At 33.4% G+C, this 72089-nt stretch overlaps 1 protein-coding gene and 1 pseudogene across 1 annotated transcript; one reads left to right on the forward strand and one right to left on the reverse strand.

The window, feature by feature from the left end:
- Nucleotides 1-22031: 22031 nt before the first annotated feature.
- LOC110098576 lies at nt 22032-44427 on the reverse strand (annotated as a pseudogene).
- Nucleotides 44428-47653: 3226 nt separating this feature from the next.
- LOC110113849 (chaperonin CPN60-like 2, mitochondrial) lies at nt 47654-62178 on the forward strand. Its single transcript, XM_020846556.1, has 11 exons — nt 47654-47779; nt 53660-53804; nt 54907-55088; nt 55378-55473; nt 55562-55666; nt 55819-55870; nt 60900-60936; nt 61299-61386; nt 61742-61815; nt 61912-61987; nt 62101-62178. The coding sequence occupies exons 1-11, from the start codon at nt 47654-47656 to the stop codon at nt 62176-62178; spliced, it is 1059 nt and encodes a 352-aa protein (XP_020702215.1).
- The last annotated feature ends 9911 nt before the right edge of the window (nt 62179-72089 follow it).

The raw sequence follows: 72089 nt of genomic DNA on the forward strand, positions 1-72089 counted from the left end.
TGACTAATATTATTATTGCAATTGTGCTATTTTTCTTATTTTGTATTTCACTTATCAATAAATATTTATGCACTTAGAAATATTTGAAATTTTTTATTATTGATTTTGGAAAGATCAAAATTACTCTTGAAAAATGTACAAATGTACAAAAATCAAAAGGAATGCGCAATGGTTCACAAGTTGAAAAAGAGGTACAAAATAAGCCCACAAGTAAAAAGATCCATAAAAATGTGCCATAAATTTGAAATGACACATGTGGTAGTTATTTCTTTCCATTATCTTTAATCTCCTAATTCAAATTGATTTTCTGAACATTTGTATTTAGTATTGAAATTTGAAATATACAAATTTTCTATTCATCCTTTATACAATGATTTTCTCTTAGTGTCTAAATTGAACCATATTTTTGATAAATACTTATTATTATCTATTTTATACCTCTTCTTAAATTTTATGAATTACTATGGTTTACCTAATGTTTTGATTTTATTTGCAAAACTTATTTCAATCACTTTCAAGGTTCAATTATCAAATGTTTTTCATATGGCTACTCACATTTCAAGTTTTTTTTTTCCTTCACTTTTTACTATTGTCAAAAAGGGGAAGAAATTGTTTGTTCTATCGTAGTGTATGTGTGTTTTTGTTGTGTTTGTTTGTTTTGTTTTGTTTTGTATCTCTAAAAATTTTGAAAACATTTTTTTTTTTCAAATGCCTCCTTATTTTCATGTGTTCATCATTTCAGGGGGAGTTTAAGAGATTCTTAGAATTTGAAATTATCTTGAAAAAGTTATACTGATTGTACAGGACGATCAGGTCAGTTATCTCCTAGAAAGAGCAATGGAACGAATAGGAATTGAAGAAAATTTTTCTAAGTCCTGATCGTTCAGGATGAACCCAAATTCGTCCCAGGACGAAATGTTCTATAGAGAATTTTTGTTCAGAAGAAATTTATATTCGTTCCAAGAAAAAATGCTCCCTGCAAAATTTTTGTCCAGATGAACTAAAAATCGTCCCTGGAAGAAATATCCTCTGGAGAATTTTCATTCAGACGAAATTTATATTCATTCTAGGATGAAATGCTCTATGAAAAAATTTCATCCAAATGAACTCAAAATCATCCCAGGACGAAATCTCCTCTGAAGAATTTTTGTTCAGACGAAATTTATAATTGTGTAAGGATGAATTGCTCTCTGGAAAATTTTCATCCAGATGAATCCATACTCGTCCCAAGACGTAGGGAACTGACTCTAAAAACTTTTGGCGACGTTCTGCAGTTTTTAGGAACCGGCCTATGGAATAATCTTTCGTACTGGACGAACCTAGTTCGTACGGGATGAAGGTCGGGTATGAATTTAGTTTGTACCAATATACATTTGGTTCATTTCCAACACATTTAAGTAAAATAGTTCAGGACAATCCACGATCGTACGGGACGATCCACTACATTTTGACTTGAAAATTTGTAGTTTTTGTATGGTTTTTTGTTTCTTTCCTATATATGGACCAATCTAAACTTCCACTTAATCATTTTGCCTACTAATTGTCGTGCCTATTGAAAGAAGAGTCAAGGAGAGAGTGTGAGAGAGTGTTCGAAGGAGGATTCTTACTACTGGAGCGTGACGGTTTCACTTGGTGTTTAATTGTAAGAATTTTTACTTTTGATTTGTGATTACTTCACTCTTTTCTTTCTTCCTTCTATATTTCTTGTGAGAAGATCTGTCAAGGAGATTTGATTCTCTGCTGACACTTGGAGAGTGTGAACAGCCGAAGGGTTCTCTTCCCACACTAGGAGAGTGTGAAAGGATGAAGGGTTCTCTACCAACATTAGGTGAGTGTGAAAGGACGAAGGGTTCTCTGCCCACACTAGGAGAGTGTGAAAGGATGAAAGGTTCTCTGCCTATACCAGGAGAGTGTGAAAGGAAGGATGGTTCTCTGCCAACACTAGGGATAGTGTAAAAGGACTATAATTCTCTACTGCACCGGGTAGTGGTGAAAAGAGTTTTTGTAAAGGCTTTTCCGCTTTGCTGTGGGTGTAAAAGGAGGGTCACTAGTGGTATTAGTGCAATACTTGGAAGGTGCCTTCAGTTGTGGATGTAGGTCGTGTTTGACCGAACCACTATAAATCTTGTGTCTTTTATTTTTGCTGCTTTTTATTTTCTACTTTACTGTTTTTAAGTTGTGATTGAAAAACTGTTTCTAAAAATTCATTGAAGTTTATTTTTGGCATAAAATATTCAAAAGAGGGATTAATTTTTAAATTATTAATTCACCAAACCTCTTGGTTAACAGCTGGGACAAAAACTTAGGTTTAACAACCAAATTCATATTGTTAACAAGTTTTAACAAACCTTTTCATCCCGATAAACCCAAAAAATTTTTGAACTGATTGTACTGTATGATATCTTGTTCGTATAGACGACGTCCAGTATGAAAATGTGTGTATCTTTTCGTCTCAATGAACCAAAAATTTTTCTTAATAGTTTGTGCAATATGAATATGGTTTATACTAGATGATTATTACGTACAAAAATATTTCGTGCAGGTTTGTACATATCAATTTTTGAATTACTCATATGTACGAATTATGATCATAATGTATGATCGTATATGCTCAAAATGGCAATTTTTAGTTTTCTGGACAATTTTTTATACCTTTCATATAAAAAGTCCTTAGAAATTGAATTGGACGAATCTGCTCCTCATAATTTCTTTAAGAGTAGGGAAAGAGTGTTTTGGGAGAGTGTATGAGAGAGAGAGAGTTCTTACAAGTGTAGTATTAAGGGTTCACAAGGTTACTCAAAGCTTAAAATTTCTTTTGTATTTTTGTTACTTCTCTCCCTTTCTTCTTTCTAGTTGCTCGAGAGAAGTTCTTTAAAGAAGATCTGGCACTTTGCCGACACTTGGAGGGTGTGAAAGGATATAAGTTCTCTACTGACACTTGGAGGGTGTTAAAAGATGATGGTTCTCTACCGACACTTGGAGGGTCTAAAATGATAATGCTTCTCTATCTATACTTGGAGGGTGTAAAAGGATGATAGTTCCGTACCAATACTTAGAGGGTATGAAAGGACTATTATTCTCTGCCAACACTTAGAGGGTGTGAAAGGATGATGGTTCTCTATTGCACCGGGGATTGGTGGAAGAGAGTTACTTTGTAAAGGCTTCTCCACATTACTATGGGAGTAAAAGGAGAGTGACATTGGTAATTATGTAATATCTAAAGTAGGAGTCTTTAGAATGTGGACATAGGACTTGTTGGACCGAACCACTATAAATCTTTGTGTTCAATTTTATTTTCACACTTTTATTTTAGCATTTTACATCTTTCTGTTAAAAATTTTAAGAAAATTGAATTCCATTAATTATTGAGAGAATAAATTTCTAAAATACCAATTCACCCACCCTCTTGGTTAGCCTTGGATATTTTGAATATGTTTAACAACATATATGAACTTTATAGAGCCAACACAAAAAAAGTCTTGCACCTATCACTCCATTATTTTTTTATGATTCTAACTTAGAGGGAACACATACCCCTTATTAAGACCCACTTATAATTAGAGCGAGAATTGGTGACCCGTGCTACAATGTGAAGAGAATCTTGGTCGACAATGAGAGCTCTATATATGTTTTATTCTACTCCACTTTTCTTAATATGGGCCTTCCTAGAGGAAAATTATAGCCTATCGCTGGTCCATTATATGAATTTGGAAATTGACGTAGATGAGTGGAAGGAATGATCAATCCTCTAGTCATACTTGGAGAGTTCTCCAAAAAGGCTACACACCCCCTCTAGTTAATTACAGTAAAATAAGAATTGGCCTATAACACAATCTTCTGTAGGCTGCTCTAATCAATCTTTGGGATTATTATTTCAATCCCTTAACTCAAACTAAAATTTCACACCCCAATAAGAATCAAAATAAAATAAGGAGATCAACAAGTAGCATAATCCTTCTATCTTAGGAAGGCTCAACTACGCCCATTAGTTACCTTAAGCATCAAGGACTTTGACCTCCATAATAAGGATATTCCTCATAGGGATTTCCCTATAAAAGATTGTACTTATGTCTCTCTATTAGATAAGCACCCTTCAAGAATGGTTCAAATTGGTTCGCTTCTCCTAGATAAAGAGAATAAAATGTATGTAGCCAAGAAATTTTTGTGTGGAGTCTAGCCAATATGCCTAGAATTAACTCTTAAGTAATCATGTAATCCCTCAAAGTTAGCCCGACATACATGCCAATAATCCAGAAGAAGCAAAACTTTGTTCAAGACCATCAATAGATAATTGAGAAGGGAGTTGATAAGCTTTTGGAGGCTGGATTTATAACGGAAGTACACGACCTCACTTGGTTGGAAAATATCATCATGGTTCAAAAGCCAAGTGGAGCCTATATAATACACATAGACTACACAAATCTTAGCAAAGCCTCCCCCAATGATAGTTTTTGGCTTCCTCATATTGACCAATTGGCCAATGCCACCTCTGAACATCAATCTCTATTTCCTAAAAGAAGTTATTCTACTTTTGATTTAAAATCTTTTTAATCTTTTAAATTGGTTTTTGAAACTAAATTTTTTATCTCCCTATATTTTATTTATCGCATAGGAATCTTTTGTAAGTTGTTGAATCTAACTCATAATTTTCTTAATCAAAAATTTGCTTTGTCAATAGGATGGGTTTATTTTTGTTTTTAAGAATTCAGAAAGGTAGCATATTAAAAAAAATTGGCCAATGATGCCAAAAATAAAAGATGCACAAAGACGAAAAATTAAATAATATACAAAAAAATGTATAAAAAATCAAAAGATGCGCAAAGAGCGCCATTCAAATTGACAAGAGGCATAAAATGAGCCCACAAAATTTAATGCTTACTATTCTTGTACTTCTTAAAAGCTTAAGAAAACCCTTGATACTTTCGATACTTGATTTTGAAAAATATGATTCCTGATTCAACAATTCAGCATTAATCTTCTATTAGATATATTTTATGAAAGGAGCTTTAAAAAGTTAGTGTTTCTTTCTCTAACTTATTTCTTGATTTAGATATTGAATTAAAAAGTTTTTGAGCCTTTTAAAAAAAAACTTGAGTTTGGATTATCAAATTCTGAGTTTCTAACCTTTTCTGGGCTATACGTTGTCAATCCAATTCTACTAAGTTTTTTATTAAAACCAAGAGGTAACTTTCTTATTTTAAGAATATTTATTTTTTCATTAGATCATTGAACATTTTTGTCTTTTGTTTGTTTTGTTTTTTGTTTGTGTATCCTCTCTTTTTGATAATATCAAAGGGGAGGGGGACGTACTGTTGAATTTGTATCCTTTTTTTTCTCTTTCAAAAAATTTAAAACAACAAAAATATTTTTATATCTTCTATTTTTTAAAAGTGTTGTTCTAGTGAGGGGGAGATTAGGAGAAAATGTTCCTTTTTGCAAATTCAAATTGAAATATTTGTCACCATCAAAAAGGTGGAGATTGTTGTGGATCTATGGCTTACGATTTTGATAAGAGCAAACATTCTTTATCTCTACGACTGTCTTATCTACTGACATTTTAGGTTCACATGATCGGACTGCAATTTTGAATCAACTCAAGATTGGGTAGACTAGGTCTGAGTCACTTTGTACATTTTTTCCTTTCTTGAGTCTATTATATTTGGTGTGGCTCCTGATGCTTCGTAACTTGAAATATTTTCTAACTTTTCCCTAGAGTTTACTATTTTTGGTAACATCGTTTGGGATGATATTTATATCGGCTTAGACGATATGTTCAAAAGCAGAAACCCTAATTATGGAATATTCATTAAAGCAGTCGTCATTATGCAAAACTCATCTTCTTGGATGATTTTGTATCGGCCAGGATGATAGGATCAATTCAAAAAAAAAATATGCCGCCAGATTTATTTAGGAAATACTTATTTTTGGACATCGTCCCGGTGGATCGTCCTGGACTATAAAATATCATCTCGGCCGATCCAGGACAATTTTTTCAAAATTGATCTGGAATTTAAGGAAAGAAATTATGACTTGATTGCACGATCAAATCGTCTTGGATGATCGCAAGATTGTCTGGGCCGATATGCTGGACGATTGGACATCGGACAGCTCTTTTTTAGGGCGATGTTCAGAATGATATTACATGATTTGTGCTGATCGTCCATGATGATATATTATCATCCTGGATGATAAGAACAAATTTCTTCTGATCGTCTCAGATCGTCCCGACTGATTGAGGTTAATTTGTACTGATTGGCCCGGATGATATTTCTATCGTCCTGGATGATAAAGTCGGCAACTTACATTAATGAGCTCATTTTTAGCTCTTCTATTTAAGCTATGACATGATACTTTGTAAGTGTCTTTGGCAGTCATTGTAGCTTCATTCTTCTGGGGGAAATTTGAAGAGAGAGCTTGAAAGGGAGTAAGGAAAGGGTGGAGTTTGAGAGAGGGAGAAGATCTTGTGAGGGGGGCCTTAAGGGAGTGTAGAGGGGGTTCCACACCATTGCTCCGGCAAGCTCGCACCTAAATACCGTCGGATTCAAGCCTTGTCTCGAGGGAAGTTCACCAAAGAAGAAAATCTCTTTGGTGTCAAAGGACCCGACGACTCCGCCGCACTGGGGAAGGTGGAAGTGATTCTATATGGGCTTCTCTGCCTGGCTGTGGGGGGTAAAAGAGAGACATGTAGTTTAGTGCAATACTTGGAGGGTGCCTCCAAGGAGTGGACGTAGGTTAAGGTTTGACCGAACCACTATAAATCCGGTGTGTTCTTTCTTTATTAATTTCCTCATTTAGTTTTCTTTGTGGTGTTTTGGTTAATAGTCTTGTTTTAAAGGATTTTTAACAACCAATTCACCTCTCTCTTAATTAGCCTCGGGCTAGTTCTTAAGGGCCTAACATCCCTAACAAACTTTAAATTGGTATCAGAGCCGTTTTAAAAAATAAGTTTTTAAAAGCTTTTGAATTTTGATCTATGGCTAATTTTTTAAATCATAATATTGCGAAAGGTTATTCAATCACCAGACCACATTTGTTTGAAAATATTACCTTTGATTTTTGGAAAATTTGCATGTCTATTTTTTTGCAATTGATTGATTTTCGCATGTAGCATATGATTTTAACTTTTTATTCATCACCGTCACGTATTTTAAATGGAATTAAAACTAACATTCCTTTTAGTCAATGAAATAGAGATGAATGAATGGATGCTCAATTGAATGCAAAATGCTTAAATTTCTTTTTTTGTGCTTTAAATTCTGAAGATTTTATGTTAGTATCCACGTGCACTACTGGTAAGGAAATTTGGGATAAACTACACACCATATACGAAGGTACTAGTGAAATCAAGCAATCCAAGTTGAATATGTTAATGCATGATTATGAACTATTTTCCATGAAACCTTATGAGACTATCTTAGAGATGTATACTAGGTTTATCCAAATTATAACATCATTGCATGCTTTAGGAAAAGAATTTTCAAATTTTGAAAAAGTTAACAAAATTCTTCATTGTCTACTAAATAAGTTTGATGCTAAAGTAATTACTATTTGTGAATCAAAAGATTTGAATGAATATTCTATTGATAATTTGATTGGCTCGCTCATTGCCTACGAGCAAAATTTGGGTCAAAGACTTGTGGATGCAGGTGAAACGATTATTGTAAAAGATGAAGATATGGAAAAATATAGCTTAGTTGGTGACAAATGCAATAACTTGACAAGAAAATCAAAAAGCTCACCAAAGCATAAGAATCAACAAAAGTGGAATAAAGGTAAAAATGGTAATAATGTTAATATTTATTCTAACATTATTTGCTTTGGATGTAGGAAGCCTGGACATATGAAAAATCAGTGCCCTAATTTGAGAACTCTTCCTGCAAAAGAAAAAGGCAAAGCAAAGGAATGTATAAATTGGGGAAATAATGAAAAGCAGAAAATTTCTTGTGCAGATCTTGTTTCTGAATCATCTGATCAGGAGCAAGATGATGCTTAAATTATTTTGTGTGTTTTATGTTTTGTTTGTTCTATTGTTTTTGTGTTTTATTTTATTTTATTTTTCTTTCTTTTCTTTTTTTCGGTAAATTTTTTATGTGTCTTTTATGATCAACACACACGTTCACCTTTCTAAAAATGAAAAATCTATTTCCTATTTTTTCTTGAAATCTTTGGTAAGTTGAGATTAACTTCTCTAAAAACAATCAAAGGAAGGAAACTCATGTTTTTTACTCTCAATCTCTATTTCCTAAAAGAGGTTATTCTACTTTTTATTTAAAATCTTTTTTATCTTTTAAATTGGTTTTTAAAACTAAAATTTTTATCTCCCTACATTTTATTTATTGCATAGGAATCTTTTGCAAGTTGAATCGAACTCAAAATTTTCTTAATCAAGAATTTTCTTTGTCAATAGGATGGGTTTATTTTTATTTTTAAGATTTCAGAAAGGTAGCATATTAAAAAAAATTGGCCAATAATGCCAAAAATAAAAGATGTGCAAAGATGACAAATTGAAAAATATACACAAAAGTGCATAAAAAATCAAAAGATATTTAAAGAGCGCCATTCAAATTGACAAGAGGCATAAAATGAGCCCAAAAAATTTAATGCTTACCATTCTTGTACTTCTTAAAAGCTTAAGAAAACCCTTGATACATTCGATACTTGATTTTGAAAAACATGATTCCTGATTCAACAATTCGTGCATTAATCTTCTATTAGATACATTTTATGAAAGGAGTGTTGAAAAATTAGTGTTTATTTCTCTAATTTATTCCTTGATTTAGATTTTGAATTAAAAGTTTTTGAGCCTTTAAAAAAAAAAGTTGAGTTTGGATTATCAAATTCTGAGTTTCTAACCTTTTGTGGGCTATGCGTTGTCAATCCAATTCTACTAAGTTTTTGATTAAAACTAAGAAGTAACTTTCTTATTTTAAGAATATTTTTCTTTTTTCACTAGATCAGGGAACATTTTTTATCTTTTGTTTGTTTTGTTTTTTTGTTTGTGCCTCGTCTTTTTTTGATAGTGTCAAAGGGGGAGAACGTACTATTGAATTTGTATCCTTTTTTTCTCTTTCAAAAAATTTAAAACAACAAAAATATTTTTATCTCCCCTATTTTTTAAAAGTGTTATTCTAGTGAGGGGGAAATTAGGAGAAAATGTTCTTTTTTGCAAATTCAAATTGAAATGTTTGCCATCATAAAAAAGGGGGAGATTGTTGCGGATCTATGGCTTATGATTTTGATGACAACAAACATTCTTTTTCTCTACGACTGCCTTAACGACTGACATTTCAGGTTCACACGATCGGACTGTAATTTGGAATCAACTCAAGATTGGGTAGACTAGGTCTGAGTTAGTTTGTACACTTTTTCCTTTCTTGAGTCTATTGTATTTGGTGTGGCTCCTGATGCTTTGTAACTTGGAAGATTTTTTTATTGTTCCCTACAGTTTACTATTTTTGGTAACATCATCCAGGATGATATTTATATCGCCCTGGATGATCTGTTCAAATGAAGAAACTCTAATTAGGGCATCCTCATTAAAGCAGTCGTTATTATGCAAAATATATCATCCTGGATGATTTTGTATCGGCCAGGACGATAGGTTCAATTCAGAAAAAATCTGCTGCCAGATCTATTTAGGAAATACTTATTTTTGGACATCGTCCCGGTGGATCGTCCTAGACTATAAAATATCGTCCCGGCCGATCCAGGGCAATTTTTCTAAAAATTAATCTGGAACTTAAGGAAAGAAATTATGACTTGATTGCACGATCAAATTATCTTGGACGATCGCAAGATCGTTCGGGCCAATATGCTGGACGATTGGACATCGAACATATCTTTTTAAGGGAAATGTTTAGGATGATATTCCATGATCTGTACTGATCGTCCAGGACAATATATTATCATCTTGGATGATAAGAACAAATTTCTTCTGATCGTCTCAGATCATCCCGCCTAATTGAGCTTAATTTATACTGATCGATCAGGACGATATTCCTATCGTCCTGGAAGATAAAGTCGGCAACTTGCATTAATGAGCTCATTTTTATCTTTTCTATTTAAGCTATGACATGACACTTGGTAAGAGTCTTTGACAGCCATTGTAGCTTCGTTCTTTTGGGGGAAATTTGAAGAGAGAGCTTGAAAGGGAATGAGGAAAGGGTGGAGTTTGAGAGAGGGAGAAGATCCTGTGAGAGGGGATTTAAGGGAGTGTGGAGGGAGTTCCACATGATTACTCCGGCAAGCTCGCACCTTAATACCATTGGATTCAAGGCTTGTCTTGAGGGAAGTCCATCAAAGAAGAAGATCTCTTTGGTGTCAAAGAACCCGGCGACTCCGCCGCACCGGGGAAGGTGGAAGTGATTTTATAAGGGCTTCTCCGCCTAGCTGTGGGGGCTAAAGGAGAGACACTTAGTTTAGTGCAATACTCGCAGGGTGCCTCCAAGGAGTGGATGTAGGTCAAGGTATGACTGAACCACTATAAATCTGGTGTGTTCTTTCTTTATTACTTCCATATTTGGTTTTCTTTGTGGTGTTTTAGTTTGTAATTTTGTTTTAAAAGATTTTTAACAACCAATTCACCTCTCTCTTAATTAGCCTCGGGCCAGTTCTTAAGGGCCTAACATCCCTAACAAACTTTCATCCATGATTTTTCTCATGAGGTATAATCATTGAAAGAATAAACGATGGTTATTTCATTCCACTCCATGGGGGGATATTATATGGCACCATAATCTCAAGCCAAATGTTGTATGTACTGCTCATTACCTTGAAAGGATTAAAACCATAAGTAGCTAAACCAAGGAGAACATTACGTGGATCTGCAGCAAAAACAAAAAATCTTGAATCAAATTATTTCCATGCTTCTCCATTAGTAGGGTATCGTAGCATACCATCTGTATTTCATTATGTGGCATGCCAAATCATCTCTTCTACTATTTCTTTTGTTTTAAATAATCTTTGATGTCTTGGAATCAAGGGAAAATATCGCAGAATCTTAGCAGGTTTAATCTAAACTTTTTTATCTTGTGTAATATTGCTCTTTTGATTAGGAGTCCATCTTGATGCTCCACATACTTCACATACATTCTCATTAGACTTATCTCGCCAAAATAATGTGCAATCATTAGGGCATGCGGGTATCTTGGTATAACCAAGATCAAAATCCTTCATTAATTTTTTAACTTCATATGTACTTTTGTGCAATGATGATTCTTTAGGAAATGCTTCAATAAGTAACTCTAATAAAACATCGAAAGATCTTACAGTCCAAGAGTTTAGGTATTTCAAACAAAATAAATGTATTTTGAACGACAACTTTGAAAATGTCTTACATCCGGGATATAATTCTGCCCCCACATCTTCCAATAACTTTGACTATTTTCCATCTAGTTTATTTGAAGCTTCAGTAAAGTTTTCATGATGATCTACTAAGTTAATCGATTCATTGATTGGAGAAAATGTATCCCTCAACAAGCCTTCAAAATCATCTATATGTGATTTATCATTTTGAGTAGTTTCTGATTCAAAATTAGATATATTAACAACACCTTCATTTTTGTACCTTTAACAACAACTTGATGATCCTCCCCATGTCGATTCCAAACAACATAGCCCGTAAAGAATCCATTGGTGATAATGTGTTCCTTGACATCTTGTACTGAATGAAAATATCTGTTGATGCATGATTTGTAGGGGCATAATATCTTTCATGATAGATTCCTACTACGACTAGCAAAATCTAAAAAATCTTTAACTCCTTTTTTTTTTCACGACTCAATCTTGAAATGGTTATCCAACTCTTATTCAATTTAAATTCAACTGCACTTTTTAACAATTGTCAATAGTTAAAAAAACTATATTAGTTCATATTTTTAGTAGTCTCTGCTAGAAATACTAAAAGTTGAAAAAAGAAATAAGCATGTCTTTAAACGATCGGACATCTATACTTTATTCAAATGTAACAAAAGATGGTATGAAATTAATTACATGATTTAAGAATTGCAATTGATAAACTAATAATCTTTATTTTTAACTTATTCAATCTATTCAAGTTCTATTGCAATCATGGAGGATTAATAGAACACATAATAATGATTCCAATACATATGAGAATGTTGTAAATAAATATAAGCCATCATATCAAGTTAAATTTTAACAACTCAATATTACTAATAACTATCTTGAGTTTACACTACTCAATGATACAAAGACCTAACATTTTTCCTAGAGGAAAATGCATATGTCTAAGAAATTTCAGAGCTACGACCATTTCATCTAATAAATACGATGGATATTATAAGAATGAATATAACTTGGTCAACTAATGAACATTGATTTTAATAAAAGGAGACTTGTCAAATAAGTTTAGTTTGCAACTTTGAATAGTGAAATTTTGAATATATAAAGATGAGTTAATGGTTCAAATCTCTTGATGAAATATTTGGTTTGAAGTCTCTTGAAGAGATTTAGGCTTCGTTTGGAATATATTTCTTATTGTTTTAAAAACAGTAATAAAGTTATCCGAATGGAAACCTTAGATTTGAAACAAATATGCTATCTAGTGATCTAAACAACTCATCTTAATTTTGGATTAGAAAGTACTAATCAGCTAGTAGTCTAACAATAAAGAAGTTTGATGATTGGAACAAAAAATCAGATTGATCAATTAGCATTGATCTCAATGAGTGATTCAAATATGTATATGTAATAATTTTATAATAATAATAATAATAATAATAATAATAATAATAATAATAATAATAATAAAGATCTAACTAAATAAAACATGGAAGATCATTATATTACAACTCAAACATCATAAAACACCAATCCAACAATTTACAAATATTAAAAGGACTGTCATCTAAACATACAAAAGACAAAGAGGCTTTTTCAACATATAATTCAACAAGATCCAAGATCAACACAAATATATATTTCATATCCTTCATATAAGACAATATAACAGTATGCTGAAATATTCATATATAATCACAATAATATTTAAATATATCCAAATATAACTTATCATAAATTTACTAAATTACCTTGTATAATTTATATGTAGTCAATTTCAAGATATTGTAAACAAAAAAGAGGATGTTTTGCATCTACCTAGTTGAATCCAATAATCATCAAAAGAGTATCACTCGATGTCATCAATCCAACTAGAAATTCATTTTAACTAAATATAAGGAAAAAACCCACAAATAGCAAATACAAGCCTATCAAACAGCTACATATGAACTTCTATTCTTTTGTTAAATCATGTTAAAATAGCACATAAAAATAGTTCTAATTACCGTCGCATATGAAATGTTAGAATACATTAAAATAGTTCCATTTGTCGTCTCATTTTCGGAGCCAAGAGAAGGTGTACGATTAAAATTAAGAATGTAAATAACATGGAACTTAGAACTTATAAGACCTAAATATCTGCCACTGGTGATCTCCATTTTCTAGTGAAAGAGGAGCAAAAGGGAAAACAAAAGCTGTGCTTGAGGTCATGAGTCTTCAGTGGTGAGAGAGGAGCAAAGAGAAAAATGAAGCAGGCCGTTTGGGTCGAGGGAAATCAAGCCGCTCAAGGTCGAGACCTTGAATTTCAATTGCCCTAGAGGATTTTCCATATGGTATTCTTTGCAATGACCTTTAATTTCAAAATTAAAATCATGACTCGGTAGATGCTCAAATAACATTGTGGTCAAAAAATACTTCAATAAAGATCCATTAACATAACAAACAACATTAAGAGAGTGAAAAAATGAAAGGGATTAAATGTGCATTGATAAAAATCCTGCTTAGCATTTGAATTTGACAAGGGCCACATATGTGAGGTCAAAGGGATTAAATGTGCATTGAGTGAAAGGCTTATTTTTGTCAAAATTTGTTGCATTTTGGCACCATAAATGATGCGGTTAAGAGTAAATAGAAAAACATTTGCAACCACATGAATCAATAAATGAGATGATATAAAGAGAATCAGGTGAGCAGAGAAGAAAAAAATTATAATATCAGTTAGAAGGAAAAGATGAGAAGGCAAGAACTTGAAGTGGAAATTGTGGCATATTTTGATGCCTTATTATTATTATTATATAACATATTTTTTATTTTTTTAGGGCGGGGGGGACTAAAACATCTGTACGTGCACCCTCCTGCAACCACCCCCCCCCGCTCCTCGCCTATTACGTCGAGCATGTGCAATTACACTAGTTAATAGAAATGCATGAAAACGTGTATTCCACTGTAGATAACGTAATGATAGTGATATTTTTTTGTGATTCAAAAATAAATACTTATAATTAAATATAAATATTTAAATATTAAATATATAAATAGAATTTAATTTCTATCATAAAATAATTCTCATAAAAAAGAAATAAAAAAATAGTACATATGTAATGTTGTTTAAAAAATAAAATTATTTACTTAAAAAACTAAATTTAAAACAAGTTCTATTTTTCATGATATTATTTGTCACATTTTGTGCATTTTCACATTGTATGGGAATTTAATTTTTATACCAGTTTATATAATTAATTTTGGGTCACACATCTTTATTGTGTTTATGCTCGTTGATGTAATATTTGCAAGCTATTTTTCTTCTTTGCTGGGGGACTAAATTATAAGTTAGTATGTACAAATGATGATTCAAAAACTTATTGAATGCAAACTTTGCATGAAGATCTAGCACACTGATAGATAAAAGAACATGGGTGTAGTATTCTTAAGAGACACCAAGATCATTATGTTGAAAAACTTAAAAAAAGAAAAAGAAAACCACGGGGCCTGGCTTAGTTTGAATGAATCCATTATTAGAAATAATATCCTTTATCAAAGAAGGTTTCTAGCTTAATGTTGAAAATACATGTTATATATAGCTCGTTATATGGTAAATACTTTTAAAAGAGTATTGACGTGTCTGTTTGGTCAGTAGGACTGCAGTCGACAAGAGGATGATAGCTGTCAGAGGGATCGTAGTTGGCAGGCGAGGATGGTTAGAGGGACTATAATCGATGGGTGATGGTAGTCAGAAGGACCATAGTCAAAGGTCGATAGTCAATGGTCAGAGGGACTGTAGTCGACGAGAAATGGTGGTCAGAATGACCATAGTTGATGGGCGATGGTGGTTGGAGGGACCTTAGTTGAGTGATAAAGGCCGGAAGGACCATAGTCAAGGGGTGATGGTGATCGTAGGGACCATAGTCTACGGGCAACAGTGATCAAAAGGATCATAGTTGAAAGGCAATGATTTTCGGAATGACCATAGTTAGTGGGACACTGTGGTTTGAAGGATTTTAGTTGATAGGAGATGATGGTCGGAAGGATCGTAGTAAATGGGTGATAGTGGTTAAAGGGGTTATAATCAGATGATTTCAACTCATCCCTTCTCTAGGTCAAGGAGAAGATAGCATGCTAAAGAGAATGTTCCATTTATGTCTGACGATCGCTGGAGATTCAGTACTTATCAACCATTTGGCATATGTCTAGAAGTATTTAGTTTTTGGGAAAAGATCCAATAAAAATAAATACACAGCCAGAAGTCTGACAATGATCAGTGGTCAAAGGTCGGTGATGGGCTTTTGGTACAAGCTTGAGAAAGCAAGAGAGATCCTACATTTTTTATCTCCTCTTCTACCCCCTTTTTTTTTAGGAGTAACATGACTACTAAATAGGTGGAACATCAAGAGTTTGTTAGAAGTTTTTCAACGGTTGACTGATATCGACGCCCTCAATCATGGATTGCATATTAAGCATTTGAGTATCTTAATGATGTCAGAATTTGTTGATCTTGGGCTCGTTGGATTCATCTCATTGAGCCTCTCTATTCAACTACAAGTATAACACATTTGGTTATTATTTATTCATCTAATTAATATTTTTATGCTTTTAAATAAGATTTGGACCCATTTGGGATCATATTGGAAGATTTTGGTGTCAATGTGGTCATATCTTTGAGATGTTTAGTTTGACTATAAGTTTGCCAAAATCAAAGTTATGATGATCAAGGATTTTATTTTGAAAGTTTTTATTCATATTTGCATTGAGATTTGTACGCAATCAATTTTTTAAATTTTTATTTTTTTTTTTTTTTTTTTGATAAACTTTGGAAAAAAGTTATAAATTAAATACATTCTTTCTACCACAGTAAATTTTCTAACATGTATTAATTTGACACTATTTATGGGAGCATTCTCAATATACTATAAATAATTTTTTAATGCTTTACAATTAATCCATCAATTAGGGAAAACACAATCTTGGTGGTGATGGCCACACATGCCACACATTGGAGGATCATATATGAATGATGGAAGAAGTTCAAGTTGAACTCTTACAGCTTTTAGAGAAGCCTAAGTAATAAAGAGACTATTATACCATAATAGAGATCTCTCAATACAAAATCAATAATATTTTTTTAATATTCCATTTGATTACATCATCTTGATGCAACTCCCATTCTCCTTAAACCTCAATATTTTTTATCAAACACTTCAATCCATCCTTTGTGCGTTTCTCAACAAATATGTAACCCTCAACTAGCCATGAAGGGCTTAATTTGACCTGGCCTTATTGATGTCTCTAGTGTTCTTAAAAGAGATGAGCTATGATACATTTCAAGAAGGAATTCAATTTGAGGGAAGAAAACTAATTTGTCTCTCATTGTTGCATTCAAGAGTGTTCAATTATGACTAATGCAGCCCTGCAACATCTTATTCATTAAGGTTTAAATTGTATGCAATTGGTCCTTAATACCAGACTATTGACTCTTATAAATATATTAAACACTACGAAACCATCGTTAGCCAACCTCAAAAAAATTTGATCCTACATTGGACTTTGAATGAATTAAATGTCCAAACATCATTTAAGATCATCCCAAGCTTCTATACAGCTCATGTTGACCATATAGTGTTAAAATAAGCTAAATGCCCAAGGTGACCTGCTTTGGTTTTCCTTAGGTTTTAACATTCAATAACCTAAACCTATTCTTCCAACCTGTGCACATAGATCCCTAAGACCATGGCCAAGAATGTTACATGGACCCAAGTGAGTGAAGACAGTAAACCCTTCTTGAATCAAAGTCTTAAAATCCAATTTAGTCCAATCTAGGCCATCTTAATGCTTCCTTATGATTTGTTGAACCTTCTAGGGCTTCTTCCAAATTAAACCGCTTGCTTGAGCTAAAAATTTATATTGAACCAGAGACAAATAACTCTTGTGAGTTCAACATGGAACGACCTCTATAACTATGCCCAAGCCCTTAAAATGTTCTAGGACACTTATACAAACTTTATTGGACTCCGCCTAGCTGCTTCTGTCAGCTCAATTTCTTTTAATTAGCAACCAAATAATTTCAGCCCATATAGATAATCATTTCACCAAAAGAAAAGTTAACAACATTAATTAAAAAAAAAAATCTATGTGGGTTCGCATATCACATATAAGTTTATTTGCTTATTATAAAGTAGATAAAAGTTTTGAACAATAAATCTTTTCATTAATAGTGTTTGCAATAATTTCAAAGAAAAAAAGATTTACTCTATTGTGTATTTTCATTTTAGTTTTCATTCAATCATATGGAAAAGGATCAACAATGGTGCTCTTACTCATAAATAAAGATTACATGTTCTCCTGTATATAAGAGTTGCAAGGAATTTTATGATTACAAACAGAATGAGTTTATTGACTTATGAAGTAGAATTATAAATAGTGAATGTATGTTATTAAGGATCAAACCACTTATAATTATTAATATTTATAATATGAGTAGTGAATGTATATTATTATTATTATTACAATTTAGTTAAAATTATTCTTGGACTTGAGTTTTCATCACTTTATTTAAGTTGTGGGGGCTAACCTTGTTCAGACCTTCGAGCTTGAAAAATGTTCTTGAGATAATTACCATAAACATAAAAGAAATAATTGCAATGTTTAACAATATTCTTTAGCCCTTTCTCCTATTTGTGAGAATATTTGTGAACTCTCTAATGCTTTTCTAATTTCATCACGACTCCTTATACCTTCCTTGATCAATTTAGCTTCCAAATTTAATATGCAATCTTAGATTGCTGAAATTAGGATATTATGGAGTAATTTTTTATGAAAGTACATATCCATTTTTCATCTATCTTTTTATATTTACACTCTTATACAAGCACATTGTTGTTGGCATTCATCTCCATGTTGTTTATGGAGTTTGCTTAAATTGTTAATAGTTCCATATGATGTGGTTAAGTATAAAATTATTAAATTATTGGTCTGGAGTGATAGGCTTAATCTTTTGTACTCAAAATGGATTTGACCACTAGTATATTTGGCTGAACACCTATCTCCCTTAGGGGATTTTTTAATAAGTAATATTAAGACCAATAGTTTGACTTGAATCAAGTATTTCACATAGTTTGTGGTTCCCATATGTTGTGGCAAACATTGACTACGGTCGAGTAATGTGAAAGATCAAACGACTCTTAAAAATCTTCAACTTTTAATTCAATCCTCAACAAAACATTATTCTTGAACTTTTCATTATAGTGGTTAATATATTTTAAATTTTTTTTAGTGATTCATCATTATTTTAGGTTGGAACTACTAATTTAAACACAACTTATAAATAAATATCTTAATGGTTGAAAATGAAGCACACTTGTGTGCAGATCATTATCATTAATGTCAACTTTATGAACTTTGCAACATAAGAAGTTGGTTCTTCTGTTGAAAGTAATGGGAAAGTCAAAGGGATGATTTAATGGACTTAATGATTTGGCAAAGCAACCTCTTACTATTTTTTGTTCTATGTAAATGCTCTATTTACAACACTTTTTGCTCTGGGTAATCAAGCAGCTAAATAGAACCTTAAATTAATCCATTTTCTTACATGGTAGAACATGATATTTATCAACATAATGAAAATAAGTCTTGCAATTTTTATTTGTTCTCTTTTAAACCATTAATTAAATTACCATTATCAAATTCAAGAAGCTTTTTAAGTTATTGTCAATGAGCATGTTTGATTTTACAGGATACTTTTAATTAAAATTTTCTTTGAATTCAAGTAGCTTAGAGATACAAGCATGATTCAAACATTAAAAATGCAATATTATTCTTAAGTAGAATTAGAAATTCCCCATAAAAAAGGAAAAGTCTCAAACATTCCTATGAACAAAACTGGTTTAATGAGCACTTTAGCAATACTTTTTTCATGAATTCTAACGAGTCGATATAAATGTAAGTTGTGTCATTGCAGACAAAATCAGTAAAGACCGCGAAGTTTAAGATTGGCCTAATCAAAGACTATGTGATGTTATATGTTGACATGAATTCTCTATTTATAATTTTCCAATGTTCTTCCACCATTTTGTTAATCTTCTTGCAGGCTTCCATCTCAGAAACAACATGATTCCTTTTTTGTTAATTCTTAAGCAATTAAAATGAGAATATTGTTGAGTGCCTTATATGATCAAAATGAATGTCTAGTGGATTCTTTAGAAAAATGATAAAATAAACATTTAATATAGGGAAAAAGCTTGTTTGGAACATCATATTTAGATTACGTAATTTTTTTAATATAATTAGTATTTATTACATCATCTGGTTTTACCCCAATCAAACCATCAAACCATTAACCTTTAATTATTCCTATTCGTAGACCAATTCAAATTTCACAACCTTCCAAAAAATGTTCTAGGACGCTTCTACAAACCTTATTGAACTCTACCTAATTGCTTATGCCAGCTTAGATTCCCTAGCTTGGCTTCATAGGTCATAGATAAAACATATATTTTTCTTCATAGTTCAAAAATAAATTTATTGGGTTTTCGTTAAGTTAATGATTTTCCAATAACATGTATTTTCATCCTATAAATAGGCAAAGCATTGAACAACAAAGCTCTTTCATTAATAGAGTTTGCAAAGTCTAATTTTAAAGAAAATAAAAGAATGATCTCCATTGTGTATTGTTGTTTTAGTTTTCATTCGATCATATAGAGAAGGCTCAAAACTGGAGCTCTTACCCAAAAATGAAGTGAGCATGTTCTCCTGTGAAGAAGCGTTGTGAGGAATTTTATGCCTTCAAAGTAGAGAATGAGTTTATTGAGTAAAATGAAGAATTATAAATTGTGAATGTATGGTATTAAGGATCAAACCACTTATAATTATTAATATTTATAATATAAATAGTGAATGTATGTTATTATCAATATTCTAATTTAGCTAAAATTATTATAGAGATTGAGTTTTTTCCACTTTATTTAAGATGTTTGGACTAACATGTCCATAACATAGATTTTGAAAAATGTGCCTCGAGATAATTAACATAAATAATTTCCATGTTTAACAATATCATTTTGATTTTTCTCCTATTTAAGATAATATTTGTGGCTATGTGAACTCAATGCAATTCTCATTTCATTGCGGCTAAGTCTATATTTCTAGATCAATTTTGCATTTTAATTATAGTCTATCCTCATTTAGTCTGTTCATACTAAAGAGTTCAAACTTGAATACTCCAATCCGGTTCTCTTACTCAATATTCGATGTAACTACACACTCCTACTAATATTAATTCGAGATTGGGCTCATTCCCTCAGTCCTTGCCAACTGGATTAGAGATTATCATCTACTTTCTTCTTTTACTTCTATAAAGAAAGGGAAAAAGACATAAAAGAGTTCAAACCCCCCTTCCAGCCAAATTGTTCCCTAATGGAATGCCATCTTTATGAATTTAGGAGATTATGGAGTAATTCCTTATGAAAGTACATATCCATTTCTTATGTTTTTTTATTTTTTTTAACTTAACCTCTTAAGTGGTCATGTACATGTATATTATTGTTGGAATTGATCTTGATGTTGTTGATGGAATTTTTCTTAAATTATCATGTTCAATATCCCGTAGTTACGTACAAAAATATCAAGTGATTGGTCTTTATCCATAGGCTTAATATTTTCTAATGAAAATTGTTTGGACCAAAAGTATAATTAATTGAATGCCTATCTACTTTATATAAAATTTTTAATAAGTAATATCAAGCAGATCAATTTGAAAGAGAAAATGACTCCTACAAACCTTCAAGTGGTTCAGTGAACTATTGGTGGAAGATAATTTTCTGAGCTTTTCTTAATATTTTAGGGACGATGAAGACCAATGTAGATTTGTGCTTGGTCTCATATGAATAGGAGGTTAATCAGAATTATGAGGCTTTAGGTATAACCTTTTATTAAATATTAAAAACTATATTAGTGTAAAAATAACAATTGCTACCCGTAAGCCTATGCTTTGGAGATGAACATGGGATTAATAATTACTGTATTTGAACCATGATCTATCAACTTTTTGTTCAATCCTCAACAACACAATATTCTTGAACTTTCATCGGTTCTTAAAACATTTTAAAGTTATTTTATGGTTCATCATCATTCTAGGTTTGCACTACAAATTTAAACAAAATTTTTCTAACAAATAGTTGTCTTAATGGATGAAAATGAAGCACACTTGTGCACACATCATTATCACCCATGTCAACTTTATGAACTTTGCAATGTAATTAGTTGATTTTCCTTTTCAAAGTAATGAGCAGGTTCAACTAAAGATTTAATAGTCATAATGCTTAGGCAATGCAACCTCTTATTATTTTTTGTTCAATGTAAATGTTCTATTTAGAACACTTTTTTATTTGGGTATTCAAAAAACAAATTAGGATTATCAATTATTTAAAATTCTTACATGGCAGCACACACTAAAAAGATCAACAAAATGAAAAAAAAAAAAACTTGAAATTAATATATGGTGTCTTCTAAACAATTAATTAAAATAAGCTACTAAGAAAAATTTATCTCAGTGTATCTTTTGAAACCAAACATATTCTTTGATAACAACTTAAAATCTTATTGGATTTCATAATCATAATTTAAAAGGTTCACACAAACAAGCATTTTGATAGCTTAGAGATACAAGCATAATTTGAACATTACAAATGCAATATTATTCATACATATAATTGAAAATTTCCCACAAAATAGGAAAAATCTCAATCTTTACTAAGAACACAAACTGGTTCAATGAGCACTTTAACAATAGTTTCTTTCATGAATTCTGATGAGTCGGTATAAATATCAGCAGTGTCCTTGTAGACAAAATCAGTAAAGTATGTCAAGTTTAAAGCTGGCTTAATCAATGATAATGGGATGTAATCCGTTGACATGAGTTCTCTATTTATAATTTTCCAATGCTCTTCCACCATTTCTTTAAGCTTCTTGCATGCTTCCAACTCAGAGCAACCATGCTCTTTGCAATAACATTGAATTGATGAAGCAACAAGATTCCTTTTTTGTTCATTCTGAAAGTTCACTTAAAATGAGAATACTAATGAGTGCATTATATAATCAAAATGAATACGTACTGGATTCCTTAAGAAAAAAAATGTAAAAAATTAAATTTTAGTCATACATATTAAAAATATTACTAATGGTCTCTCTCTCTCTCTCTCTCTCTCTCTCTCTCTCTCTCTCTCTCTTAGTGAGTGAGAGAGAGAGAGAGAGAGATTAAAAATATTACTAATGGCCTCTCTCTCTCTCTCTCTCTCTCTCACTCACTCTCTCTCTCTCTTACTCTCTCTTTATATATATATATATATATATATATAATCTATAATAGTAATATTTAACTATGATAATCTTGATTAATGCTATAAAATATGGAATACATTTTGATTTAAGTACTAGGAATATAACTTGTTGAAGTATCATAATTAGTTGAATTTAAGATATAAAAAAATATAGTTTCAAATAGCTAGAAAAATGTTTTAATTTTCTAAGTAATGCTTTCTATCTTGTAAAATTATGATCTACGGCTCTTTTAGAATTTTTTCTTCAAAAACTAAAGGTGACATCTCCTTTTTATATATATAAACTAAAATTAGTTTAAGATTTCATGTTCTAATTTATTTCCTAAAATGCCACATAGTTCAAAAACTTATTTTAGAAGTTCATTGTATTTTCTTTATTTTATGATACAAATGAAATTATCTTTTTTTTAATATAATGTTTAAGTATAACAAATAAAATATGTCCTTTATATCAAGTGTGTATAACTTACCTGATATGAACCAATATCATTCATCAGCCTCCCAACTATTTTCATAGATTTGAGTATTTTAGGACGGCTGGCAACCCATTCATAAGTATCCTTTGGGATCACTTCCTTCATTCCAAGATACGAAGCACAAGTGATTAATGAGTACCCAGCTGTAATAAGTGATGCTCTCATATGTTCCTCAAGCTTAGGAACATAGCCAATGCTTGCCCATTTTGATTCCTGAAGGTACGCATGAGCCATTCGCTAGAACTGAAATTAAAAGGAATAATCTAAACAAAAGTAATATGATAACAACGTGTTTCACTATATAATGAAATACTAGAAGTTTATTTGTTTGTTAAAGTCATCGTTTGAGTACAACAACATCAAGCATTTATCCCATTACGTGGTGTCAGCAACATGAATCCTTTTTCTCTATTGTGTCTTGTTTAGAGTAAAATTTTGGTTTAAATCTAGTAAAGAAAGATCATTTCTAATAATTTTTAACCAAATCATTTTAGTTCAACTTCTACCTTTCTTAACACAGTCCAAATCTAATACATCTACTTTCCTAACCAGGTTAGTGGAAGGCCATCATTTTATGATAAATGCAAACTATCAATCATAATTTTAAAAATGCAATGCAACAAAAGCTTCCAATTCTAACTCTTTCTAAATTTACTACCTCAGCTATGAAGAACCGTTTCATATATTCTGGCAACATGCTAACTCTATCAAGATCCCACCTATAAATTAAAATTTTAGCATAAAAAAGTACTGAATTAGTTTATATATTATAATGTTAATTTTTTTTACCTTTCTATTACGTTGGTGAATAATTCAAGTTCTTTCAATGTACCATAAACATCATAAATATCATCAGTTGCAACAACGAGGGGCATCACCTTTGCATTCATCACTCTAGCATGTGAATAGTCATGTTCAGAGTAAGTTGAAAGCATCCAAAAGTAGGATTCTACTATTCGATCACAAATAAATGGTAAGTGTTTGGAGAAGCCTAACCCTTTCCACCACCTGAATCCATATGAATGAGAAATTTTGTAGGATATCAATTACAACTATCTTAATTAAAAATAAATGCTAAAAAAATAAAGATAAACTTACTCTGATATGATTCGAACCTCTTCTTGATGAAAGATTGCAATATATTGAAATCAAATTTAGCAAAATCAAGTAGCTTTTGATTGCACAATCTGTATTTGTCATATATTTCTATAAAATTTCTTGCTTTGAGCCGATCAATTTTTCTCACCAATGGTATTTCTAATGTGTTTCGCACCATCAAAACTAAAGATGGATCCATATTGCATTTTAATAACTATAAGTGAACCCTTGAGAAAGTTTTAGCTTTCTCAAGTATATCTTCATCAGGAAATCCAAGATAAGTAGCATCATATAAGCTTAATAAAGCTTTCACATTATTGCTTAAACAATCCTGGAAATCTCCATTAACATCTAAAAACCTATTGAATACATCTGCAAGATTTTCAAAGATAAATGATTTGTATTTACTTTAATCATAGCTTTTGGCTTTATGATTTTATAATCATACATATCAGAAGTTATGTGATATCTTTCTTGTCTTAATAATCAAAAATGAAGTGCAATTGCATATAGATCATCATCATCAATGTTGATCGTATGAACTCTACGTAATATGTCATTGATTTCCTTTTTAAAATGATATGCTACTCCAAGACATTGAATTGAGTCAATAAATTCAAGTGATTGCAATGGATTAATGGCATCCGTGAGAATTTTCCTTATCTCAATTTGGAGCCCTTCATTCCTTTGTTTTTGTTCTTCCTGTATTTTTTGTTAGAAAATAGAAAAGTACTACTTTAATAATAGTTAGAGAAGTTATTTAGTTATAAGAAGTAGGGAGGATCAAAATAACATCAACAAAAAATATTTATAAATTACATATGGTCAATAGCTATTGGCTCCGCGATATCAGCTCATGTTTCAAAGTATTATCCTACTAATTTTTAAAAATTAAGAAGTAATATCTATATATATATATATATTATATATTATATATTATAGGGTATAATATATATATATATCATCTTTTAAGAAGGATAAATTATTAATACATTATCAACTCATTGTTTTTTGATATCTAATGCGTGAATAGTTGAACGAAATAATTCAAACAGGTTCTCCCATCACAGACCACGGAGATATGGTGGAAAATCTGCAGAGATTTGGCAGATGCATTTTTCATAGTAGAGGAAGAGCCTCCATTAAAGTACTCTCTAGTAAGAAAGACAAAGATGCTTAGAAGAAGATGTTTGATGGACTAAATGCACTAAATATGCTCACAAATTTATAATAGCATGAGATATCGATGAATGATCAATTTTCTTATTTTATTTATGATTTATCTTTATATTGAAATTTCAAATTAAAATAAATGAGTTATTTAAAAACCTATTTTTATTTTAATGTACAGAAGTGCCAGTTTTGTTAGTGCAAGATCTATGATCGGTACTATCAGCCGTTTAAGTTAGAAAATAATGATGATGATAATTGAAGACGTGGTGATTAAATTCTTCTCAAAATTAAAAGAAAAAAAAATAAGTGAATATTTCCATTAGACATTAATTAAGAGTGTGCATTAAACTCTTTTTCTGATAGGAAGTACGACAATTCTTTTTGCTTTAGCAAATAGTTTTTAGGAATCTGATAATAAAACAAAGTGAATAACACTTCCCAATACAATGAATTGCAATTGATTAAACGAATGAATAAAATAATATTGATCATCACCACATACAAGAATCTTACTAGTAATGCTTTAATAATTAAAAGAAAATATTTTTAGGCGTGGAAGCATAATGAGATAGAACCCAATTGCCATTCAATTCAAATCAAAATTGGACTCTGATAACGTTGAAACAGTTCTCAGATGAACACTAAAAAGTGACTCTGAAAACCACTTGACAAAAAAGTTCGTTTAGATGTTAAGCCTCATGAAGCTGGCCAAGGCTAACCAAGAGGAGGTTGGGGGGGGGGGGGTGAATTGGATAACTTTAAAACCAAAGATAAAACTCAAACCAAAATCACCACAGAAATCAAAAGGCGGAAATTAAATAATGCGGAAGCAATAATAAGAAAAGAACACACTGGATTTATAGTGGTTCAGTCAAACCTTGATCTACGTCCACTCCTTGGAGGCACCCTCCAAGTATTGCACTACAAAAGTGTCTCTCCTTTAGCCCCCACAACTAGGCGGAGAAGCTCTTACAAAATCACTTCCACCTTCCCCGGTGCGGCGGAGTCACCGGGTCCTTTGACACCAAAGAGATCTTCTTCTTTGGTGAACTTACCTTGAGACAAGCCTTGAATCCGATGGTACGAAGGTGTGAGTTCGCCGGAGCAACCGTGTGGATCCCCCACCACACTCCCTTGAGTTCCTCCCCCCTCACAGGATCTTCTCCCTCTCAAACTCCACCCTTTCCTCTCTCCCTTTCAAGCTCTCTATTCAAGTTTCTCCCACAAGAACAAAGCTACAATGGCTGCCAAAGACACTTATAAAGTGTCATGCCAAGCTTAAATAGAAGCTCTCAAAATGAGCTCATTAATGCAAGTTGCCGACATTATCGTCGAGGACGATAGGTATATCATCCTGGCTGATCAGTACAAATTCAGCTCATCAGCCTGGGACGATTTGGGATGATCAGAAGAAAATTGGTTACATCGTCCTGGCCGATATTATGATTGTCTAGGCCGATTAGTTTAAAACCGATTTCAATCATCCTGATCATCACCCTGAATTCGAGCTGTCCGATGTAGATCGTCTAGGCCATCGTCCCGGCCGATCTTGCGATCGTCCCGGACGATATGATCGTATCAATCAACCATTAATGCTTTCCAAAGATACCAGATCAATTTAGGAATAATTGAGTTAGATCATCCTGGATGACAATAGTATCGTCCTGGCCGATTTCCTAAAACAAAGAATTCCAAAATTGATTATGGCGATTGATTCTTTCTGAATTGAGCAGATCGTCCTGGCCGATACAGGTATTGTCCAGGCTGATCTGTTGATGGCTGCCTTAATGAGAATCCCTTAATTAGGGTTTTTGATTTTGGACATATCGTCCAAGACGATATAAATATCATCCCGACCGATATTATCAAAAATAGAAATCTTATAGGGAAAATAAGAAATCTTCCAAATTACAATCCAACTGGTCCCACACCAAATACAACAGACTCAAGAAAGGAAAAAGATTACAAACTGACTCAGACCTAGTCTACACAATCTTGAGCTGATTCTAAATTACAGTCCGATCGTGTGAACCTGAAATGTTAGCACATAAAGTAATCGTAGAGAAATAAGGAATGTTTGCTATCATCAAAATCCTAAACCATAGATCCGCAACAATCTCCCCCTTTTTGATGATGGCAAATAGTTCAAATTGAATTTTTAAAAAGTAAATACTCTTCCTAATCCCCCCCTCACTAGAATAAACCCTTTTAAAAAATAGGGGAGATGAAAATATTTTTGTTGTTTTTAATTTTTTGAAAACAAGATACAAACACGAAAATAGTACAAAAATTCAATTATATGTTCTCCCCTTTGACATTATCAAAAAGAGAGGAGGCACAAAAAAAAAACAAAAGCAAACAGAAGACAAAAGCATTCTCTGATCTAATGAAAAAAATTATTCTTAAAATGAGAAAGTTACCTCTTGGTTTTAATCAAAAACTTAGTAGAGTTGGATTGACAACGCATAGCCTAGAAAAGGTTAGAAATTCATAATTTGATAATCTAAACTCGTTCTTTTAAAGGCTCGAAAATTTTTTAATCCAATATCCAAATCAAGGAATAAACGGGAAAAAGAAACATTAATTTTTCAAAACTCCTTTCATAAAACATATCTAATAGAAGATCAATGCACGAATTGCTGAATCAGGAACCAAGATTTTCAAGAACAAGTTTCGAACATATCAAGGATTTTCTTAAGCTTTTAATAGTATAAGAAAAAAATAAGCATATTTTCCTTTGTGGGCCCATTTTATGCCCATTATCACTTGAATGGATCTTTGAGCATCTTTTGATTTTAATACACTTTGTGTATATTTTTTTTAAAATTTGGCGTCAATGCGCATCTTTTGGTTTGGCATCATTGGCCACTTTTTTTTTTAATTATTTTCAAAAAATATGCTTTCTTTCCTATATTTTCAAAACCAAAGTAAAGCCAAATTATTGACAACACGAACAACTTGATTAAGAAAATTTTATGGTGGATTCAACAATCTTGCTAAAGATTTCTATGCGATAGAAAAAATGTAGGGAGATAAAAAAAATAGTTTCAAAATCCAATTTAAAATATGATGAAGATTTTGAATCAAAAGTAAAATAACCTCTTTAAGAAGAGGGAAAGAGAAACAAAAACACGAGTTTCCTTCCTTTGACTGTTTTAGAGAAGTCAAACACAACTTACCAAAGATTTCAAAAAAAAAAAAAAAGGAAGTAGATTTTTCATTTTTAGAAAAGTGAATGTGTGTGTTGATCAGAGAAAAAACTTTCACGAAAAAAAAAATTTCAAAGAATAAACAAAACAAAAACACAAAATAAAAATGAAAAAACATAAAAACAAAAACACAACAAAAATGCGAAAGGCTCTTAACCATTATCTCTCTCCTGGTCCGATGGTTCACAGACCAGATCTGCCCATGAGATTTTTTTGCCTTTCATTATTTTCCCAGTTCAAAGTTTGTTTCGCCTTGCCCTTTTCTTTCGTAGGAAGAGTTTTCTTAAATTAGGGCACTCATTTTTTATATGTCCTGGTTTCCTACATCAAAAATAAATAATGTCAGAGGAAATATTAACATCCTTACTATTTTTACCTTTTTTCAACTTTTACTTATGCTTTGGTGAGCTTTGTAATTTTTTTGACAAGTCATTGCTATCGTCACCAACTAAGCTTCCTCTTTCCATATCTTTATCTTTTAGAACGATCGTTTCACCTGCATCCAAAAGTCTTTGATCCAAACCTTGCTCGTAGGCAATGAGTGAGCCAATCAAATTATCAATAGAATAATCATTCAAATTTTTTGTTTCATAAATAGCAATAACTTTGGCATCAAATTTTTCAAGTAAACAATGAAGAATTTTATTGTCTTTTTCAAAATTTGAAAAATCTTTTCCTAAAGCATGCAATAAGTTTATAATTTGAATGAATCTGGTATACATGTCTAAGATCGTTTCAAAAGGTTTCATGGAAAATAATTCAAAATCAAGCATTAACAAATTCAACTTGGATTGCTTGATTTCATTAGTGCCTTCATATATGGTGTGCAATTTATCCCAAACTTCCTTACCGGTAGTGCACGTGGATACTAACATAAAATCATCAGAATTTAAAGCACAGAAAAAGTAATTTAAAGACTTTGCATTTAATTGAGCATTAAGTTGTTCTTCCCTGTTCCATTGACTAAAAGGAATATCAATTTTAACTCCATTAACAATTCGTGACGGTGATGAATAACCAGTTAAAATCATATGCCACATACGAAAATAAATCGATTGCAAGAAAATAGACATGCAAGTTTTCCAAAAATTAAATGACATATTTTTAAATAAAGGAGGTCTGGTGATTGAATAACCTTCCGCAACATTACGATTTAAAAAATTATCCATGGATCGAAATTCAAAAGCTTTTAAAAACTTATTTTATGAATGAAGCTCTGATACCACTTGAAAGTTCTCAGATGACACTAGAAAGTGCTCTGAAAACACTTGAAAGTTTGTTAGGGATGTTAAGCCCTCATGAACTGGCCCAAGGCTAACCAAGAGGGGGGGGTGAATTCGATAACTTTAAAACCAAAGATAAAACTAAAACAAGAATCACCACAGAAATAAACGTGCGGAAATTAAATAATGCGGAAGAAATAATAAGAAAAGAACACACCGAATTTATAGTGGTTCGGTCAAACCTTGACCTACGTCAACTCCTTGGAGGCACCCTCCAAGTATTGCACTACAAAAGTGTCACTCATTTAGCGCCCACAGCTAGGCGGAGAAGCCCACATTTATAGTGGCGGAGTCGCCGGGTCCTTTGACACTAAAGAGATCTTCTTCTTTGGTGACCTTACCTTGAGACAAGCGTTGAATCCGATAGTACTAAGGTGTGAGTTCACCGGAGTAACCATGTGGATCCCCCACCACACTCCCTTGAGCTCCTCCCCCTCACAGGATCTTCTCCCTCTCAAACTCCACCCTTTCCTCTCTCCCTTTCAAGCTCTCTCTTTAAGTTTTCTCCACAAGAACGAAGTTACAATTGCTGCCAAAGACACTTACAAAGTGTCATGCCAAGCTTAAATAGAAGCTTTCAAAATGAGATCATTAATGCAAGTTGCCGACATTATCATCCAGGATGATAGGTATATCGTCCTGGCCGATCAGTACAAATTCAGCTCATTAGCCTGGGACGATTTGGGACGATCAAAAGAAAATTAGTTACATCGTCCTGGCCGATATCACGATCGTCCAGGCCGATTAGTTTAAAACCGATTTCAATCGTCCTGATCATCGCCCTGAATTTGAGATGTTCGATGTAGATCGTCTAGGCCATCGTCCTAGTCGATCATGCGATCGTCCTGGACGATGTGATCATATCAATCAACCATTAATGCTTTCCAAAGATACCAGATCAATTTTGGCATAATTGAGTTAGATCGTCCTGGACGACAATAGTATCATCCTGGCCGATTTCCTAAAACAAAGAATTCCAAAACTGATTATGGCGGTTGATTCTTTCTGAATTGAGCAGATCGTCCTGACCGATACAAGTATCGTCCAGGCCGATCTGTTGATGGCTGCCTTAACGAGGTTGCCCTAATTAGGGTTTTTAATTTTGGACATATCGTCCCGGTCGATATTACCAAAAATAAAAATCTTATAGGGAAAACAAGAAATCTTCCAAATTACAATCCAACTGGTCCCACACCAAATACAACAGACTCAAGAAAGGAAAAAGATTACAAACTGACTCAGACCTAGTCTACCAAATCTTGAGCTGATTCAAAATTGCAGTCCGATTGTGTGAACCTGAAACTTTAGCACATAAGGCAATCATAGAGAAATAAGGAATGTTTGCTATCATCAAAATCTTAAACCATAGATCGTAACAATTTATGGAGGCAATTTCTTTCTGTTTTGATCCTATCATCCTGGTCGATACACGTACCATCCAGGCCGATTGGCTAATGATGGCTGCCTTAATTAAGAACCCCTAATTAGATTTTTTGTTTTAAGCCCGATCGTCCTGGACGATGTAAATATCGTCCTGGCCGATTTGAGTAAAAAATGAAATTCTAAGTCTCTCAAGTGTGTGTGTGTAGGGTTACTTAACATCAGTCTTTTTGAACATTACAAATTGACTCAAGAAGAGAAAAAAAATAAAATACAGACTAACTGATCCCTAATCTACCCCATCTTGAGCTGATTCTGATTTTCATCCGATCTTTGGGTCCTGAAAAGTCAATAGAGAAAAAGAAAAGATTTTTTTGCTATCATCAAAATCATAATCCAAAAATAGATTTATAATAAGGATCACCGACTCTAGTTTTAGGATAGGCCGGTGTTTACTTTTTCACTGTGTGCCGGGTTTTTGAGTTTTCATTGCATGCTGTTTGCTAGTTTAGAATTATTGTGTTTGCTTACTTACTTCCTGCACTCTGTGATTGATTATGTGTTAGACTTACCCCTAGGCTAGGGACGAATTATACTTGTTCAGTCTTATGCAGGTGGCCATGCTCATACAAGGAGCTGAAATTAAAGGGGGCAATTAATTAAAAAAAATCATATACTCTTTGGACAGGTGCTTCAGAAGACGCTTAAGACCCCCTTTAAATAATAAGAGCATGGCCAAGTGTAACTAAAAATTGCATTTCAAATTTCTTATAATAACTGCTTGGGATTGTTTATATAACTGCCGATTATTAGGATAACCCTGCAGGATCGAGTCTAGATTTTTTTTATTTGAATTAATGTAAATTCAATTTGATAAGGTTGTAAATTATTTAAAAAATAATTTGAGATTTGGGCACAAAATCTAATTTGAATTTCAAAGAGGTGAAGACATCCCGAAAGGGGAGAGTCTTCTTCCATTTGGAAGTCAAATTAGGAAACTTTTTAAATATCCAAAGAGGAAAGATAACACCCCGATCGATGGTGAGTTTCTTTTCATTTGGATATCCAGAAACGGCGAATCAAGATATTCTTGAGAAGACGAAGAAATGGGCGATGAGAAGAATCCCAAATCTCAAAGTCATTTGAATCTTATGATTTAATCCGGGTTGTTGTCAGTGGTGCCCGGCCACTTTAATTTTCTGTAAAATTCTGTGATGTAATAATAAGAGGCACTTGCCTATGAACATTCAATTTGATATATTTAATTTGATTGATTTGTCTAAAATTGATTGTGCATTAGAATTATATGCTTTTCTAGTCTTTTTATTTGCATGCCGCATTCAATTTAGCCTGGAATTCGAATTTAGGCTCTTAGGGGTTTGTCAAAATTTTTCTACCTTAACTAAATAAAAATTTTAAGATAAGATAGAAACTCTAAACGGTCTTAAGAAGTAAGCTCGAACTCACCGATCGTTTTTCATGAATCATATTAAATCTTCTCTACCTTGTTAGGCATCTCCCCGCCTGTGGGTTATGGTAGACCACCTGGCTTATGAGGGTGCCGATCTATCAAGAGGATGTTATACAATCTCTAGGAAAAAACCTACTTTCTAAGCCAAAATTTTTAAACTGCTATATATATCAATTTTGCATTCAATCGAGTCGATTAGCATGCATCGCATTAGTAACAAATTAAAAACTGAGTCTATTATTTAATTGCATTTATTTAGACATCAAACCCAACATAAGTCTAAGAGGCCAATTAGGATTGCTCTAGATGTCGGTCCCGTTTTCAAATACCTTTCTTAAATAACATCCCTACCACTCAACATTAAAAGACTAGACTTATATTTTAAATTATTTAGGTGGTTTAGCTGGCTCTCCAATCCTGACCGGGGTAAGACCAGATTCGCACTGTATTAGTTAGGTTCGGGGCACTTTTAAATGCCCAATTTAGACTTAGGTTCTGAGGCTGGCTTGGGCCATAAGACCTCATCCTCCGGGAATTGAGTCCCAATTTTATAATAAAATGGATCACTCAAATTAAAAAATCTCTTTCAATCAAATTTGAGCCCAACACCTAGGATAGGAGTGTTTTCTGAATTGTTTCAGAATCTCAAAACACTCCCTACCCCTCTTCCTTTGACTCCAAAAATAAATGCTCAACCTCGAACCAATCCTGATTGAAAATTCCAACCCTAACCCTCCTTTGATATCGTGCTTTGAAAATCTAAATAAATTTTATACCGCTATTTAATCGAGAGTGTTTGTAGGAAAAATTCCAATTTTCCTACGATGTAATTAACTACAAGGGCTTGAGCTCGTAGAAGATTTAGAAACCCAGATCTAATTTTTAAAATCAAATTTTTCAAAAAAAAATCTTTAATAAATTATTTTTGGGAAAATTCAAAATTTAACGATCATTATCATTATTTTCAGTCAATCGATAGTGATTGATATATTCTTTCTTCGAAGAGATATATCAATCACTATTATGATTTTGATTATCAAATTAATTATTTCTCTATCCAGATTAATGTAGTCAGACATTCAATTGAATTTAATATTGACCTTCCGGGATCATATATGATTCTTTCCTGAGTCTGACTACGATAATCAGGATGAATTTAAATTTTGTAATTATAACCCATTTGAGAACTATATGTTTTCCCTTCGAGGCGATATACTGTTCATAATGACACGTTAAATTTCAAAATTTTAAAAATTAATATTCCCAAAGATAATTAAATATTTTTCAAAACTATATATACATAAATATTTTTTCAATCAAAACAGAGGCAAGGCGTAAGCCTCAAGGCATTTTGAGGCGTAAGCCTCAAAATCAAAAGATTACGTAAATATAAAATGATAAATTTTTTATATACTCATGAGGGAATAATATAAAACATAAAAAAGCATAAGATATTAAATGAAATCAATATATCCTAATAATAAGATAACATGAAATATAGTTCAACTCAAAATTCTATCTTTCGGAAATCTTAGTATTCTTTTCATTAACATATAATTCCAATTTCTAAAAATAAGTAGCAATGACATATCACATAAAGAACTCATAAGTCATCAAAACTGTCATCACTAAATATATATATATATATATAGCGTGAGGCGTAAGCCTCATGCCAGTGAGGCGAGGCGGGCCTCAACCAAGTTGAGGCGCAAGCTTCATAAAAAAAAACTCGAGGCGTAAGCATCGAGGCATTTTTTACTGGAATTATGCAAAGGCGGGCCTCAAGGCGAGCCTCATATTGCACAATTTTAAACCATGACTGTATTGAGCAGGGTGTTGTTCCCTCAACTTGGTATGATGAATAAGCTCTACAGCAAGGCCAGATTTGGATAACTAATCTATCTCAAACTTAGTAAGGCTTAGGTTATTTCAAAATTTATCAATATCCTTCTGCCGACATTCATGTTATTTCTTATTCTTATCCGATTGTTTCCATCTCAGATAATGAGGACTTGGATGATGTTGAGGACATGATCCTTGATGCTCAACATGAATTTGAAGATGACGCTAGCTCTACCATAGATGAATTATGTGAACTCAATCTAGGCACTGAGTTAGATCCTCGACCTATATTCCATAATGCTTTATTATCCGAGTTAGAAGCTTGGTAGTATATTGAACTCCTATCTGAGTTAGAAGCTTGGGAGTGCTTTGCCTGGAGTTAAATTGAGATGCTCGGTTTAGATCCAGAAGTAGCAGTCCATAAGTTAGTTATTCGGTCTAATGCATTCCCTATTAAATAGTCACCTCACTGATTGAGGTTAAAGATTGAACAACAGGTGATCGCTGAGGCCAAGAGTTGATAGAGGCTGACTTTATTCACGAAGTGAAGCATTCTACTTGGCTTGCCAATGTTATTCTAGTTTGAAAGAAGAGCAATCATATTCGTGTCTTCATTGACTTCCGTGATTTAAACAACTCATGCCCCGAAGACATTTTTTCTCTTCCCATAGCATAATTTCCATCATGGATAGTTTTTATGGCTATAATCAAATAAAGTCTACCTCTAAAAATGAGAAGTTAATTATTTTTTTACACTCCTATTGGTGTGTATTATTATAAGGTTATTCCCTTCGACCTTACGAATGCTGGAGCCACCTATCAGCAGACCATGACCCTCATTTTTGATGATTTTATTCATGAGCAGGTTAAGTGCTATGTGGATGACATCGTGATCAAAAGTAAAGTCTATGGAGATCACCTTCGAGAATGTGAATAATTTTTTAATGTTTGCATAAGCATTGCCTCAAGATGAATCTCCAAAAGTGCACAGTTGGCGTTACAACTTGAAAGTTCCTGGGTTTCATTTTTCATTATCGTGGCATAGAGATTGATCTCACTCTGATCAAGGCCATCATAGGTCTAGAACTCCCAAAGAGTCATAGTCAGTTTAAGTAGTCTTTTCAAGGTAAGCTTGCTTTATTGTGGAGATTTATCTCTAACCTTATCTGTATGTGTCATCCTTTCGCTGCTCTAGTGAAGAAAGATGCTTGCTTTCATTAGGATAAGAACTCCTAGGAGGCCTTTAAAAGCATAAAGCACTACATGAGAATCTCCCTAGGTTAGCAACACTGATTCCAGTCTAACCTTTGATCCTTTATACTACGACTCTAGATGATTCACTTGGTGCACTCTTAAGCTCAAGAGAATGAGGAATGCAAAAAAAAAATGCCTTGTATTATCTTAATAGATGTTTGATTCTTACAGAGCTAAAATACACAGCTATGAAAAAATGATGTTTGCTTTTGATCTTTGTTGTGCAGAAACTTGGACACTATATGCTCTCACACAAGATCAACTCATTTATCGAGTCAACCCTTTATAGTATTTGATGACTTGTCTGACCTTATCAGGCTGTTTGACATGCTGGTTCATGATTTTACTGTACTTTGACATCACTTTCATTCCTTAGCGAGCCTTTAAAGGATTGACTCTAACTTATTTTCTTGATGTTCATTTTATTCCCATAGATTCTCCACTTAATGATGATATACCTGATGAACTAGTCATAAGTGTGGAAGAACAAGAGTCCCTTAGCTGGGAATTTTATTTTGATGACATATCTTCCATCAAATCACTTGGCACTCAGGAACTCACGTAGTTAGGGTTTGTTTGGGCCTCATTTTGGTATCCATTGAAGGCCACACATTTTGTTACTCTTATAGTATCTCAAAACCTTGTACTTATAATGAAACTTAATATGAAGTTCTGATCTTGGGACTTGAATTGGTTATTCAGATAAATATTATGCGAGTGAAGATCTTTGGACATCCCCAATTGATTATTAATCAGGTAGTTAGAATATTCAAAGTCCTTAAGCCTAAGCACTTGTCTTATCATAATCGGGCAATGACACTCTTATGTCTTATTCCTGAGCTGACTGGCTAGGATACCCCTTCCTAAAAATGGAAAAGCGGATGCATTTACCAAACTTATTAAGGAGGTTGCTATCCTAGCTCGAAGCCCAATGTCCATCACTGTCTAGTATTGTCAGGCCTTATGTCACGCAGTATTATCTCCCGATCAGATCCTCATAATGTTTGTTGTTGAAGAAGAGTCGGATTGGAGAGCCCATTTCATTAATTACTTGAAGCATAGTACGCTTTCAAATGATTGCTCCCTCACTTCTCAAATTAGGAAGAGAGCTATATTATTTGCTTATGTGAATGACATCTTGTATTAACACTCTTTTGATAAGATGTGGTTGCGTTTTCTCAATAATGAGTAAGCTCACAAGGTCATGGACAAGATATATGAGGGCCTCTGTCATGCTCATCAGTTCAGACCTAAGATGAAGGTTAAGATTAAATGCATTGATTATTATTGGTTGACCATGATCCATGATTGTATGAAGCATGCTAGGAAGTGCTATCAATGCCAGATTCATAGTATAGTTATTAATCAATCCCAATCCGTTACACTGTATTGTTTTCTTTTAGCCATTCGAGAGTTAGGGCATAAATGTAGTGGGTCATATTAACCCTCCTTCCTATAAAAGTCATAAATTTATACCGGCTATCACTAATTACTTCTCTAAGTAGGCAAAAAATATCCCCCTTAAGAAAGTCAAGTTATAGGATATGATACGCTTCTTTTGCGATCTTGTTGTCTATATTTCTTATGTTTCATGCTGGATAATTTATGATAATGATTGCATTTAGAAGAACTTATATTTTATTGTTTAGAGGAGCTATGCTTACAAGCTCGACAACACCTTAAGTTATAACAGGCTCGTATGACCCAAGCTCATGATCACTTTGTTAGACCTCGAGCTTTTCGGGTCAGTGATTTAGTTCCTATCTTGCGTAGGCCTTTCATCTCACATCATCATTGAGATGATAAGTTTGAGCCTATTTGAGAAAGCCCCTCTAATGTAGAGTAAGTATATGAAGCTGGCACTTAACTGTTAGTAGATGAAAATGATGTTCATCTCATACCTTTCATCATTGGTTAGTACTTGAAGAAGTACGATGCTTGAGTTCTACACAGGCAGAAGGCATCCCTTTGCCACCTATGAATATTCCTCTGTATAAATGTTACTTGAGAGGATTCCTCCTACTTTTTGGTTGTCCATGGCCACAATGATTTGTCATCTACCACGTGATGTTCATCATGCAAAGTATAGTATGAAGTTGCCCTTAATAGTTGTATGAAAATATGCCACAGGAATATTTGCGCTTATCATCATGCACTCCAATTATTTTGGTGTCATAACATTAAATCTCTATTCTATTCCTCATGAGAGTTGATTTTCCTAGTTTCACTCATCTTGAGCATGTCTGGGTTATCAAAAACAATCTATTTGACTCCCTTAGGTCCTCATTCTACAACATGAGTCATATGATTCTTTTATGTATGAGTTGTATGTTTTATTCCATAGTATGGGATGGTCTCAATATATAATTGTGATTATAATATAAAAAATATGTAATAATGATAAACACAAAAAAAGAGAAAATCTTTTATTCGTTTAGAATTGGTTGCCCTTGTTACAGGTGGAACCTTGTTCTACGCTCCAAGGGCATTTATGTCTCTCTATACCCAGTTCTGTGAATTCGATTGTCCTTATCATAGGAGGAACTCGGCTTCACTCCTCGAAGAAATTTATGTTCCTTCAAAGTGTTGTCATTTTTTCTATCGGGTAGAGACTCTGCTATTAGGCTTATGGCCAGGCGGATGTGACTTCTTTTCCTTTTCACTTCACCATCAGACTTACAGTCGGGTGATTGTCGAGTTCTTTTTTATTCTATTGTTAGACTTATTTTTGGGTGGAGACTTTGCTATTAGGCTTACGTCCATGCAGAGATGACTTCCTTTCCTTTTCGCTTCACCGTTAGACTTACGATTGAGTAATTGTCGAGTTCTTTGTTTTACCGTTAGACATACAGTCGGATTGAGACTCTGCTATCAAACTTATGGCTGGGTGGAGGTGACTTTCTTTTTTTTTTTTCTTCGCCATCAGAATTACGGTTGGGTAGAGAATCTGGTGTCAGGCTTACGACCAGGTAGAAATGACTCTTTTCTCCCCATTTCGTTTCACCATTAGACCTACAATCGGGTGGTTATCGAATCTTGTCTTTTCCTTTCTTTATTGTTGTGGCCCTATAGCTAGGTGAGAAATGGACCATTATGTACGGGTTGGATTGTACTTTCCTAGAGATATGGAGGTTAATGCCAACACGTACATTTCTCTTATCATTCACCGCACCTATTGTGTTTTTTTTTGTTGACCTAATTTTTTTAGCTTATGCCCTTAAGCGTGTTTGTTTTCCTCCAATTGAGCATGTTTGAGTTTGATTGGACTTGATAATGCTAGACCAACCCGATCAAAACCCATCAAACCCAATTCGATTTAAATCGGCACCGATTCAGGTTCAACTTCATCAAATCACCTTAATCGGGGCAAATCAAACTCAAATAGACCCTAATCAGACGTGAGTTCAATCCAATTGAGCTCGATCGAACCCAAATTATGTCAAATTATATTAGTTTGAGTTCAATTTCATCAAATTGACTCGATTGGACCAAATCGATTTAGATCGAGTCTGACTCAAACTCAATTTTAGCCCATTTGACTGAATCTGGATCTAATTAAATTTCAATTAAGTTTTTGATCAATTTAATTACCTTCCCAAGTCAGGAAATTCAGTCCAATGGTCTCGGATTAATCGAAACCCCAGAGCTGCTATTATCAGAATGGCTCAATCACGTGATGTCCTCGTTTAGAAGGGGATTCAGGCAGCTTTTAGTGAAATAGAGTAATAGAGTTCATTTTTGTGCATAGAGGTAGTGGAAGAGCAATTACAGTTCAGTTTTTGGCATGCTTTTGGTTTATCCAGCAAGAGAGAGGGGGGGAATTGGAAGAGTTCCTGCGTGCTTGTCCCCTCAGCAAAAGCTGAAGCCATTCTCGGTTTTACTCTCTCAGTTCTTCTACACGCACGAGCCTGACCTGAGATCCCTCTCTGCCTCCTGTTCGATTGCACTCGAGCAAAGCCCACAACCTTCCCTCCCATTCGACTCCTCTACTCACCCCAACTTTCTCTCGCACGGAGTACCTCTGACCTCCAAATTTAGCTCGATCTCTTTTACTCGCAAAAGTCAAGCACTACAGGAAAACACGCTGTTACCAGCGGATATTGTAATCCATAATATCCGATAGAAATCCTCGGTTTCCAGTGCATTTATGTCAGATTTTCCTGCACCGGTTTGGCATTTGTCGCTAAATGTCTTCCGACGTTTGTAATGCGCCGGAAACCCTTCCGGCGCACGTTCCGGCACATTACCGATGCAAAATGTGATATAAAAGATGGCGACTTTCAATCAATAATTCCTACGACGAATGAGTCGGTAGCTTATGTCGTATGTATTCGACGGAAACTACTTGCGCATAAACCATCGTAGGTGCGCCGTAAATAAGCAACGGCTAATTTCTGGCGCCGAAGTAGCGTCGGAAATCTCCGACGGACCAGACGCTGTAAAATGCGCCGGTAATTTTTTGTGCTTATTAAAATGCCAGCATGATCGATCTGATTTGTTGTATCATCATTTCCGTCGACTTTCCGACGCAAAATCCGCCAGAAACCTGTAGTATTGACAAAAAAATTGCCTTTCCAGCAAACAATAAAATTTTCACACCTACAAACCTATACAAATATCTATCTATAATAGTTTATAACATTTCTACAACATAAAATTCTTTAACAGATGCAAAAAAATATAAATGCCCATTAAAAGAAATTGTTCAATAGCAACAAAAAACAAAAAAACATCACATAGTGTTCAATATTACAGATTCAAAGATATAAACAAGTTCCTAAAGTAAACTACTCTGAATCCGTGTACTCCTCAGTTGGAGCTAGCTCTTTTCCACTCATCTGGTCCCTTATTTTGCGCAATTCATCCAACAACTAATTCTGTTGCTCCTGTATCTACATCTTCATTTGGACCTGTACTTGCAACTGAGCTTGCCAATCAGCTTGTGATTTTTCTTACTTATTATAGCTCTGCTTGAAGGGCACTTATTTGTTGGGCATGTAAGATCTCATGTGAACTGGATGCGAAGCTGGATGCAGTAGAGGAGGTCATCCCCTCGTATTCCTGAGCTTGGGAACCCAAACCATAAACTCTGCCATGCTGCATTCCTCCGACGACCTGCGACTAGATGTGATACTCAGAAAACTCCACAGAGCCCCCAAAAGAGCCCTCACCTGATGTAGCATGACTCTCCTGAAGCCGTGTATACTCCTCCTGTAAATTAGAATATAAATATATATATAATTAAACTAAAAATAAAAATTGCTAAACATATATATATACTTACATAGGCTTTTTTTGCTCTCTCATCAATCCATTGTTGATCCTCCTATCGCCTATGAGTGTTACTATGCAATTCCATAGAAGTCGGTTCCCTACCCAGCATCTCTTTCTGTTAGAATTAAAAGAATTCTATTAATATTTTTGTATTAAAAAAACCTTTAAAAAAACATTTAAAATTCATTACCAAACGTTGTCTGTGCTCAGTATGTGGAATGGAGCCGCCAGTATGAAGGAACTACCCAAGCCCCCAACATCAGAAGCTTTGTTCTGTCGATTTTGATCCTTCCTCCTAGTATACTTTGCGCTGCCCCAAGTAGTATTCAAATCAGCCCATATAGCCTCTCCAATCCATAATGGATAATTCGGAGACTTTCTAATGTTTGTGAACATGTCGCGCATCCAAGTAGAGCCACGCTTCCCAAAATTCTTTCTATTCTTGTCATTGTGTTGGGGAAGCCAACAAAATTCTTTCTGCATTCAAATACATATGATATAAAATACAAAATATTTTTAGCTTAAGTAAAAAAGAATAAATAATTTAACATAAAAAATAAAATCCAAAAATACCTCAAACTATCTAAACCACATCTCCCGGACTTCTTTTGGGACTTTCTTCCAAGAAAGATAAGGAGCATCAAACCTGCTCCATATGATGTCCCGTATTTTTTTGTGTCGATTATTTTGATTGGTAGAACCTACAAAAATAAATTTATGTGAAACAAATATATACCATAAATATTCATTAGCTAAAATAAAACATGAACTATGTATGTATCACCCTCAGGTGCTATCAACATTCTACCATCTGTCACCTACTCTGGTGCAGCTGGTGTCGAAGGTCCAGCTGGTGTCGAAGGTCCAGCTGAAGAAGGCTAATGGGGTGGTGAGGGATAGTATGGTGGAGCATATGGTGGAAATGGATAAGTAGGATGGGCACCAGCATAAGTGGGGGCCGCATAGTTTGGGTAGAAAGGAGTACTCTGCCCGGGATATGGTGAAGGAAATCAGGGGTCTGGTGAGTAGAACTATGGGCTACTGGCTCCAGAAGTGGGTAAAGGCTGTGTAGCAGGCTGAGATGAGGTGGTCCCCTCAGTACGTACTATCCTAGCTAGTCCAGCTGTAGTGATCTTCTTGGTTCACCTGTTAAAAATATTTTTTTATCAATCCTCTATTAGGCTCTTCACCTGAAGCCATCTGCATAGAAAAAAATAAGAAATCTTAGAAACATGAGTTATAAGAAAAATTTAATAAAAAATAACGCATCAATAACAATAAAATAAATGTAGTGAAGTAAAATGTAGGGAAGTAAAAAAAATGCAGTGCAGTAATAATAAAATAAATGCAGTGAGTAAAAAAAAATTAATTTACCTTATGTTAACTCATCATTTATTGATTCACTTTCATAAGATGATACACTTCTAGCACTATCAGATTCATGATTACTTTCCTCTATGGTTATATCTACCTCTTCTAATTGCAACTCGCTCTCATTAATTCTGATTTGATCTTCTACACTGATTGGGAGATTTTTTAAATTTGACATAAACTCTTCTTGATGTGCTGATGGTATTGAAGTGGTTTTCTCAATTACTCCCATTGGTTTTGTCTTCATAACTATTAGCCAATCCTGTTTACCTCGTATTATGCTTGGATAGTTAGCATAATATATTTGAGTTGCCTGACTAGCAATGATGAATGGATCAAACTTTGCATATCTCCTACCCTGCTTTACTTCTGTTATACCATAAATTGGATGTACTCTTGTGCCTCTATTTTGTACTGGATCAATCCATTCTCAATTGAAGAAATACACAGTATTCCTGTGACCGGGACATTCCACCTCTAATATTTCTTGTAATACCCCATAATATTCAGAATCATCCCCTGTATGGGTGTTCCCTCTTACACATACGCCAGAATTTTCTGTCTTCCTACCTTCACACCAATTTTTTGTTTGAAATTAGTAACCATTGACCAGAAATATTTTATAATATTTGACTAATCTTTTGGTCCCCAAGCTAACTCAAATATCCCTGAATTCTACGAATCACTTTCTTCAGAGTGTACCTTTAAATGAATAAGATGTTATTATTAATAATATTAAGTAATTACATAAATAACTAATTAAGACTAATTATTCAAAATATACCGTATTTTTAAACCAAGCAGTGAATTCTTTCTCCACTATCTTCTGGACTTCTCTTTCTTCTGATGTACTTAAACCATCAAAGAACTTCCTACAAACCATTTTGAGTTTAGATTAAAGTTTATAAGAATAATGAAAATATGAACAAATTAACTCATACTTACTCGAGATACGGCTCAACGTCTTCACAGTTCAGCAATATATACAATGTGATAAGTGTCATCTCCTTATCGGTCAAATAGCATACGGTGCTTGCGCCTACAGGTTCACCACTTCCATAGAATATAGATATATTAGAGGATTTACCAATATTTTGAGGTATTCTACTTTCACCTGATTGAGATATTATTTCAAAATAATATGAGAAAAACTGAGTTGTCTCGTATGTTAAATATGCTTCACAGATAGAGCCTTTGGGTCGTGCTTTATTCTTAGAGGTCTTCTTAAGTTTATTTAAATATCTCTCAAAAGGATACATCCACCTATACTAAATAGGTCCACCAACCATAGACTCATATGGTAAATGAACTTGTAGATGCTCTATAGAGTCAAAGAAGCCTGGAGGAAATATCTTTTCAAGTTGACACAGAATGAAAGGAATTGCTGCTCCGTAGAAATCAAGTTCTCCACATTTAATTTAGAAGAGCATAAATCTTTGAAAAATACACTTAGCTCGATCAAGAGATTTAAAATTTGATCTGGCAGATAACTAAAAGCAGTTGATAGTAGATATTGCATGAAGATGTGACAATCATGACTTTCAATCCGAATAATCTCCCTGAACTAATGTAAATACACCTGCTTAGATTTGAAGAATATCCATCAGGTACTCGTAAGGTCTTCACCCATTCACAACTTGCTAATTTTTGCTCTAAAGTTAATGTGAATGGAGCTTTTGGTTTGAGTAATTTTTCACCTCCACCATCCTTTAATTCCAAAGCTTTCCTCCTACAAATCTCCTTTAAGTCCATCATTACTTTTATATTATCTTTGAATTTATCTTTGATGTCTATAACTATAATGAAAATGTTATCAAAAACATTTTTCTCTATATGCATAATATCTAAATTATGTCTAATCAGGTTTGTTCTCCAATATGGCAAAGACAAAAAAATACTTTTCTTGGTCCAATTATGGTTTACACCATATCCTGGCAATCTGAGCTCAGCTAATGTTGGAGAATCCATTATGGTGAGCATGAACCTGACTCTTTCAAAAATTTCTTCACTACTTAATCTTGGAGGAGGTTGAAACATCACCATTTTATTTTTAGTAAAGGATTCTTTATTTCGCCTAAAAGGATGACTTGGAGGTAAAAATACTCGATGACAATCAAATCAAGTGTTCTTTCTACCATACTTTAAAGTGAATGATTTTGTATGTTCCATACAATATAGACAAGCTAACTTGCCTTAAGTGTTCCAAACTAAGAGCATACCATATGCAGAAAAGTCCCCAATTATCCAAAGTAATGCTGCTCTTAGTGTAAAGTTCTTCTTGGTGGAGATATCATATGTATTACTCCTTCTTCTCATAATGAACTTAAATCATCAATTAACGGTTATAAGAATACATCAATCTTCACTTTTGGATTATATGGCCCTGTAATGATAAGTGAAAGAAACATATAAGGAGTAGTCATACACAACTCCGGAGGAAGATTGTAAGGAGTGAGTATCACAGGCCAACATAAGTACGGTGTAGCATACTAACTGAATGGAGTAAAACCATCTATGCATAAACCTAATATGACATTTCTTGGTTCTGCCGCAAATGTTGGATGTGTACGATCAAAGTGTCTCCAAGCCTCTACTTCTAATGGATGTGAGATAACACCTTCTTGTGGAATTTGATCATTATGCCATCTCATATGTGCAGCGGATCTCATGGATGCATATAGCCATTGTAATCTCAGAATTATTAGAAAGTATAACATCCTATTGACAGACACATCCTTCTACTTTCTTCTACTACCAAATTTTGGTTTAAACCTTGGTGTATTGCAATGACGGGATGTACTCTATGAGAAATCTTCTTTAAAGTATAGCATGCTTTGATTGACACAACAATCTACCTTTGTGTATGTCAAACCAAGTTTGGAAATTAACTTTTTTTTCCAATATAATCTGTAGGAATTAGATTATCTGTCAGATTAGTTTCCTTAAGCAGACCAATGAATTGATTAAAACATTCACGAGGAACATTATACTCTACCTTGATGCCTAAAATCTTCACAGCAACAGATAACTCTGAGTGAGTGGTGCACCCTCTCCAGATTGGTTGCTGGGCAGCATGCAATAAATCATAAAAATTCTATTCCTCCTTATTCTGTAACTCTTCTGTATTTTGTTCAAATTATATTCCAGTTGCATCATGAACTAATTCCTCAAGATTTGGTCGGATATTTTCAGCCTCAGCTATATTAGTGCTTGTAGAAGGACCGCATTGATAATCAAATTGTGGCTCGTACTCACCATGAGAAGTCCAATACTAATATCGTGGCATGAATCCTCTGCGATACAGATCAACAGTTACATCATCTGGTTCTAGGTGCACTAGATTTTTGTGTTTAGAACATGGACATCGAAACTTTCCTTCTGATATAAAGCTGGGTAGTTGTTTCGCTTGCTGAATGAAAATGTTCACCCTATTAATGAATTCATCTGTTAATGTCTTTCGACCTTGAGATAATCGGTTATACATCTAACTTCTTTGATTTCTAATATCCATAACCTACATATAAGAGCAAATAAGTAATGGATTATCACGCTTAAGTAGATCTAAAACTGGTTATATAGAGATATAAAAAGATAGGGTGCTTGTAGAAAATTATGATCATTTAGCATTGTCTCTAAGAGTAAAGACACTCATCCACGTACATGAGCATCCTCATCTCTGCAATACTTTTCTATCAATCACACAATAGGCCTGAAGCATTCCTCCACTATCACACAATAGGCCTGAAGCATTGCCTCCATTTAACATTGTCTCTAAGAGTAAAGACACTCAGCCACTTGAGCATCCTCATCTCTACAATACTCAACTTAATTTTTTACTTCCCTTTTAATGGCCAATATTATGTGCCATAAAGCATTGCAGGTCTCACTACCATTTATAGAATTTTCTCTTAAGTTTGAGTGGTGCTTTTCTATCACACGACAGATTTGATGTATTCCTCCACTTTAACCAACCAACTTGAATTCTACTAATAACATCCCCATTTATTTCACTATCACTTTGAACAAAAGACCCGATATATCTAAAATATGTATTCTTATTAATGACTTGATCACCCAAAGTCATAATCCCCCCACTAGAGCTATCACTATTAAAATTACATTCTATGTATTTGGTTTAAGATCTAATCAAATGAAAACCTTTAAACACTAATGTTGACCTCCATTATTCAAGTTTACCTTAACTTCATCTCTAGTCTTATCAGCAAGAAGAATATCATTAGCAAAAAGCATACACTAGGGTACATCCTCTTGCAAATGTATGTTAAGAACATCCATGGCTAAAGCAAAAAAGATATGTGCTTAAAGCTAATCATTTATGTAATCCAAATGAAATAGGAAAAGATTTAGTCAAATCACCTTGTGTTTAAACACAAGTAATATTACCAGCTTAGAACTCCTTTCTTTTCTAAAACTCTTCGGAGCACTTCTCTTTGAACTTTATCATATGTTTTTTCTAATTCAATAAGTATCATATGTAAATCCTTCTTATTCTCTCTATATTTCACCATGGCTAAAGCAAAAAAGATATGGGCTATGATCCTTGATGTAATCCAACTGAAATAAAAAATATTTGGTCAAAGCATGCACATGCATGCAATGTGTTTAAACACAATGTACATATGTAGATCCTCCTTACTCTCTCTTTAAGTGTCCATCAAAACTCTCAAAAAATGTATAGCTTCCATAATAGACTAACTTAGCATGAATCCAAACAAATTATATGAAAAAAAAACCTTATAATCAACGAGCCGTGGAGATGTCCAGAGACCAGGAAAATAACAGCGATGATGAATGACTGTCGGCACGACCAGGAATGCTAGGATCATTGGCAAAGTTTGGTGACTGTCGGTGATGTCCGGTGACCGTCGGCAACCTTGATCTACGGCGAGCGACTCGAGGGAGATGAGAGAAACAGCGGGATGTGACAAAACAGAATGAAATAAGTGAGTGGCCAGAGGGGCTCGGGCTCAAAAAATAGGGCTTTCACCGGCGGATTGTCTGGCGTCCGGGATGCCAGAAACAATTCTGGCGGATAATGCGCCAGATAATTTAATTTGTTGAGTTTAAATATACCGGCGCCTTCTCCGCCGGTAATGGTGCCGGTTGCTTTTCACCGTAACATGTGTTGGAACAAGTGAAATATTGGTTTATTCTGACGCACAAACCGGCGCAAATGACGTCGGAAATATTCCGGCGTGCTTTGAGCTGGAAAATAAGTCACAAATTTTCCGTCGCACGCATTGCGCCGTTACATGCGTCTTCAATACTGATGCATAAGTATCCGCCGAAAAGTCCGACGGTAATCGCATGTTTTCCCGTAGTGGAGGTCGAAGCTAAAGATTTAGCTACTCTGAAAGTTAATAATTTATTTGATTATTTGACATTGTGATTTCCCAATTGTCAACTAAACTTTGCTTTAGTGTAAGACAAAATTCATTATCATTCATGTAAGAGATAAGCTAAGCTCACTAATGAGTCCACATTCTCATGTCTATGAAAACATCGCATAAGATTTTTAGAGTGAGTTAACTGTTTTCTTTTCATTGAAATTTCTCAATCATAGTGACTTATCACCCTTAGTACATGTGGATCATGAATAACATTAAATGACTAAAGATTAAATCATTCTAAACTTTACCTTGTTGCTTTGAGGCATTCCTTTTTGTTTTAATATTTAATCTGTTCATTAAATATGTACATAAATAATTTTGGAATCAGGTGGTTTGGTCAACTGATTTCATTAAATGCTTATTTAGTGATATGCACATGTACACTCATTATGCCACCTAATTGTCTTGTATGCTCTCATCTAATTCGTGAACATGTGTCAAACTATATATAAGGGTTTATTTGTAACTATTAATAGATGATTTGGTTAAAAAAAGGGGTATGTAATTTTAATGCTTTATTTAATGATATAATTCCAACATATACGTTACATTTGCATGCATTTAATGGAATCACGGTCCAAATTATTAAAAAAAATGCAAAACGCCTGGGATTATCTTCATAACTTATGGATAGTGCATCGATTTCACATGTGTAATTTGAACAAGGTTATTTCTATGATTTTTGCGTATAATATTAGGTGTCCAATTCAACATATACATTACATCATATATATCTCTATCTTGACGAGTTAGTTGCATTCATTTGCATGTATTGTTCTACGTGTAGGTCATTACATAAACCTTATATCGCCACATTTTTACCTTGATGTTCACTCATGATTATTATTAATAGACTTGCTTAAACATACTCTATTTTTGTTACTTGCAAGGATCTTACTTTCACGCCTTGGTTGGCAAGTCAAGTTTTCCCGGGCCTTTGGAGAGGCTCCTTCGTTGTGCTGGGGTATACGCATATGCTCTTGCTTTTTTTTAATCATGTCTAATTTCTGCAACTCTGTTAATATCTTCTCTCTTATTGTGACTAATGGTAACACTTGTACATACTGTGAACAGTTATTTTACTTTCACCTGCTAATATATGGTAGAACCGTATTATACATTAGCCATAGGTTAGTGCACTAACGAAGCCTTGACCTTGTTGCCCAAGGCTTTCCTTGTTTATAAACCTTAGAGATCTTCATATGGTCGCTTGGACTTGTAGTGTAAGCCAACTATTTGTGTCATATGCATCATTGTTTTTTCGCAAAAAGGGGATCTTGCTAGGATGCTCTCTTTGGGTTTTAAAATACCGAAGTAACGTTAAAAATCATCTTAATGATTTTTGGGCCTTTAATTATTATTTCTCTGAACATAATTAAGAATGTGAAAATCAAAAAATAAAATATGAGCTTTAGTATGTTAGGTTGATCTATGTATTGATTTAATTTTGTGGGTCTTTTTGTAGGCAATATATTAGACTCTATTATCTCAGTCTACTAGTATAAAACCTATGTTTGAAATTTCATTTGTTGTGGGTACTAGATAAAAAATGAAAAAAACTATTTGAAAGATTTTATACCACTTATCCCATCAATAGGGTTATCAAAATAAATAAAATAAAATAAATAAAGTTAATTAAACAACAGGGTGATTATTGAGTAACTCGGGCTTACGAGGTTATTAAGTTAGCCCCAAAGAGGGTAAAATAAACCTCATAGCCCTAATGTAAACAAAGTCAATTGTCACTTAACTTAAATAATTAATTGATAAATCACTAATTAACCAATTAAATTAATCTAAATCAATAAGCTAAATCAAACATAAATTAAAAGATAATTACTAGGTAATTTTGGCTTACGAGGCTATTATGTTTTTCCCTAGGAGGGTGAAATAAATCTCATATCCTTGGCTTAACAAAGTCTATTATTATTCAACTTTAATAATCAGTAATAAATTATTCATAAATTGAAGCTTTCATAATCTTTGTTATATTCAATTTGTAGAATAAATGTGTATCTGATTCATAAGACTTTAAGGGTTAAAATGACTAACAAATATAATGTATATGTATATCTTTTATATCACCCATTTGGTTAAAAAAGTTTATATGTTGGACTATCTCGAGCTGCGAGGCTACATATTGTAAGAAGGCCTTGATCCTAATGCCCATTATAAGAATGTCATGAATGAATTGATGGAATGTAGTTATGAAATTATAAATTTTACAAAAAAAAAAATATTTTTAAAAAATTATTTTTAAATATAACATGTTTTGTTAGAGAAGTGAAGGAATTGCAAGTCAAACCTTAGTACTTTAGCCCTTATCTGATTTGTGTTCATCTTTGTATCCCCTTAATTCATGTAAGAAATATAGGCTAGACTACCTCGAGTTGTGGGATTATGTGTCCTAAGGAGGCCTCTTCTTAGTGCACGTACCTCATAAGTTAAGGAAGAAAGATCTAAAGGGTTGTACAAACTGTCCCCTATTTAGAAATCTAAAGTCACCTTTGGGAGCCCGACCCGATCCAACTCTTTAATCACCCAAATGTAAAACTTTAAGTCAAATATAACCCTTGTATGTCCTTAAGTAGAGGGTTTTCCAATTCCTTTATCGTACTTTTAAAATTGATCAATCTTAGACATAGGAAGCTTATGATTTTTATGGTGGGCAATAGGTCTGCTTTAGTGAGTATCTTATCGGCCTTATCTCAAGTCTTATGAAATCAAGGAGGGCATGGCCACCCATGTAGTTTCATAATCACTTATCTTAATTAGATATAGGATTGAGGACGGGCATTTGACTCTCAATTCTTTACAACTCTAGCATAGTCAGGTCCATGTATTTTGGCTCTATAACTTAATGAGCAAAACTACAACTCTAAAATTAAGTTAAAATTAATTCATCATAAATAATTAATCACTTAAAGAGAATCTCTGGGTTAATATATTTAACAATATAAAATTGATCTTACAACTTGAATCCTTCACCTAAATTGGGGTTATTAGTCAACACTAATTTTACACACATTTGGGTGCTAGATATGACACTTTTTTTATATGCATCTTATGATACGGTTTAGCTATGATAAAATTTTCATTTTTATTTTATTTTTTACTTTGTATTTATGATAATGTGATGTTGCATTTCTGGTTTGGTTTGTTTATGGATGTTTTATTTTCTATTTTGTGGATTGATGTGTGGACACTTGTCCCTTAAGTGGTTAGACTTTTTATAGAGATATTTCCTTTAAGTGGCCATGTTCCTAAGGGGTTAATAAAAATGCTATAATTATCATTATAAATACATTCTCTGATAGTTACTATGAGGATTGCTAAACCCTTAAGAATGTGGTTCTAAGAACTAGGTCTGGATATGAATATAACTATCTAATTTTAACTGTACTATTTTGTAGGGAGTGTATGTAAGTTTCTTTTTATATGTAATTTTAGTTAGGAAAATTATATAGGTATGTGGGTAATTCAGAAGGAAGGAGGCCAAATATGTGAAGATCAATCAAGATCCCACATATATTCTATTAATGTATAGTTTTAGGCTGAGTTGTAGTTATGGTAGAGTTCAACTACTATTTTTTTTCTTTTTTCCATGGGTGTATTTTAGAACCCAGTTGCACTTCATTTATTATTTATGCTTTGATGATTAGTGTGTTTATGTTATTTGAGTACTAGACATGTATAATTGTTTTAGATTTCTTTCAATGTTTTGCTTGCAGGTAGCTTAGACAGAGTCCATGTGTTAAGTTCTTAGGATGCTAATTTTCTATAAAAGTAAAATTTACCTAATCAAGATAAAATAAACATAGGGCTTAAAACCAACTAACCTTTCAAAATTAATGTATCCACTCTTGGGTATATCTATTAAAATAAAACTAATATTTCAAATCCAATCCATTTCGTAGTGGTTATTGACTAGTTCTGATTAACCTTACCCTTCATGCATAGCTTGAGTCAAGCATGTAGATTTTATTTTATCACATAGAGAGATAGTTCATCATTGCATTGGCATAATACTATTCATGGCTGGGCCTGATGTTCATTCCCCTTTTGTATACCACTCTTGCATTTGCATCACCCTGAACTGCATGTATTTAAAATGTTAGGTCAAGTTTTATCTGTACTCTTTTTCAAGCAGGGTGGTAAATACAGGTTGGTCTTCTTAGGTCCTTAGTGAAATTTAAGTTATAAGTCCCCTTGCTATCTTGCATTATTAGCAAGGTAGGGGGCATTAGTACTGAGGGTACAGTACGTCCCTATAGATTTAGGTTCAAAGGTTAGCGGTATGATTATATCGTTGCATGCTTTATTGTTGGGTAAACTCTTCATTCTTGGGAGGCTATAAATCCACCTTATTCACGTCATGTTGATGACGTCTCTTCTATCACTCTCTCTTTTTTTGCCTGACGTATGATTTTGCTTTTTTTATTTCTCCCTTCTGACCGACTAAGTGACTACATGATCTTTGTGTGTTGAATGGCCTGTTGAGCCTATCTTTCTTGGATTAGAAGAATCTAGGAATCTTACTATGCACCAAACCAAGAATAGAATAAAATAGCATATCTAATCAAGAGTGTTTTTATGCCAAGGCCTAAGATGTAATTAATTATGGTAGTTTGCACCCGTGGTAAACCGACACCCACATTAAATAAATCTCACTCGAGCTGATGTATTGAATTGGGAAAATCACGTGACTATCAAATTATATATATAATTATTCATTGAGATGTTTAGGAAAAAGCCACTATTTTCCATGGATAATCATATGTATAATTTTATCTGCTTTTTCATTGGCCTGCTTGTGTAGAGTGTTAAAGTCTGCGACAATTTTTCCTATGTTATAATGATGCCTTCAAAGACCGTTTCTTTGACTTATAAGCTCTTTCTTTCTCCTCTACTTAAGTATGGTTTTAAATTTCTTCTTCAACCCTAATTTTAGATCTATGACTCTTTCATGATCTTTTTTTTGTGGCATTAGTGGTACTCTTTTCGAGGATTTTTAACATTTTGTGGGCAATATTGTTTATAAAATATTTTCTAAGGATTTAATGGAAGCAATTGTTAGTGTTTTGTTGAAATTTGTTACACTTGAAGAAATTTAGTTATCATTTAAGTACTATATATTTTTATATTTTATTGATCCTTAATTTTTTTTGTGAAATATACTATATAATGTTTCATTGTGTGTTGCTTTTTAATAGAAAATATTGATATTAAATATTTAATTACCCATTTTATATTAATAATTTATTAAAAATGTCGTCTATGACCTATTTTTATGATTACATGGTATCGTTGAATCTATACCGCATTATGTATATTTTATGTTAGCATCTGTGCATCATACGAACGTGGCTTATGTGAAAAAAGGTTTTATACACGTGGGCTTCTCCCCCAAACCAACCACAATATACTTATTAAGTTTTTTAATCATTTCTGAAGGACAGAATTCTATGTGCAACCCATTAAATGAATGTCCATTATGTCTCTCCGTAGTTGTAAAAGACCATGACTTCTAGCTTATGCATTAATTTCAGTGAATTAAACTAAAGATATATGGCCTTCTGACGAGCTACAATTATACTAGACTAAGATTTCTAGTTTTATTCTGATGATTGAGATAGAATTGAAGTTATAAATGAAATATTCAAGTTACAAATGGAGTTTTCAAGTTTATTTTTTATCTCAAGCATATTATTCCATGTAAAGGTGCTATGGGAGGTGCTGAAGAATAAACTTTCTTTCTTTAGTAGTATTAAATATGTTCTTTGTTTTAGTGTCGCAATGTAATAATTGAGAAGAACATCACAAAAGATGGAGTCACAGTTGCAAAAAGTATTGAGTTTAAAGAGAGAGCAAAAAATGTGGGGGCAAACCTTATAAAGCAGGTTGCTAATGCCACAAACAAAGCTGCAGGAGACGGTAAAATATTTCATGAATTTATTGTTGGTGTTATGAATCTTTGCCATTTACATTATAGGCCTTGAATATTGGATTTACTTCCTATCCTGTTTTATCATCAGTTTTTTTTTTTGTCAGGAAAAATGTATTCGTCATATAACACCTGAATATTAGCACTATGGTAGGAGTAGACAGAAAATGTGAACCTTGGTTAACAAATGATTGTTTGTTTGGTAAGAGCTATCTTGAAAAATATGTACTGAGTTTGATTAGTTAGAATCCTATCCTAGTTTGGCCAGAAAACTCACCATGAAAACCCCAAATATTACCTTCTATTTGTTTTTAAATAGAAATACACACTATTGGTACCTTTTTAAAGCAATATTATTTGTGAACACTTACTTGTTAACGTACATTGATTTTTTAATCAAAACTTTCTAGTAATGTGGAAGCCTTTTTGGATTTTCTGGTCATATTTGCAGCCAGGGCATTAAGTATGGGCATTTTGGTCAAATCATAACCTTTCAATCATCTAATATGGAGTTATCTTCCATGAGTTTACGTACACTCATGTCCCAATATTTGCGTTAGGAAAACACAAGGATATTGATTATCAAGGCAATGAAGTTCTATGTAAAATTTCTACCTTTAGGGGTAGTTTGTTTGCAAGTATTAGTAGTGTAGAGTTAATCAAATATAGGTGTTTTTAAAATTTAAGTCTTTGATTTGAAGAAAAGCAAATGTAGTAATATTCTGTGTGATTTGGAATTCTCTATTTAGTTTATTTTCAATGTTGTTGCCAACCTCCACCACCACCAGCCGCCTCCTGCCTCCAATTCCGCTTTAACATAAAAATATTTGTTTTACTTTGCAAGAAACAAACATAAAAAGATTAATCTCCTAAATTTCTTTTACTAAGCATCCAAACTATACAAAATATTTTGAATACATTATTTTACTTTATATTGTATTTTGAATAGATTGAATTTTCAAATACTTGTAACTAAACAAACCCTTAGAAATTTCTTTTGCTCTACAATTTACAATTCCTCAGAATCCATTGGAAATTAATCATCAATAAAGTTCTCGATTTGGTTGCCAATAGTGACTTGTTTTGGAATAGGTACCACTTGTGCAACTGTCCTCACTCAGGCAATACTTGCTGAAGGGTGTAAATCTGTTGCAGCAGGAGTTAATGTCATGGATTTGCGAAATGGTATAAATATGGCTGTGGATTCTGTCCTAGCTCATCTAAAATGCAGAGCATGGATGATTAGTACTTCAGAAGAGATTCACAGGTTGAGAGTGTTGCTGGCATGCTTATAAGTTAAGTTTCTTTGTTTCTCTGTGTTGACAAAAATTAAGCTGATGGCACACCGTTTGATTAACTGACAATAATGCTTTCATCTTTGAAATATGGAACTATATTGAGCTTATTTCAATGTATTTTTGTTCTTTAGTACTTTTTAAGCTATTTTTAATTTATATTCTATCACTTTATCTTTATGTCATCTTTATCTTCTTATTCTTATTGGCTCTTGTTAAATTTGATACATTAACTACAGTTTTTTGATTAATGTGCCCGCATAATCAGGTAGCAACCATCTCTGCAAATAATGATAGAGAAATTGGGGAGTTGATAGCAAGAGCAATGGAGAAAGTTGGCAAAGATGGAGTTATTACTATTTTAGTCAGGCTCATCAGAATTTCTATATTAAAATTTAATTTCTTGGTGTTAACGTCATGATTTAATATCTCTTATGTATCTTAACTAATAGGAAGGAAAAACACTGCACAATGAACTTGAAGTGGTTGAGGGAATGAAATTAGTGAGAGGCTATGTATCTCCCTATTTTGTTACTGATGAGAGATCTAAAAAATGTGTAAGTACATTTTAATTATTAGACTATTTTGCCTTGATGATTCTAGAATGTTTCTTTTGCTAAGTGATCTTTAGTCATTTAAGAAAATTAAAATGCTCATCTTGCAAATAAATAATTCTCGCATATGCTTATTTGCATATCATGCCAATTAGGAATTAGAAAATCCCCTAATTCTAATTCATGACAAGAAGATTTTAGACATTCATATGGATCATCTAATTTGAATTTTGGAGCTTGCTTTAAAGTGTTGCAGATCAATGGTTTATGATTTTGATGATAACAAACATTCTTATTTTCTCTACGACTGTCTTATGTACTGACATTTCAGGTTCACATGATCGGACTGCAATTTGGAATCAGCTCAAGATTGGGTAGACTAGGTCTGAGACAGTTTGTACATTTTTCCTTTCTTGAGTCTATTGTATTTGGTGTGGCTCCTGATGTTTTATAACTTGGAAGATTTTCTGTTGCTCCCTAAAGATTTTTGTTTTTGGTAACATCATCCGGGACGATATTTATATCATCCTGGACGATTTTTCCAAAAGTTGAAACCCTAATTAGGGCATCCTCATTAAAGCAGCCGTCATTATGCAAAAAACATTGTTCTGGATGATTTTGTATCATCTAGGATGATAGGCTCAATTCAGAAAGAATCTGTCGCCAGATCTATTTAGAAATAACCTATTTTTGGACATTGTCCAGGTGGATCGTCCAGGACTATAAAATATCGTACAGGATGATCCAAGTCAATTTTTCCAAAATTTCTCTAAAATTTAAGGAAAGCAATTATGATTTGATTTCACGATCAAATCGGCATGGACAATCGCCAGATCGTCCTGAACGATATGCTAAACGATTGGTCATTGGATAACAGTTTTTTAGGGCGATATCGAGGACGATATTCCAAAATTTGTACTGATTAACCAGGATGATATATTATCATCCTGGATAATATACATAAAATTCTTATGATCATCTCAAATCATCCCGGCTGATTGGGCTTAAATTATACTGATCGTGCAGGACGATATGCCAATTGTCCTGGATGATAATGTCGGCAACTTGCATTAATGAGCTCATTTTGAGAGCTTCTATTTAAGCTTTATCATGACACTTTTGTAAGTGTCTTTGGCAGCCATTATAGCTTCGTTCTTCTGGGGGAAACTTGAAGAGAGAGCTTGAAACGGAGTGAGGAACGGGTGGAGTTTGTGAGAGAGAGAAGATCCTATGAGGGGGGACTCAAGGGAGTTTGGAAGGAGTTCCACATGGTTGCTCTGGCAAGCTTGCACCTGAATACCATCGAATTCAATGCTTGTCTCGAGGGAAGTTCACCAAAGAAGAAGATCTCTTTGGTGTCAAAGAACCCAGCGACTCCGCCGCACCGGGGAAGGTGTAAGTGATTTTTTAAGGGCTTCTCCGCCTAGCTGTGGGGGCTAAAGGAGAGACACTTAGTTTAGTGAAATACTTGGAGGGTGCCTCCAAGGAGTGGACGTAGGTCAAGGTTTTACCGAACTAATATAAATATGGTATGTTCTTTCTTATTTTTGCTTCCACATTATTTTCTTCCGCATTTGATTTCTGTGGTGATTTTTATTTAAGTTTTATCTAAGGTTTTAAATTTATCCAATTCACCCCCTCTCTTTGTTAGACTTGGGCCAGTTCATAAGGGCTTAACATCCCTAACAAACTTTCTAGTGCCATCAGAGCACTTTCAAGTAGTATCTGAGCACTTTTTAGTGTCATCTGAGCACTCTCAAGTGGTATTAGAGCCGGATTCATAAAATAAGTTTTTAAAAGCTTTTGAATTTCGATCCATGGCTAATTTTTCAAATCATAATATTACGGAAGGATATTCAATCACTAGACCACCTTTATTTGAAAATATTACTTTTGATTTTAGGAAAATTTGCATGACTACTTTCTTTTAATCGATTGATTTTCACATGTGGCATATGATTTTAACTGGTTATTCAACACCGTCATATATTGTTAATGGAGTTAAAACTGATTTTCCTTTTAATCAATGGAATAGGAAAGAATAAGTAAATGCTCAATTGAATGCAAAATCTTTAAATTACTTTTTATGTGCTTTAAATTCTGAAGATTTTATGTTAGTATCTATGTGCACTACTAGTAAGGAAGTTTGAGATAAATTAAACACTATATACGAAGGCACTAGTGAAATCAAACAATCCAACTTGAATATGTTAATGAATGATTTTAAACTGTTTTCCATGAAACCTTTTGAAACGATCTTAGACATGTATACCAGGTTCATTCAAATTATAACATCATAATATGCCTTAGGAAAAGAATTTTCAAATTTTGAAAAATTTAACAAAATTCTTAGCTATTTACTTGAAAATTTGATGCCAAAGATGTTGCTATTTATGAATCAAAAGATTTGAATAATTATTCTATTAATAATTTGATTGGCTCACTCATTGCCTACGAGCAAAGTTTGGGTGAAAGACTTTTGAATACAGGTGAAATGATTGTTCTAAAAGCTGAAGATATAGAAAGAAATAGCTTAGTTGGTAATGAATGCAATGACTTGTTAAGAAAATCACAAAGCTCACCAAAGTATAAGCAAAGTGGAAAAAAGGTAAAAATGGTAAGGATGTTCATATTCCTTCTTACGTTATTTGCTTTTGATGTAGGAAGCCTGGACATATGAAAAATCAGTGCCCTAATTTAAAAATTCTTCCTACGAAAGAAAAGGGCAAAGCGAAGCAAAATTTAAACTGTGGAAATAATGAAAGGCAAAAAATCTCTTGGGCAGATCTGGTTTTTGAAGCATCAGACCAGCAAAGAGATAATGGCTAAAAGCCTTTCGTGTTTTTATGTTGTGTTTTTGTTTTTATATTTTTTATTTTTATTTTGTGTTTCTGTGTTGTTTATTCTTTAAAATTTTTGTTTTCGTGAAAGTTTTTCTCTGATCAACACACACATTCACTTTTCTAAAAATGAAAAATCTACTTCCTATTTTTTCTTGAAATCTTTGGTAAGTCGTGTTTGACTTCTCTAAACCAGTCAAAGGAAGAAAACTCATGTTTTTGACTCTCAATCTCTATTTCCTAAAAGAGGTTATTCTACTTTTGATTTAAAATCTTTTTCATCTTTAAATTAGTCTTTGAAATTAAAATTTTTTATCTCCTTATATTTTATTTATCGCATAGGGATCTTTTGCAAGTTGTTGAATCTAACTCATAATTTTCTTAATCAAGAATTTGTTTTATCAATATGATGGGTTTACTTTTATTTTTAATATTTCAGAAAGGTAGCATATTAAAAAAAAATGGCCAATGATGCCAAAAATAAAAGATGCGCAATGACGCCAAATTGAAAAATATAACAAAAGTGTATCAAATAATCAAAAGATGCGTAGTGTGCGCCAACCATATGTCAAGAGGCATAAAATGAGCCCACAAGTTTAATGCTTACCATTCTTGTACTTCTTAAAGCTTAAGAAAACCCTTATATACTTTCGATACTTGAGTTTGAAAATCTTGATTCTTGATTCAAACAATCCGTGCATTGATCTTCTATTAATATATTTTATGGAAGGAGTTTTGAAAAGTTTAGTGTTTTCTTTTCTAATTTATTCCTTGATTTAATATTGAATTAAAAAGTTTTTTGAGCCTTTTTTAAAGAACTTGAGTTTGGATTATCAAATTTTTGAATTTCTAACCTTTTCTGGGCTATGTGTTGTCAACCAATTCTACTAAGTTTTTGATTAAAACTAAGAGGTAACTTTCTCATTTTAAGAATATTTGCTTTTTCACTAGATCAGGGAATGTTTTTTTTTTCTTTTGTTTATTTTGTTTTTTGTGCCTCCTCTCTTTTTGATAATGTCAAAGGGGGAGAACGTAATGTTGAATTTGTATCCTTTTTTTTCCTTTTCAAAAAATTAAAAACAATAAATTTTTTTTTATCTCCCCTATTTTTTAAAAGGGTTTACTCTAGTGAGGGGGAGATTAGGAGAAATTGATTTTTTTGAAAATTCAAATTGAATTGTTTGCCATAATTAAAAAGGGGGGGATTGTTGTGAATCAATTGTTTATGATTTTGATAATAGCAAACATTCTTTTTTCTCTATGACTGCCTTATGTACTGAAATTTTAGGTTCACACGATCGGATTGTAATTTGAAATCAGCTCAAGATTTGGTAGACTAGGTCTGAGTCAGTTTGTACATTTTTTCCTTTCTTGAGTCTATTGTATTTGGTATGGCTCCTAATGTTTTATAACTTGAAAGATTTTTTGTTGCTCCCTAAAGATTTCTATTTTGGGTAACATCGTCCGAGATGATATTTATATCATCCTGAATGATCTTTCCAAATGCATAAACCCAAATTAGGGCATCCTTATTAAAGCAGTTGTCATTATGCAAAACACATCATCCTGGATGATTGTGTATTGGCCAGGACGATAGGCTCAATTCAGAAAGAATCTGCCATCAGATCTATTTATAAATAACCTATTTTTGGACATCATCCAGGACTATAAGATATCGTCCAGAACGATCCAAGTCAATTTTTCCAAAATTTCTCTAAAATTTAAGGAAAGCAATTATGACTTGATTTCACGATCAAATCGGCCTAGACGATCGCCAGATCGTCCTAGCCGATATGCTGGACGATTGATCATCGGATAGCTATTTTTCAGGATAATGTCAAGGACAATATTCCACAATTTGTACTAATCGTCCAGGATGATATATTATCGTCCTGGACGATATGAATAAAATTCTTATGATCATCTCAAATCGTCCCGACTGATTGGGCTTAAATTGTACTGATCGTGCAGGACGATATACCTATCATCCTGGATGATAATGTCGGCAACTTGAATTAATGAGCTCATTTTGAGAGCTTCTATTTAAGCTTTGTCAAGGCACTTTTGTAAGTGTCTTTGGCAGCCATTGTAGCTTTGTTCTTGTGGGGGAAACTTGAAGAGAGAGCTTGAAAGGGAGTGAGGAAAGGGTGGAGTTTGAGAGAGAGAGAAGATCCTATGAGGGGGGACTCAAGGGAGTATGGAGGTGGTTCCACCCGGTTGCTCCGGCAAGCTCGCACCTAAATACCGTCGGATTCAAGGCTTGTCTCGAGGGAAGTTCACCAAAGAAGAATATCTCTTTGGTGTTAAAGGACCCGGCGACTCCACCGCATCGGGGAAGGTGGAAGTGATTTTATAAGGGCTTCTCCGCCTAGCTGTGGGGGCTAAAAGAGAGACACTTAGTTTAGTGAAATACTTGGAGGGTGCCTCCAAGAAGTGGATGTAAGTCAATGTTTGAAAGAATTACAATAAATCTGGTATGTTCTTTCTTATTCTTGCTTCTGCATTATTTTCTTCCGCACTTGATTTCTGTGGTGATTTTGGTTTGAGTTTTATCTTTGATTTTAAAGTTATCTAATTCACCCCCCCCCTCTTTGTTAGGCTTGGGCCAGTTCATAAGGGCTTAACATCCCTAAAAAACTTTCTAGTGCCATCAGATCACTTTCAAGTGGTATCAGAGCACTTTTTAGTGTCATCTGAGCACTCTTAGAAAGGTATCATCTTTTTTAGATTTTGATTATCTCAAAGCATGAGCGCAAAAGTGAGCTTTGCATGAACATTGTTATCTATCTACAGAGAAGGAGAGCTTTGTTAATTATTGATGAATATCTAGAAGGTGATGATTTGACAATGCTTGTACTAAATAAACATCATACGGGGATGAAGGTAATGCTATCCTTTATTAAGCACTCAATTTGGAACATGATATTGAATAGAAATATTGTACTAAGGATTTTTAGCCTTATCGTAACTATTTTTGGTTTGTTATTTGCTGAAGGATTTGTAACATATAAATGTTAGAATAGTATAGTGCATTATGAATTTTGACTTATCCCAACTATTTTTGTCCCCAGTTTACTCATGGATTTATGAAAAGGAATAGGACAAATAATGTGTGAAAGGTGCCACTATTTTGTTATCATTTACACTGCTACCACCTATTTTCATGTTTTGTTATTTTTTAAAAGAATGTATCTTGATATTACTTTGATTGGTTGTATAATACTTGTTTTAGCATCAGATTTGTGCCATTAAAGCTCCTGGTTTTGGTGAAAACAGAAGAGCTAATCTAGAGGATCTTGCTATTCTTACAGGGGGCCAGATTGGATGCACTTTAAGCAAGAATTCTTATTACTCTTGTTGTGCTCCATCTTTCTACTTAGTGATTTAGTTTTTCTGTACCAAATTTGATGTCCAGGTTATCACTGAGGATCATGATCTCACTTTGTCAAATGCACAATTAGAAATGCTTGGGACTGCTAAGAAGGTGCATAAATCATGGTGTTTTTATAAATTCAAGATTGTTTAAGAATTTAAGAATTTAAAATAAGACTTTAAATTCAAATATTCTAAGCTTTTCTTTGGCCATTGAATAAACAGGTTACTGTCTCACTTGATGATACCGTTATTCTGCATGGTAGTGGTGACAAAAAGCTAATTGAAGATAGATGTGAATAGGTAAACTATAAGTACTTACACATGTTGGTTTTCTCTTACAACAGTTTTCATGCCTATAATTAGGGGTGCCACTTAGATTATTTTGGATGGGTTCCAACAATCTCAAGTTCTCAAATTTATGTATATTTTTTCATCTGAGCATTGTCCAAAATGGAAAGGAAATAAAATGAAAAAAGTATTTTTAAACTTCATTTCTTGGGTAAATACTCTTAAATATTCTCAAGTGTGGGTTTAATGGAGGAAATTGCAAGAGCTGGCACTTTTGTTTCATGGTATCCTCAGTGAAACCCAAATTATCACAGCACTCAGTGATGGTTAGGTGTCTGATGGTCCCTCTGGAAAAAGTATGTGGTTATCTGCAGCCAAAGAAGGGACCAACGAAAGAATCCTTAATATTGAATTGGGCTTTTCCAATGTGGTCCACCACTCATAGGAAGAATAGTGTGGTGCGCTTATTCATAAAATTGAGCTGACAAATGAAATGCTAGGTTTCACTATGGAAATATTGAGGAATATGAATCTATACATGCACACATATAATTTCTTTTGGTTATTTGCTATTTGTGCTTTTCTTGTTGTTTGACTACGTCTTCGTTTGGCATAGCTTTTGGCCACAAGCTTTTTTGCTGCTTTCAAAAAAAATTTATATTAAAAAATTGCTATAGAAAATACAAAAAAATTTCAAAAGAGCGGAGCGATCTTGATGCGGAGCGGAGCGGTTCGTTCTTGACGGAGAATCGGAGGAGGAGGCCTTGACGAAGAATCAGTTTTTCGCATATTTTGGATGATCGTTGGCATCCGATGGTTCTCCGTCGGCCTGATATGGCCGACGGAGCACCTTGGTTCAATTCTGGTATCTCTAACTTATACAGAGATGTGATGTTGATTAAGATTTATCCGGTAGAGGTTCTTTTTTGGACCAATGATTTTGCTGAGTTGAAATCATTTTTCCATGATTTCTGCTTGCCGATGGATCTCTATTTGTGTGGTTTGGCTTTTGGTAATGTGGGATTTGGTTATGCTACTAGTATTAATTTCTTGATTGATTTTTGTGAGATTTCAAATCTGAAGGTGCTTTTGGAGGAATTTTTATGTTGGTTTTTTGGTTCCTACAACATTATTGGGAACGAAGTTTATGCTGGGGTTAACTCCTTTCTCACGAACATTAGCTATTTTTCGGGTTCAATTTGGTATATGGATCTTCTTAATTCAATAATTGGTTCAAAAATATTCTTGATGAGTGATCATTTGATGATTATGATTTTGATGGGGTTTGGGTGTTTGGATTATGAAGGAGGTTCTTACTATTTTAAGATTCCAGTTTCTTTTCAATTCTTGAAGATTCTTGGAGTCATTACTGTCCGATGGATAATTTTCAGTCCGCTGGTTGTGGATGAACATAATTCTGGTTTGTTTGGAGCTGGATATGCAGTCATTTGGAAGTTGGTTTTTGGTAATACCGATGTTACTCATTTGTTCTATAAGGATTATGTTATGTTTGAGGTCACCTCTTGGCCTATGGATGTTGGAGCTGTTGTTATTGCTTTATCAACATCATTTGGATCTTCTAAAGGGTCCGGCCGTGGATCATCAATGTTGAGGGAGTTTTTGTTGGTTGATGTTTGTAATAATGAGGTGGTTGTTTGGTCACTCATTTTTCTATTGTTCTTTGAAGATCAAGTCTTATTTGTTAAATACTTGAACGACTTGAAGTTTTTTGGTTATTCTCTTGTCAATGTGATGAGAGTGGTGATGATTATCAGTTCGATTGGCTTTGGCAATGAGGAGGCCGGTTATTGGCTTCTTGAGGCTGTTATTGATATTATGACTTTATATTGTAATTTTACTGGTGTTGTTCTTGCCAGTATGATGAGTGTGGTGACGATTTTCAGTTTGTATGACTTTGCTTGTGGAGAGTCTGATTCTTGGACTATTGAGGAGGGAGTTGGTGTTATGGCTTTATCGTCGTTGATTGGTTCATTCTTGGTGGCTATTGTTGGCTGTGTTGATGCTACAACAACAAATTCTACTCTAGTTTGGAGCTTGATGGTCCCTTTGTTTGATGAGGGTCTAGTTGAAGTTTGGATAGCTGGTTTAGTAGTTGCTTTTATTTTTCTTGTAACTAGTTATCCTTTGATTATTTTTCTTTAAAGTTTCTTATACCTTTTTAAAACCATTATAATGAAATATGGGATTTTTATTAGGTTTCATTTTCCATCCCTTGGGAAAGCTGGGATACTAACCAACCTGTTACAAATCTATTTTCATGACTTATGTTTTGATAATTGACAAACACTATTGATTCTCTTGGACTGCCTGTTACTTCTAACTTTTCAGGAATCGAAGATCGGACGAACAAACGAAGCCAGTTCAAGATTGCGTAGGTCTAGGGTTGAGTCAGTCTGTACTTTATTTTTTTCTTCTTGAGTCTATTTGTAATGGTCAAAGAGATTGATGCTAAGTAACCCTACACACACACTTGAGAGACTTAGAAATTCTATTTTTACTCATATCGGCCAGGACGATATTTACATCATCCTGGACGATCAGGCTTAAAATATAAACTCTAAATAAGGATTCTTAATTAAGGTAGTCATAATTAATCGATCATCCTAGATGATACGTGTATCGGCTAGGACGATAAGCTCAAAATAGAAAGAAGTTGCCGCTATAGACAATTAAGGTATACTGTATTTTTAAATAATCGGCCAGGACGATCATTGATCGGTCTGGACGATAATCAAAAATCATACCTTAATTGATCAGGAAATCAACGGAGTAATTAAGGATGATTGATACGATCATATCGTCCTAGACGATCGCTGTTGACCTCATTATTTGAGGTTGATTTCCCCAGCATCAATATCTAGCTCCTAGGTTTCCGTAACCTAGCATAGACGTCATCCAATAGGATTTCCCTTAGATGGATGCCCACTGACGTAGCATCGACTCGAACCTATCACTCAACTCAAATCAGGCTCGATTTTTGATTCATCGATGTCGATCGACTCAATCTAATTTATTTTCGATCAAATTGATACATTATTGGGCTCAAATCAATTCACCAATCGAATCAAAATCAAATCAAATTAACTCAAATTGAATTCGATTTCAATGGCTTCGATTAACCCGTTTTGACTCGTCACAAGTATATATATAATAATAATTGATACATCGTCAAAAATTATCTTAATCAGGCACGAATCTCGATGCCAAATCAAGTTTGGAAACTTCAAAAATTAATTCGGAGACCATCCGAACTCCGATTTTAGCAAACTTACAGTCGAACTGAGCGTCAAGGGAATACAAACCCAACGACACCAAGATCAACCCAATCCGAGCCCAAATGAGTCCAAATCAATGGCTCAAAGTGCTGTTGGAAGGTTCAAACCGCAATTTGAGTTACCAAACATTCTCCGATTTTGACGAGTTTATACTCGAATCGAACGGCTCGATGAGACAAATCCAATGAGCCCAAGATAACTGAATTCTAAAATCATTAAAACCTACAAATGTCCAACGAACGGTCCACGGTCAAACGGTTCAGCAACATCCCATAACCACCCACTCTCCCTCTCCCTCAACCCATAACCACCCACTCTCCCTCTCCCTCAACCCAAAAACCGTCCAAGCCTACCTCCTCTCATACATGACACGTCCAAGCCTCCTCCTCTCATACATGATACGTCCAAGCCCCTCCTCTCATCCAATCTCCAGCCCTAGGAACCCCAAATGAACCCCTCTATGCTACGGCTTGTTCAACCAGAGACAACAAAAAGTGGTAAACTTTCTTTTTTAATTTCTCTTCCGTTTCATTTATATCAACTTCTACAGCTTCATGATGGAATGAAAAAGATATGTGCCTTGATTGTTTTCTTTAAAGGAAATTAAAGAAAGAGGATTTTATTTTTTGTTAGTTAAGATAAGAGTTGGATCATGAGTTTTCTATGATTCAAATTTCTGTTAGATTTACAAAAGTTTATGGATCATTTTTCTCTTGATTAAATAGTTTTGTCCTTAACACAAATGATTTTCGGGTTGGGGAGTTTAATGGCTGCATTTCTCATTTAGTTTGAAAGAGTGATTGTTATTCTTCAAAAGCAAAATAAGAAATATTGATGGATTGTCTTTCTTCATAACCTGTTGGAGAAGATCGTAGTTACATTTATTATTTCTTTGAATTTAACATATGCTTGATAATGATGCTAGATATGATGATTCTTTTACAACTAGATAGCTTTTTCTTACATCATAAATAAATTTTAAAATAGTTTATTGCTATGTTGTATACTAATGAATATATTGTCGTTTCATGTGCTATTTGGAAAGATGAAGGTTGTATATTTTGGAAGGCGGAAATGTGAAGTTTTTGTAAAGTAGAGAGTATGATTTTTGAAAGTGAAAAGTGTAGGTTTTAAAGGATGGTGTTTGTGATAGATGAAGGGTAAAGCGTTTTGTGTATAAGTAAAGAAGTAAAAAGTGTATGTGTGCATAGTTGTGTTTCATTTTATGCATATATGTTTTCTTCTCATATTTTGAGAAAAGCAAGTGGTTTTATTTTGAAAAATATTTTATATGTTTTAAAGTGTAGATAAGTGTGTGCATGTGAAATGTATGAGCTTTAAAAAGTGAAAATGAAAAGTATATATATTTTAAAAATGAAAGTGTGTGAGGTTTGGGAAAGGAAGTGTATGTCTTGAAGGGTGTTGGAGAGTGAGTGCTTTCAGTAATCATTAGGAAATGAAGTTTGTTTGGTCTAAAGGTTGAAATATATGTTAAAAACATTTTGTGTGTAGTTTGAAAAGTGAATTTTGTGGGTTTAAAAAAAAAGTGAAAAGTGGAATGATATGTTTAAAAGTGAATTGTTTGAAAAGCAAAATTGTGGAGTTTGTATGTATATGAGCTTGGTTGTATGTGTTGGAAGATGTTCATTTTGAAAAGTAGATTAAGTAATTTTGAAGAGTAATTTATGTTCGATTTAGAAATGTGAAATTGTGTATTTGTAAGGAAAATTGTATATTTTAAAGGTAAAGCGTATGTATGATTTGAGAAGTAAATTTTGAGATTTCGGAAGAATTAAAAGTGTATGTTTTAAAAAGTACAAGTGTGAACTTTGAAAGGGAGAGATGTGTAAATTTTTGGAAGTAGAACATGTGTATTTTGAAAGAGATCTTTGAAAAGTAATCTATATTTGTTTTGAAACATGACATGTGTATATGTGATTTGAGAAGTGGAAATCGTATATGTGTTGGAAAGGTGAAAATGTAGAAAAGTAAAGTGCATGAGTGATTAAATAATGAAGTGTGGAGTATGATTTTTGGAAGGGAGAAGTGTGCAAATGTGAGAGGTAAAGTGTTTATTTGGTAGAAATTGTGTAAGTTTGGAAAAGTGGAAGTGAATCTGTTGAAAGATTATAAAATATACTTCCAAAAGTAAAGGTTCCAAAAGACAAGCAACGAACCAGTGTCCAAGCCCGAAGAAAGGTATGTCTTTAATTTCAGTAAATTTCAACTATTTTATTATTAATTATTAAACGTGCTTTCTAATCCCTGTTTTTCCTGTTTATTTGAATGAACTGCGAGGAATGGTACGGGTCGAGGGAACAAAAGTACAAGGAGCCAAAAGGCGTCAGTCGCCTCTATCCAACCGGGTAGAGGTGCTACGGGCGGAACCACTGGGTCTTAGCCCCCGGTGACTGTGAGTATTCTAAAACTTAGAAAACCTTCAGGGGCCCCTTGATGTGGTGTGCGCGAACCTTTCCCTTTTAGGTCCTTGTAGTAACTTTAATTTTATTAGGTTTACTTTTTGTTTTATTTTAGATCCTTAAACCCCTTTATACGCACACAATGTCCTAAGGGTTAGTGATAACAAATATTTTTATCCCATATAACAGTAGTGACACTTAAGGATAAAAATTAAGGACCGGGTCTTAGAAAACTTAGACTTAGGATGCATGTACACTTTAGGGTAGAGACATATAACATAGAAAACATAGTGACACTCCACTCTTCTTATCTGTGTGGGTGTGCTCTTCTATTCATTTTATTTATATTATTTTTACTTATTTATTTAACAAATTACAATATTAAACATAATTAATTTTCTTTTAAATAATAAATTGATTTAGAATTATCAAAACCACACTTTCTAATACACACATTAGAATGTTTGTTAGGACCGACTCTAGTTTAGGTTAAGCCGGTGTATTCTTTACTGCTGTGTGACGGGCTTTTTTCTCGAGTTTCATTGCATGCTGGTTTAAATGTTGGTGTGTTTGTTTATTTTTTTTACTGCACTTTGTGTTGTTGATTGATTACGATTAGATTACCCAAGGTTAGGAGCGATCTGGATTTATAGATTTTCTTAGGTGGCCACACTCATGCAGGGCAGTAAAAAGGGGGCTAATTAATTAATAATATATAAATGCTACAGGTGCTTCAGCTTGGTAGCCCAATGAAGCAGAGTGTGGCAAGTGATGGCTTAAAATAATTTAAATTCAATTTCATATATATATAACTGCGTGGGATGATTTTTGTTATAAATTGCTTAGGATAACCCTGCAGGTGGTCTAGATTTTCTTTTTCTTTCTGTGATGTAAATGTGAATGTAAATGTAATATATTAAAAGTCAAGATATGTGAAAGTGATTTTGAAAGTGGGATATTACATCCAATTTGGAATCCAAAGAAAGGAGAATATACCTTAAAGGATTATTCTCTTTTATTTGGAAAGCCAAATTAGGATGATTTTAGTATCCAAATAGAAAAGAAAATACCCCTTTTTAGGGATGAGTTTCTTTTCATTTGGATATCCAAATTCGACGAATCCAAGAAGTTCGTAGAAAAAGAAAGAACAAAATGGAGAAACAAAGAAAGAAGATGAAGAACTGAAGATACAAAAAAGAATATAACCCATTTCAAAAATCACTTGCGTCATTCTTACTATTAGAATATGGGTTTGTTGTTAGTGGTGCCCGACCACTTTACTTTTCTGCAAATTCTGGGTGTAATATGGATATTGGACATTGGACATTGGATATTATAATTTTGGATTATTTAATTTGTTTGTTTACATTATTTGTGCAGTAGAATTTTTTTAGGATTCTTGCATGTCGTATTTTGTTTTAGCCTGGATTCGAATCGGAGAGATTTTTTTCGTAAGGGTACGCTCAAAATTCTTTTACTTGAAATTCTAATAAAACTTTTAGGCTCATATAGTAACTCTAACGATCTAAGAAGTAAGCTCGGGACCGCTGAGAGTCAGCATAAGCATATTAATACTTTCTCTTTCTTGTTAGGCACCTCCCCACCTGCGGGTTCTGGCAGACCACTTGACCTATGAGGGTGCAGTTCTGTCAAGGGGAAGTTGTGCAATCTCTAGAAAAAAACCTATTTTCTAAGCCTAATTTTTAAACTGCTTCATATTCATTTTATGCATTCGAGTCAATTAGCATGCATTGCATTAGATACAAATTAAAAAGAGTCTAAAATATTAATTGCATTTTTAGGCATAATTCACCTTACATAAGTTAAGGGGCCAATTAGGAACTGTCTTAAATGTCGGCCCTCAATTCCTTAAAACTTAAGTAATGTCCCTACCCATCTTTCATAAGAGACTAGACACATGGTTTTAAAGCGTCTAGGTGGTTAGCTGGCTCCCCAATCTAGGCCGATATAAGTCCAGATTTGCACTTCATTATTTAGGTTCGGGGTCACTATTTTATAGTACCCAAATTAGATTTAGGTTTTGAGGCAGATTCTTTTTAGATCTTAAGTCCTCATCTTCTGGGAATATAATCCCAAATTTCTAATAAAATATCAACTTTAACATAAAATTTCTTTCTTAAAATGTAAAGCCCAACATAGGATAGACTGAGGTTGCCTCTGAGCTTCTCAGAATCTGGCTCCTCCTATTTTTTCTCTTTTGACTCGCTAATAAATATTCAACATTGAGCTTTCTCCTTAAAAAAATCCTTACTTCTGTTCCTTGTCTTCTACTTTATAATCAAAAGGGTATGAAATCACTGCTTTAATCGAGAGTTTTCTTAGGAGCATTCCTTCTAGGATGTAATTAACTATAGAGGCTTGCTCCTATAGGGATTTGAGAACCCCAGACTAAAATAAACCTTGTTTTATTCGTATAAAATAAGGGAAAAATCTTTGGGAGCGTAGATATTTTCAAAACTTCGTTTCTAATTTTGAATAGACTTGGAGAATGTTATTATTATCTTTTCAGATAATATAATATTCTACTTGTTACATTCAACCTTAGAAATGATGAATTTTATAAAACTCATTCTCGCTTTTGGTTATCTTGAAGAATGTTATGTTCGTCTTTTAAGATGATATAATATTTTTCTTGTCATATCTAAATAAAAGGATGAATAAACTTTTTCAAAAATATATTTCTATTTTTAAACATATTCAATAGAATTTCATGTTCATCTTTTGAGATGATATGTTATTCTTTGAACCATGTTTGATCATAAAAATATTAATTTTCAAAACTCTATTTTGATATTGAATCCATTATAGAATATTATGTCAATCTCTCGAGATTGTACTTTATTCTTAATGCAGTATTCGATTACAAAATATGAGAAAATTAAAATCTGCATGGTGGTGACATATATTTTTCCCACCAAGGTTTTTCTGGCGACTCCGCTGGGGACCAATCCTCTCTCCATCTTTAGCAGTGTTTTATACCCTTTAATCGTAGTAGACTTGTGCTTGACATAGATTGTAACTACCTTTCTTCCGTCGGTTCTTTTATTCATTTCATTCTTGGATAATTTGGCCGGCATCTAAAAAATTTTTAGAGGTCTTATTTTGGACCCCGTTAGAAAATTAACGGGAAGCTCCTTTATACGACCTTTTTGTAAAGTAAATCCCCGTGCTAATTCGAATGTTGTAGTTACATTTTTTTGTAGCTTGATGTTTGAGTTAGCACTGGGTCCAAAATCAATTTACCCAATCTTTAGTAATATGTATAGTTACTTCTTTTAGTAACTTAATGTATTATTTGGATTGGGTCCAAATTTTTTTTTTTAAGTCTTCAAAAGTTTAAACTTCTCTATGTCCTAGCCAACATATTGCAGTTATATATTTTTATAACTTGATATGTGATTGGACAAATCCTAAGCAAATTTGAGCTTTTAAATCAAAGTTTTCTCCTTATCTAAACCAACATATTATAGTTATATTTTTTTATATAGCTTAATATGTTTGGTAGGATAGGATCAAAAAGCTCAAACCTTCAAATCAAATTTTTTTGCCTTTCCTAATAACATATTGTAGTTATATGTCCTTTGTAGCTTGATATATTTTCTAGGACAGGGTCTAGAATGTGATATATGCAAGATTTTCAAGATTAAATTCGATTTACATTGAGAAAAGTTTGAATGTTCGAATACTAGTTAAGCTTATAAAAATAATTTTGTTAGAGAAAATAGTAGGTTGATTTCTTTTAAAAAGAAATTTACCTCTATCTTCCTTAAATTATAATAAAAACTTCATTATGGTTGACTCCTCTAAACACTTAAAGAATAAGACATATAGTTATCAATGCTAAAATGAAAAGTGTGTTCCCTCCCTCCCTCCACTTGGGTGGATTAACGTTTTAGATGAAGATATATTTAATCTCATTTTTTTTTAAAACCTCAAAGCACAAAAGTTTTGCTAATTTTGCTAAGTTTCTAGCAATCGTCTGAATTAAATTAAAATATATTTTCAAATCTCATATTCAACCATATTATGATTTTTCTAATCTTAAGAATGAATAATTATTGGTTGATATATTGAAGTTTTAAAATATTTTGAATTCCCTCATCTTTAAGCCTTCTTGTAGGTTAGAATCTAAGATGCTTTTAAATCCTATTTCTTAAGAGTACTACACGGATACGATGATTTGTCC

This window comes from Dendrobium catenatum, unplaced genomic scaffold (genome assembly GCF_001605985.2).
Source record: "Dendrobium catenatum unplaced genomic scaffold, ASM160598v2 fragScaff_scaffold_1038, whole genome shotgun sequence".
Lineage (NCBI taxonomy): Eukaryota > Viridiplantae > Streptophyta > Magnoliopsida > Asparagales > Orchidaceae > Dendrobium > Dendrobium catenatum.

What these genes read in the sequence shown, in the direction of transcription:
- LOC110113849 (XM_020846556.1), top strand. Translation starts at nt 47,654, where the DNA reads ATGACGTCGGAAATATTCCGGCGTGCTTTGAGCTGGAAAATAAGTCAC. An exon ending in AAGAGATTCACAGGTTGAGA is followed by an intron (nt 55,089 to 55,377) that starts GTGTTGCTGGCA and finishes CCGCATAATCAG; the next exon opens with GTAGCAACCATCTCTGCAAA. An exon ending in TGCTTGGGACTGCTAAGAAG is followed by an intron (nt 61,988 to 62,100) that starts GTGCATAAATCA and finishes TTGAATAAACAG; the next exon opens with GTTACTGTCTCACTTGATGA.